The sequence below is a fragment of the Apium graveolens genome, chromosome 9 (genome assembly GCF_009905375.1).
Source record: "Apium graveolens cultivar Ventura chromosome 9, ASM990537v1, whole genome shotgun sequence".
Lineage (NCBI taxonomy): Eukaryota > Viridiplantae > Streptophyta > Magnoliopsida > Apiales > Apiaceae > Apium > Apium graveolens.
This window is the reverse complement of record NC_133655.1, coordinates 80,548,948-80,621,036: the sequence shown is the minus strand read 5'-3', so window position 1 is coordinate 80,621,036 and position 72,089 is coordinate 80,548,948. Positions and strand designations below refer to the sequence as shown.

General features: G+C 34.7%; 3 protein-coding genes across 3 annotated transcripts; all 3 read right to left on the bottom strand.

Moving 5' to 3' along the window:
• Positions 1-47,056: 47,056 nt before the first annotated feature.
• LOC141685354 (protein FAR1-RELATED SEQUENCE 5-like) lies at positions 47,057-48,043 on the bottom strand. The gene has a single exon (XM_074490461.1). It carries the CDS (start codon positions 48,041-48,043, stop codon positions 47,057-47,059), a length of 987 nt encoding a protein of 328 aa, XP_074346562.1.
• A 96-nt stretch (positions 48,044-48,139) lies between these two features.
• On the bottom strand, positions 48,140-49,285 carry LOC141685353 (protein FAR1-RELATED SEQUENCE 5-like). The gene has a single exon (XM_074490460.1). The coding sequence runs from the start codon at positions 49,283-49,285 to the stop codon at positions 48,140-48,142; it is 1,146 nt and encodes a 381-aa protein (XP_074346561.1).
• A 3,032-nt stretch (positions 49,286-52,317) lies between these two features.
• On the bottom strand, positions 52,318-53,624 carry LOC141686825 (acetylserotonin O-methyltransferase-like). Its single transcript, XM_074491905.1, has 2 exons — positions 52,847-53,624; positions 52,318-52,685 (listed from the first exon to the last, which is right to left on the bottom strand). Exons 1-2 carry the CDS (start codon positions 53,612-53,614, stop codon positions 52,383-52,385), a joined length of 1,071 nt encoding a protein of 356 aa, XP_074348006.1. The 5' UTR covers positions 53,615-53,624; the 3' UTR covers positions 52,318-52,382.
• Between the last annotated feature and the right edge of the window lie 18,465 nt (positions 53,625-72,089).

Below are 72,089 nucleotides of genomic sequence, written 5' to 3'. Positions count from 1 at the left end.
AATATCATTATAAATAATGAAGTTACGAGATACTTCATTAAGTCCTGATATATATATACACCTATATATATATATACATTTCATACACTCCTTGAAAACCTCTGTTATGAAAATTATAAACAGAGTTGCAATATCCAATGAATTTGGAAAGGAGAAAACCTTGGCATAAACCTGATATCTTGCTGATCAGGCAAAGATACCAATAAGTAACCTTTTTCTACTAGTAGATGGACGAATTCCCCACTGGTCATCACTTTGGCCGCAATAGGATCTTATGCTAGACTGCCACTCAGCCACTTACGCATTTGATGGACTCCCACTGAGCCACTTACACTTTCATGGACGCCCACTGAGCCCATGTTGCTTATGCCGACTCAATAGATGGACTTACTTCCCGAACGTTGGGTAAGTAATGCTGATCTAACTTTTAAAACCATTTTGAAGACTCGAAAACATTTTTAAGAATGTTTGGAGTAATGCTGATCTAATGAAATAAATCAGTCCCGATATATTAGAAAATATTTGAATATTATTATTTAAATAATATTCCCATAAAGAATAATCTTTATAAAAATAATTGAAGTAGAAGTTGTAACACTTATACTTGAAATGAATATTAACTAACCAAAGATATACTTATACGAAAGTAATATCTTTATTTGAGTAATCAAAAGTGAGTTTGATTATCGACACATTATTCTTTAATAAAATAAAGAATATTAATTAGTAAATAATCGGAGTCATAAGTCCTCGAATGAATATTCAAAATAATATTCATTAATAAAATAAACGGAGTCATAAGCCTTCGAATGAATATTCAAAATAATATTCATTAAAAAGAATAAACAGAGTCATAAGTCCTCGAATGAATATTCAAAGTAATATTAATTAAATAAAATAAACTGAGTCATAAGTCCTCGAATGAATATTCAAAGTAATATTCATTAAATAAATAAGCGGGGTCATAAGTCCTCGAATGAATATTCAGAATAATATTCATTAAATAAAATAAACCGAGTCATAAGTCCTCGAATGAATATTCAAAGTAATATTCATTAAATAAAATAAATCGAGTCATAAGTCCTCGAATGAATATTCAAAGTAATATTCATTAAATAAATAAGCGGAGTCATAAGTCCTCGAATGAATATTCAGAATAATATTCATTAAATAAATAAAGCTATCGAATAAACCTTATTCGATTAATAGTTTTGAACTATATCAATATATATATATATAAAAATATATATATATATATATATAATATACTCGGGAACATCGACTCCCGGTTTTAGAAAATGTTCACCTTTGGGTCCCTTATCCTAAGGGTATACGCAACTACTGCTTATCTCTAGCATAGGTATTATGCAACTTATAAGCATTCAAATCAACAGATAGATAACCAGATTACGAAACAGACATGCATATATATACCATCTCCGCATGCTTCAATATATCGCAAAATTTGCTAATTAACCGACATGCATCAATCACAAGATCATGCATATACATATATACATCACCGGGGTAGAAAACTTGCCTGAGTGTTCCGGGGTAGACTTAAGCTTAGAGTGGGTCCGATAACCTATGAACAACAATATAAGTCGGAATTAAACCCCGGTCGCTTAAGAAACTAGACTTTAACCAATTGAACCCTAACGTTCGCTTTTCCGCTTAACGATTCACTTTAAGTCGCTCGAGTACCCTCGGCTCCACCATTTTTAATAAATTAACCATTAAGGGTTTTAAGGCGATTCTTTCGCGAGTGCCTTACCAACTGCATAATACACTTCACATAAATGTTTCATACTCCAATTAGTCTTTAAGGTCTTTAACCTATGTTTTAAAGTAAGGCGAGGGGTAATGGTTCGTTCGCGAAACGCCGTTACTTAAAACGGTCGTTTCTCCTAAACCGTATATCGGATTCAAACGAACCATATATCAAAACGAAGCTCGTAACATGAACTATCTAATAATGGCAATGGTCAAAATCTAACAGGGATTTCTCGGGTCCTAATGTTAAGAGCAAAAACAGTCTAAAGTAAATCGGACATTACGACGGCTATGTTTACGCGATTACCAATTTTATTCTACTCCAAACCAACCCATAATCAACTCACAATCAACATCCCAACCAAACTCCATCCATACTTCACCATAACAGCCCCAACAACTCAAAATTATCAATTTATACTATCCTCAAACATGAATTTAAACTATACTTAAGTTCATTAATCAATACTCCAAGAATTACAACTCCAAAACATCACAAAGCCAACTAACCTCTACATACACAACAATCAAGTCTCTCATGAACTATAACAATAAAACTAAACCTAATACTCAAGTAAAGTTAGGGTTTGGAGGGGTTATACCTTCCTTGGAGAGTGGAGAATCAAGTAATTAGCTTGGAATCACTCTTAAAAGTCCTTATCCAAGCTTAATCTAAACAAAAACTCAAGAACAAAAAGTTTAGTTTTTGAAAAACACTATTCACCATCTTCTTCCATGATTTTTAGGAAGAGATTGTGAATGAATTAGAAGCTCAAACTTATAGGATAGCTATATCTATGCATAAGGAGTCTTAGATAATTACCTTGCTAATTAACAAAGCTTGGAACTAGAATTTTGAATTTTCTTTCTTTGAAAAAGAAAAGAAGCCGAGAGCTTTTGATGAAGAAGGTGAAATAGCTTTGTGTTTTTGGTGAAAATGAATTGTTGGTTGACTTGGTGGATTTGTTTTGTTTTGATCAATTACCTTTTTAACCATGAAAAATTGTGTGGTTATTAATCAACCACACCTCCTTCCCTTATGTCATGCTTAGGTCATCATGTGATGTCACTCTACCACACTTGTCCTCTTCTTGTTGGTTTAATGACATCATCATCCCTAACCTCCTTGATTAACTCTTAATTGCTTGCCTAATGACCGCTGATCTGTTATACGGTTCGCTTAACTTTCGTTCTCGTTTATCGTTTGAGGGATCATACCCGGGATCTTATTACTTGGGTTCCCTTAACCTTTCTCAATACATTATATTCCTTTTATGATCCTCTCTTAAAATCCTTGAATTTAAATCCTTTTTATCCTGTTACCTTATACTCAATTCTTTCGGTATCTGGTGGATTTTCGGGAAAAATCAAAGTATTCGAATTTGGATTCTGACGATCTTTACATACACTTATATCCCATATAAAGTACTAATAAGATCTCAGAATAACAATAGAAGAACCCCTACATAGTGTGGCATGGAAAGTTTTCTTATTCAGCATAATCAGCAAAACACTATTCATAAGGTTTTCAAAAATTCCAAAAATTGGGGTTATTACAGCTGAGGTGCCCTCGGCATCCATGTCATCATCCCCTTCGCTCTCGCTAGATGTCTCTGTCGTCTCGGAGGAGGAGGAGGAGGAGGAGATATCATCCTCAACAGGTCTAGAAGAAGACTCGGGAGGAGGAAGGAGCGGATCCTGAGGAACATGATCCAAGACAACTACTCGGGTACGAAACCTCTGTAGCAAAGCCTCGTCGTCAGGGCAGGCATAATCCGCCGGGTTAATATCAAGACAAGCCTCGTTCACGGTCCCAAGGGCCGTGTCCCAACCATTCCTAAAAAACCCGGGAAAGACTGAGTCATCCCTAATCCTCATGGACTGGGAAAACTCCTCCGAGTCCAGGTAGTTATCTATAGCTTTGTCCTTTTCCGCCCGAAGTACCACCGGCTCGGCGTTAGACTCCCCGAGTTCCTCCTCCTTGTGTTTGAACTTCTTCTCCAGAGTAGCATACTTCTTATGTTGCCTCTTGAGGGCATTATCAGCCTTATCGGAAGCCCGCTTCCATGACTCGGCTTGCCTCACAGCGCCTTGAAAATAGGCGTGGCTTGCCTCACAGCGCCTTGAAAATAGGCGTTAGACTGAAACAAAGAAATCAACAAAGTATAAGGCAAGAGAATGCTATAAGAAAGAAAGATAAGTTCAAAAAAAGGAAAAGGCATACCAAAGCCAGAGACTGAGATCCCATGAGCTTAATCCTCTCAAGGTCAGGGGTGGCCACCACGTCAGTAAAATCCTTGGGAGTCACGCTATGGTAGGACCAATCCCAAGCATGCTTCGTAGAACCAACCACGGTATCCCCTCGGCGGAATCCCCAGAGAGGCTGGAAGGCGCCTGTAGCAGCAGAAGCAGGGGTAGCAGCAGTGATAGGAGCATTATGGCCCTCAGCTCCTTCAGTTGAAGCCTCCCCCATAGGCTCCTTGTGCTTTCTCAAGAAAATAGGCTCTATCGCCTTTCCTCGGGTGTCTAGGCCTGCGATCCGAGCTTTCTTCATCCTAGCAGTCTCTTCAACAGGAGGAACGTTGTCCTCGTTAATCTCCTTAGCAGCTGCAAAACAAGGCAAAAAACAAAATAAGTGATGTTAATAATGCATGAAATAAAATAAAGTTGAGAAGGGAAGAAAAATACCCTGTTGAGAAATAGAGGATAGTCCCACGTGAATGAGAGAGAACTCCTCTAAGAGAGTCCAGCTGGTAGTAGTGCCGTCGTCCTGAGTAAGCCCATTATAAATAATAGTTTCCTCAGGAATTAAGTGAATGGATTTGAGGCTACCATCACTGACCTTCCCGAAGGAAGATCGAAAGAGTGTGCCCCAGTCACCATTCTCCCAATGTAACCCAACGAAACTATTCCTCCAATTTTGGTTGTTATCAGGAATGGAGGCGTTGTTAAAGATATGTTTACTTTTGGGCCTTTGCTTGACATAGACCCAACCACAAATACTGGAAGAGCTATTATAGCACTGAAAGACCTTCCTAAAAACAGCTACGGAAAGGGGAAAACCCTCCCTAAGGCAGCAGACCATAAAACATAAAATATTCCTCCAAGCATTTGGAGGAAGCTGACACGGGTTGATTTGTAAATCAGCTAAAAGATGAGGAATAAAAGGGTGGAAAGGAAACCTAAGCCCAGCATTAAGGGCATCTGTGTAAATAAAGAGAGTATCGGGTCTCCAGTGGCAAGTACGGTCACCACCAGAGACTGGAACTAATCTAAGAGGAGGAAGGACATTATAACGTGCATTTGGTTTATCGAAATCTATGTTGTGCCAAGTATCACAATGATTAAAAGAATCGAGATGTGCAGTAGAGGGATATTCATCCCCCCTAGTGTTAATCATATCGATTAAAGACATATACGAAGAACGGATCTCGATATCCTTACCTCGTTTTGAAGCCGAGGCTATCTTGGCCGCCCTCTCGGAACTCTTGTCAGCCATTAGTAAAGCTGGAAAAGCCTGGAAACTTTGAAAGGAAGAAGGCTGGAAGCTAAGGGAAGAAAGTTGAGAGAGGAGAAAGTTTGAGAAATGTATGAAATGAGGAGTGAAGAGTGTTAGTGAGGACACTCCCGCCCCCCACCTTTATATAGGAGGAAAGAGGGGAAAATGGGCCTAGAAAAGCCCATTTGGGCCCAAGTTCATGAACCTTCTGGAATGATCAACAAAATATTGGAAGAATTTAGAAGAGTTTCTAGAAAAATCCAGAAGGTTTTGAGAAATTCCTCAGGGTTCCAGAAGCTTCTTAGCTTAGAAAATAAAAGCCCAGTTCAGAAAAACCAAGGCCCAATACCAAGGCCCAAAAACAAAAAACCCTGTATGAGGCCCACTTGATTTTTAGGAAAAAAGGGTGAAAAGAAGCCCAGCTAAAAAATGGGCCTGAACCCAAAATGTTGGCCCAAATTGAAAGCCCAGAACTAGGGGCCCAATTGAAAGGCCTGAGAAGCCCAGTAAGAAAATAAGCCCAGTTAAAATGGGCCCAAGTTTTAGCCCAGCATTAGGGGCCGAAAAAATATATATGCATATATTCTTGACCCTGTCGACCAGAAAGCACAGAGAAATCCTGGTCGAATGGTCTGAGGTCGAATTTCCCTCGACCAGGGCTGATAAAAGAAGCTAATTCGGTCAAGAAAGGAATTCTGACCAAAATTCTTGGTCGAAAATGATAGTTCTTCGACCAAAATGCTGGAATAGTATTTGTTCCTTGACCCTGTCGACGAGGAGACAAGATATATTTCTGGTCGAATCAATTCTGCTCAAAATAGCTTCGATCGAGGCACGAGATGATGGTTAATTCGGTCAAAAATGGAGATCCTGACCGAAAATCTTAACCGAAATAAAAAATTCCTGGTCGAAAATCCCTGGTCGAGATATTAAAAAAAAGGGAGAGGGGGGAGAAATCCTGGCCGAAATTCGACCAGGATTCTTGGTCGAATGGAATCTCCTCGAAATGTTGTCGACCAGGACACAAAGACGGATAATTCGACCAGGATCCTGGTCGAATGGGATTCCTGGTCGAAATTTAAATATAAAAAAAAAGGAAGAAAAAGAGAAAATTCCTGGAAAATTACAGAAAAATAAGGAAATTCCTTGAAATATTTTCTGAAAAATATTAATATTTTTCATAAATAAGGAATAAATCCGGAAAATTAAGGATAAATCCCAGAAAATAAGGGAAAGGTCCAGGAAATTAAGGAAAAATCCCAAAAAAGAAGGGAAACATCCAGAAAATTAAGGAAAAATCCCAGAATTAAGGGAAAAATCAAGAAAATAAAGGATAAATCCCAGAAATTAAGGGAAAAATCCAGAAAATTAGGGAAAAACCCCGTAATTAAGGAAAAAATTCCTGGAAATTAAGATAATTCCTGAATAAAAGGAATAAAAGTAAATTGTGGTAAACGTGTAGGTCGCTCCATACTTTACGCAAAAACGAAACCCTGTAAGGGAACGAATGGACTTAACTTCTGCAAAACCTAGTCAATGTTTCCCAAAAGTTAGGGGGCAAATGATAGGGATAAATAAATCCTGATTGTATAATTAAATATTGCATTAATTATACAAGGTATGAGCTGCTAGGCCCAATAAGAAGATGTATGACATTCAGACCAGAAAGGTTAACATGTTGATCAGGCCTGGTGGACTAGATCAGGCATGTTGGAACAAAGAAGGCCCAAAAACCCTGATTATTTATTAATTTCGTAATTAATAAATAAGGGAGAAAACAGCTATTAAGATAAGTCCTAGTAGGGATATAAATCCTTATAGATTGGCCTCCAAGGAACCTCATGGGATAAGGAATCAGCTTCCTACTTCCTAGGACTCCTAAGTTTATCCTAATTCAGAGACTTGACCACCAAGTCTCCTATACCAAGTCCAATTCAAGGACTCCGTATCTATATAAGGGGCCTCACCCCATTTTTTGACTTGATCATTGGCAATCAGCAAGGTACATAGGCATCTTGTTAAGGCAGATTGAGTCACGAAACACAAGAGCAGTCAAATTCGAGCCTTGAAGCTCACGTTCCTTAGTACTAAATACAGCAATTATATATATTAGTTTTTAATCCATAACACTCACCTTTGTAAAAAGGTTGTTAGCAAGCCAGTTGCAGGAGCTTGCAAATACAATGAAGCTAATTCTAATGATCCCTATTCATTTTGTGACAAGTTTGACTGCATTCCTTGCAACATGAAGGTAACGAAGAGTTGCCATAAACTAAGAGTAGACCTTAAAGAATCAAGAAATGAGTCTAAATCAGAAGGAAAACATGCACAACAATCACCAAATTCTATTTCTTCTAAAATTACTCATTATACTTCTCCTGAAAAAGTTACCAAGAAGAAACTACCCAACACTGTTTGGGTTTCCTAACACACTTAAGACTCATTGTATGCAGGGCAAGTGAAGAAAGTCATCTGGATCATAGACAGTGGATGTTTCAGGCATATGACAGGTGGTATAGCCCTGCTATCACAATTTGAGGAGAAAGCTGGTCCATTTGTGACCTTTGGAGACAACAGCAAAGGATTCAAAATGGGATATGGCAAGAATGTATTGAAAATGCTGTCTTTGATTAATGTAGCACTGGTAGCTGATCTTGAAGTGAGTCTTTTCAGAATTAGCATATTGTAGACAATGGCCTTAAGTCTTATTCTACAAGGAGAATGCACTGTTATCAGCAAGAAAACTGGTGAAGTTGCTCTTAAGGGAGCAAGGAAAGGAAGCTTGTTTGTTAAACATTTCGACTCAATAAATAAGAATGGTATTTGTTGCTTCTACACCAAGGTATCAGGAGAAAGAAACAAGCTTGCTCAAGTTGAAGTTTGTAAAGTTTGTCAGACTAAGGAAATGAAGAAACTACCCAACAAGAGAATCATGGAAAATGGAAGCTCATCTCATACGCCTAAGTTTGATTGCACGGCCTCAGGGGGAGAAAGAGGATCTTTAGATACTGGAAGGAAGCTCAACTTGGGATTATGACATTCCAAGGGAATCAGTTTTGGAGTTGTTGGTTTCACAGATACAAATTCTATCTTTCTAAGACCTGTATCCTGATTTAGCATTAAAACTTCTTGCACCAACGGAAAAACAACTAGCTGACATTTTTACTAAACCTTTGGATGAAGAAACTTTCACTAGACTTGTAAGTGAAATTGAAATGCTCAATTCTCCATCCTAAGGCAAGAACTCATCAAATGTTTTACAGCAGATTAATCTCTAGTAAATCAAAGTTAATTTGATTAAATTGGAAATTAACTGAAATATGAATTATAAATATTTCAGAAATCTCTGCATATTTGTTTTTCAAATTTAATCAACTTGGAATTTCTTAAATTCTGAGTAAACTGCTTAGTTGTTAATTTACATCCTTAATATGTAAAATTAACTCAAGGCATAATTAAAATAACCAAAAGTATTTAGAAAACTGAGTTCTCGATAAGTATAAATTGACTTCTTGACAAGTCACTTTAGGACTTCTCGAGTGAGTCCTCGATAAGTCAACTTGCTCACTTCTCGATAGGTTTAAAATGACTTATCGATAAGTCCTTGTAAAGTTCTCTAATAATGTTCATTCACAGAGTTCTCTATAAGTACAAACTTTAACTTATCAATAACTCAGAACTGAGATAATTTAAATTGATAAATTAGTTTGGTAAAATACTTTTGGAAAATGCATTCTAATTATATGTTGAATTTATTCAAATAATAGTTAGAATTAATTTAGTCCTTTTTGGACAAACTGGGCATTTATCTGACATCTCGATAAGTCGTTCTTGAGTTCTCTATAAGAGTAATTTAAAACGACTTATCGATATGTACTTCACTTCTCTAAATGACTTCTTGATAGACAAACACCAAATGTCTATTTTTGAGTTCTCGACAAGTCATCTTCTTTTACTATAAATACCCAAACTTCTCGATACATACTTACTTACAGCTTTCGAGATCTAAAGTGACCTAGCTTTCAATCCATAACCGTTCTCTCTCTCGTTTTTCATCCTTTCTCAGAGATCTTTCATACCCATTCATTCTCATCAATCAACTATGGCTCAAAATGTTGTTAGGGCATCTATCCCAGAGAAAGGAACTAACTATCTTGCTTTCACCGATGCAAATCAAGCTCCTGATAGTTTCAAGGGGTTTGTAAAACTGCTATCTAAATCCTATCTTACAGGTGCTTTGACTGCAAATCCAGTACTGTATCTAGATGTGCTGCATGATTTCTGGACTACAGCTGTAGTGAGGACTGATATTAACAACAACTCTCTTTCTCTGGTGGTGACATGCACAAATGGAGGCCAATAATTAGAATTCAATGATCAAGATGTGAATAGAGCTTTGGGACTGCCAACTGAGAATCTGGTGGAGGTACCAACTCCTGATGAGCTGACTGAGTTTATGGACTTCATCAATTATGGTGGGAAAATCAACATGTCAAGCTTAAACATAACCAATCTAAGGAAGGAGTGGTCATTCATCTTTGACTATGTAGTAAGGGCCTTTACTTGCATAAAAACTGGATATGATAATATCTCAAGTGTTGTGCAAAAGCTGGTGTATTCAATTGCCCACAACAGACACCTGAATGTTGGTCTACTGATCCTGGAAGAACTTGCAACCAGGCTGGTTATGCTTCTAACAGCTAGAGGTAAGGAAATCTTCTTTCCAAGGTTTATTATGTCCACTTTAAATAATAAAGTAACTGACATACATCTGTTGAATGGTATAGATAGTACTAAGATAGGAAACTATAAGCAAGTGTTCAAGATAATATTTGGCTCACTTACTACAAAGAATAAGGTCAATGTAAGTCTGAAAATCACTCCATTTATGTTGGAAAGATTTAGGACTTATCCTTATCCTATGCCTGACATGAGATCAAATGTACAATCTAGTACAACTATGATTCCTAAACCTATGGAAGTACAAATAAAGGATCACCCACATGGATCTTCCCAAGCTGTAACCATTCTTTCACAACCTTTAGAAGCTAGGAAACCAACTACCTCATCTTCTCAAAAAGGTGAGGTCGGTAAAAAGAAGAGAAAGGGGATAAACCTAGTTGTGTTAAATGAGAGTGGTGAGGAGAAAGCTGAAAGAGTACCACCTCTGGTCAAAAGATCCAAAAGAAGTAAACAAACTGAGCTGACCACTCTATCTTCCTCTACATCCTCCCAACAGGATGCAGTTGTAAAAATAACCAGGAGTGAGTCTGCACAGCCTGCACAAGAAGCAATTCAAGTGTATGGTAGGAGAAACAAGGAAGGCACTCATTGTGAGAGCACATCTCTTAAAGCTCCCTTATCTATTCAGGGGGAGCTGCTAACACTCACAACTGAGCAACAATTTCTTATATCCAATATTTCTTCTATCCCAATTCCACTTGACTCCATTTCTCAAGTGCACCAAAAATCAAGTGACTTAGCTCAAGAAGCTTTGCTCAGCACCCAGACACCTTATTTCGATGGTGAGAGGCTACATGATGTGGTAGACCTTGATGACACCATCACAAACATGGGGGGTTCATCAGTCTTTACTGAAGACCCCATGGATATCTCTAATGCACCTTCATATGCAAAACAGTCCTCACAGACTGAAAGGTTTGAGGGTAGTACTCCTGAGGGGGGAGCTATCTAAATCCTCTCCAATTCAATTGGAGGTTCCTCATGAAGGAATAACTCCCCTCATAACCCTAGCAGAAATTGCCTCTGCAGTTGAAGCTAGAAGTACAATTGCCCATGATCCTGTCATAGGGGAGGCAAGCTTAGCACATTTAAGTGCCAGTGTGTTGCAAGACACACAAGGGTTTGAGGCTGGTGCACATGACAGTAACCCAGTCAAATCCCCTCTAATTTAATTGGAGGTTCCCACTACAAGTGGAGGATAACACACTATCATAACCACAGAGAAATATGTGAGTCAAACTGTGATCTCAGTCACAGGAGTTTCTGATGAACCATCAAGCTCTAAACCTCAACAACCTCACATATTCTCTCAGTGGCTACAAGAATGTGCCTCTCAACCAACTCCTGTAAATGATCTACTAGTAGAGCAGATCTCTGGACTGGCTAACATCTCACAGCATCTTTTAACTTCAAACATGAGCAACCAAGATTATCAAGCCATTATGCTTGCTTATAATGAAGAAGTTGAGGAGCAAAAGGAGAAAATTGTCGATGATGATGAGCCATATGGGAATGTGGATGCATGGCTGTCTGAGGACTTTGCCTTGGAGATGAATCAAGTTTTGGCCAGATTTAGAGAAGAGTATGTTACTATTCTGGGCAGCAATGCAAAAGACTTGAGTCCAGAAGCTGTCTATGATGCCATTACAAATGTTTACAAAGCTCAGCTCAAAACATTTCATCTGTTTGGTAAGGCTCTTGAAATCAAGCTCACTGGTCATGAAGACAGAATCAGAAAACTAGTGAATGAGAAAATGAACAAGATCATACCATCTCAAGAGCAGATCTCTTCGAAATTCAAGCATTTTTCTGAGCAAATGGCTAGGATGGATCTTGCCTCTATTGAGAAGGAAGTCAAAAATCTCAAACTATCCTTCACAAATCTCCATACAGTGATTCAGTAACAAATTACTCCCTCAAATGAGACCAAAGTCCAGATGGATCAACTTCACCAGAGCGGATATAAGCCTTCAGCATTGCTGATGGAAGGGATCAAAGAGGCTGTAGAAGAACACTTTGGCACATCTAGCAGCTCTTATCAGCCTGGATCCACCTCAACAAATTTGTAAATTTAGTCTCTACAGGATCAAGTCACAACATTGCAAGACTCTAACTTCTCTCTCACTACACAAGTTCAGGCTTTGACATCTCTTGTCAAGAGCCAACAAACAGACATCCAAACTCTGTTAGACTCTCATAAGCATATGCAAATACAAAATTCCATAGCTTTAGGAGCCATCATGGGTAAACTCAACATACCACTACCTTCTTTGCCTGAATAAGTAAGACCTGAAATCCCTACTCCCCTTCTCATGCCTGTCAACAAGACTAAGGGGGAGATAGAGGCTAGGTTGGCACAGTCAAGATCATCTCAACAATAAGTCCAAAGTCTTGAAGAGAGTTTAAATCGAAAAATTAATATTGGAATGGAGAGACTTTTTAAAGCAGCTGAGGGTCCCAGTCAGAGTTTCTCTCAATAACAATTTCTTCACCTAACACAAAACAAATAATGGAGAGACTTTTCAAAGATCTCTCGTGGAATATCAAAGGGGCTGCAAACAACCCCCTGAAACGGACATGAAGTCCAAAAGGATAAAAGTAAATTTGGTCTTCATCCAGATGATGGACAGGATGGTAAACTCCATGAATAAGTCTCTAGAAGACTGGGGCATCCATTTGAGAGATAGAGAAAGATAAACAGGTGGTGAGTTTGAAATTAGATGTTTATTGAGAATAAGAGTAGTGATGAATGATAAAGGGTGAAGCGTTTTAATTTATAGAGGGAGTAAAGATAGAAACCAAGAGACTCTTGAGTTGCCCAGATAATAAAAGTAATAATTACATAAGCAAACTTGACAGTTAGAAATGACTTGTTACTATTTCCCATGCAAGTACTCAAGAATCTTAGTTGTGACGCCCTCAATCTCAGGGTTAGGAAATGAGGACTCACACACCTTAATCTAATAAGTAAATATGTATAAACTCCAATTAACTACTAACAGGATCAACAGGATAAAGTATGAGACAAGATTACAACTACCAACCATAAAATATAACTTACAAACCCAATATATTATTAAATAAACAATATTGATTTCGGCTGGGAACCGACAGATAACCCATTGTATCCTTATACACCACTTTCTAGGTGCGAGCTCACTCATAAACACCACTACCTGCTCTGGCAACCGGTAGCCCTCAACACGGTAGGGACCACCAGGTACGCTCTTACGAGCAGTGCGCCTAAGCCTGGCCATCTTCTTGCTTAACTGCCATGGTTAGATTAAGACAAAACAAATGAGTATAAAACTCAGCAAGTAACTATATAGCAGTTCTACAATATCAAATCACAATATACTTGAACAAACTAGGGCATTCTACTTTAATTAATCTAGGTGGCAGATTTCCATTTTTTTTTTTGGAATAAGGAAAGGTATCTCAAGAATAGTAGGGGATTTGAAGGAACAAGGCTCGAAGCAGGACGAAAGCCGACATTCATCACAAATCATTATAGGATCAAAATAGATCTTTCGATAGAGGAAAGCATTGGTATTTCAAGATAGAATCAACCATATGATCAACAATTTCAAGAATCAGGGTTCTCGAGCTTTAAGCTCCACAATAACATAATCAACTCTTTTCAAAGCAATATAACCATTTTCATTTCCAAAAATCAATTTACTGAATAAAAGTTTCAGTTTTTTTTAAATAATCAATTAGAACCCTTGATTGGATTACTTTATCTTTCCATTTCATTATATACGGGTGATCAGCCCGTATCGACCTCCATTCCGGTCTTTAAGGTATCAATCGGCATAATTTCAGCCTTAAATTGGACTAGTCCCACTAGCCTCTTACCATGACTCGACTAGTCCCACTAGCCTCTTACGTCTCAATCCAATCCATCAGGAATTCATTTGGAAAACCTCGAGTTGGAAAAATAAATAGGTTTTCTAAAATCCATTTTTTTATCATTACCAAGCATTTGAAATCATTCGGACTCTTTCAAGTCGAAACTCATTCTTAAATCAGATTTTAAAGAAACAAGGTTCAGGGAGTGAATCAAAGATACGCAAGGAACAATTCACAAGAATTCTGTGTCAAGGATAACAAGGCACCAAATTAGAAGGATAAACATTGATTTAGGGATCAATAGGGTGATCAAGAGAAACAGAATATCATTAAACAGGGTTAACCAAGATAATCAATAGGTTCAATATGATTCATGGCATTATGGGTAACTTGAACAGAAAGACAGATTATCAAAGGGTGAAATCAATAGGATTATCAATAACAGGTTATTAAGAACAAGGGTTCTTCAAATCAATATCAGGGTTTCATAAAGCAAAGGTTTCACATTTTAACAGTTCAATACTCTACATGGTATGAACAACATTCTCTTTATAATCGCTTACACAAGTAATCAGAGTTACTTGCCTGAATTTGCTTTCCTGAGGGTTGAACTACTACCACCTAGTAAATCCTTTCCTTTCCTAGCCTGAATGCCCTCACGCTCCGAATCTACAATAAAACCAAAATCTTAATCAGATTCTCAACTCTCGTTCCCGGAACGATCACTCTATACGATAACTCGATTATATCTTTGACTCGAGTATACGAATATAACTTATACATATAAGCACATAGCACATAGCATATTCCTTTCTCGTAGCTTTTATATCCTTATATACTTAACAATCAAAGCGTACTCGCTTGACCTTGGCTATTTCTCAAATCAAACTAACACGACTCTTTTACGAGTACAAGACCTATTCACAACCAAACATTTACGTTCATAACCATCACTAATATCAATCATCTTAGTTTCCTTTTATTTTGTTCCTTAATTCGAACCACACATACAAAACGCATCCACATATATTCAATTTCAACCTCATATAAACAAACACAACTAATGCAATTCACAAGGATAATTTAGCACTTAAACTTCATCCCTTTTTAACCAAAAATCTGAATCCTACTTTCATTAAGGGCCGAAATCAACACTTTTGTTTAATTATTAAAGTTCGAACACAACATTACATAATCTTTGTCATGCAATCAAAATCTCCATTTAATTTCACCTTTTTATTCCTAAGAATCAATTCGAGTTTTTCCATAAATCAACATTCAAGAATGGATTCTAACATGCAAGGCAATACATCACATTTCCCACTTATCTTAGTTTTTAACTAGATCATTCTATTCACTTAAACATCAAATAATGCATCAACTAACTCATTCAACCAACATGCATTGACTTAATCAATAATTAATCCCCTTTTTATCTTATTTTCATTCGGCAAAACATAGTTTTCAACTCAAAGACTAATCACTAACATGCACTTATTGATCTCCTTTAAAACTATCATGCAATCACTTTTAAACCATAAAAACTTAGTATTTACCAAGATTATCTCACAAAATTCAATTTCCTTTCTTGTTAACAAAAAAAATTCGAACTTAGACTTAGCATGCAACAACAATTTCATTCATTTTTAATCTAATAACAATCCATCATCATTTTAAGCAAGTTAACTCAAATCAAACAACTTTAAAGATTAAAACCATTCAGCCTTTTTCAAAAACAAACATGCAACTTGATATTCTTAATCCTTGAATTACAAATCAACCTATATTTCAACATCAAATCAATAACTCATGCATTTCAATACAATAAACTTGATTTCCTTAAAATAGTAAGGGCCATTCGGCCTTTTAATCAAAACATCACATGCAAACATAAATAAGTGATCTTAAGGTTCTAGAGCTCAGTTTTTAACATCATAGCTCACCACCGGTTCACCGGAGTTCATCACCGGTAGCGGTGGCATCACGGTGGTGCCCTCATTCGAGGGTGTCCAAACACGAAACCCCCGATTTCTTAACAAAAGAAATGCAACAACACTACATGCAATCTGATTTCAGCATAGTAATCACAGAACATGAACTAATCAAGCAAGCCCTCGGTTCTTGGCTCAAAACCGAACCCGAAAACACACACACACTTTGGCATGCAAGCCTAATCACACACATGCACATACTTCTACCTACACATAAGTGTTTAGCAAGAAGAATTAGGGATGATTGATGAGTTTGATCAAGGAAAAAGGAGGTATACCGAGAGAGATTGAAGAGAGAGCCGAGAGAGAGTTGTTCGAGTGAGAGAAGAAGAGAAAAGAAAGAAGAGAAAAATGAGGTCACGGGAGCAAAAAGAAAGAAAATGGGGGAGGAAGGAGTAATTTATACTCCACCAAAACAAGGGCAATTTAGTAATTCATTAATTCCTTTTTGACTTGCACTTTCTTTCTCTTTTTACTCAAATGTAACGAAATTCAAAATAAAAATATTTCTCTCTCGGAAAGTCGAATATTATTGAAAATGATAATTTTAAACGTAGGTCTCGAAATTAGCTTTTTATCCATTACTCATAATAAGAATTTGAGCGAACGGTTGATTTTATATGAATTTCGCAATCTTGCTTTAATAAATACATTTTCCACATAAAATCAATTTAAAAATGCAAAGATCAACAATCAAATTCACTTATTATTTTTAAAAAGTGTCTAGGATCTTTACGAAGATAACAGAACAAATTCCATGTTTTATCCTTCTCAGATGATTTTATAAAAATGCGCGAAGGTTAATTAAACCTTTACTTAAATCACATAATTCCTTTAAATTTCACAAAATTGACACAGAACACATAGTCATGCATAGAGTCAAGCAATCACACATATACAGTCACAAAACGACTTAGGTCGGATTATAGAATCTATCCCTCTTTAATCTTTATCCTCTTTTACGCGTACCGGGTCACGTTCAGCCTGACGGCCCGACGCTCAGCGTTTCGATTACGCTTCTCATTATCTTTGCCAATCAACACGTCTCTTAGGACGAAATACTTTATTCATTCACTTCACATACAATTCTCATTTTATATTATTTAATTTTCATACTAGGACGGGTTCCGTTCTACGTGACGGCCCGACACCACAGCTCGACTTCTAAGCTGACTCTTTAAATTGGAACGTTTTTATCCACGCTCCTTAACTCTAGTATCCAGATAAGACAAATAATCATCACTTAGTCACATAATTATAATCTCATCACATAACACATACTTTATTTTCTTAATTACGACGCAAAATTCTCGGTCGTTACATTAATTCACTATTTAGAATGACTATTCCCCATGCAAATAAACAAGTACTCCCTACACAAAAAGTAACTCCTCCTATTAGCATAAAGTCAAATAATATTAACCATTATCAGCTTTCTCAAAACATCAGATATAATATACTAGTCTACTTACATTAGACTAACATATTTTCAAATAAAAAAATAAGCACGTAAATATGTCAATAAGTCAGAGTAATTAGACAAAGTATGTCAAAAGTATTTTGATGAACATAATTTACGAATTAAATTATTTCAGTTTTTCATACTTTTTGCTTCTTTTGATCTGTTATTTATTAACTTCATGTAGTTATAATATGAATTACTAAATATTCAGTTTGCTTAGAATTTCGAGAAATTCCAAGTTAAAATATTCGAGAAGTCTGGGTATTTATAGCAAAAGTAGATGACTTGTCGAGAAGTCATTTTGAGAAGTGAAGTACATGTCGAGAAGTCATTTTAAATTACTCTTATAGAGAACTCAAACTCGACTTATTGAAATGTCAAATAAATACCCAGTTTGTCCAACAAGTGGACTGAACTAATTCTAACTTTTACTTGAATAAATTCATAATAAAATTAGAATAAATTTTCCAAAAGTATTTTACCAAAATAATTTATCAATTTAAATTATCTCAGTTCTGAGTTATTGATAAGTCAAAAATTGTACTTGTAGAGGTCTCTGCGAATGAACACCATTAGAGAACTCTACAAGGACTTATCGATAAGTCATTTTAAGCCTATCGAGAAGTCACTCGAGAAGTCAGTAAATTGACTTATCGAGGACTCAATCGAGACTTCCTAAAAAGACTTTTCGAGAAGTCAATTTATACTTATCGAGAACTCAGTTCTCTAAATACTTTTGGTTATTGTAATTCTGCCTTGTGTTAATTTTACATATTAAGAATGTTAATTAACAGCTGAGCAGTTTACTTAGAATTTGAAAGATTCCAAGTTAATTGAATTTGAAATACAAATATACAGAGATTTCTGAAATATTTATAATTCATATTTCAGTTAATTTCCAATTTAATCAAATTAATTTTGATTTACTGAAGATTAATCTGCTGCAAAACATTAGCTGAGTTCTTGCCTTAGGATGAAGAATTAAGCATTCCAATTTCACCTACAAGTCTAGTGAAAGTTGCTTCATCCGAAGGTTTAGTAAAAATGTCAGCTGGTTATTTTTCTGTTGGTACAAAAATGAGCTCAATGGTACCATTAATAGCATGTTCTCTAATAAAGTGGTACCTCACATCAATGTGTTTTGTCCTAGAATGATTAACTGAATTAGCTACTATAGATATGGCATTAGTATTGTCATACATGATCGGAATTTTATGTAAAACTAGGCCATAATCCATTAGCTGATTTCTAATCCAAAGAACTTGAGCACAACAACTTCCTGCAGCTATGTATTCAGCTTCAGCTGTAGAAGTTGATATAGATTATTGTTTCTTGTTGTACCAGGATACAAGTCTTTGTCCAAGAAATTGACAGCTTCCACTGGTACTCTTTCTGTCAACCCTGCATCTAGCAAAATCTGCATCTATATAGCCAACAGCTTCAAAACCAATTCCCTTGGGATACCAAAATCCCAAGTTTGGAGTCCCCTTCAAGTATCTGAAAATCCTCTTTACAGCCATCAAATGTGATTCTTTTGGATTGGCTTGAAATCTTGCACATAGACATGTTGCAAACATGATGTCTGGTCTACTTGCTGTTAAGTAAAGCAATGATCCAATCATCCCTCTGTAGCTTGAGATATCTACACTCTTGCCCTTTTTATCTTCATCCAACTTTGTTGCAGTAGACATAGGTGTAGATGCAGGTGAACAATCAACCATTCCAAACTTTTTCAAGAGATCCTTGACATATTTAGTTTGGCTGATGAAGATACCATCACTTCTTTGGCTGACTTGAAGTCCAAGGAAGTAACTCAGTTCCCCCATCATACTCATTTCATATTTACTTTGCATAAGCTTGGAGAATCTTTGGCACAGCTTCTCATTAGTAGAACCAAAAATGATATCATCCACATAAATCTGAACTAGGATCATATCTTCACCATGTTTCTTGTAGAAGAGAGTCTTGTCTATGCTTCCTCTAGTAAAACCATGCTTTAATAGGAAATCTGATAGTGTGTCATACCAAGCTCTAGGTGCCTGTTTTAGTCCATATAGAACCTTGAGTAACTTATACACAAAATTTGGAAATTTTGGATCCTCAAAGCCAGGAGGTTGTTGCACATAAACTTCTTTTTCTAGCTCACCATTCAGAAAGGTACTTTTGACATCCATTTGATACACTTCAAAATTTGAATGTGCAGCAAATGCAAGAAAAATTCTTATAGCTTCAAGTCTTGCAACAGGAGCAAAAGTTTCATCATAATCAATTCCTTCTTCTTGTGAGTAGCCTTTTGCAACCAACCTTGCTTTGTTTCTGGTAACTATACCATTTTCATCCATTTTGTTCCTGAACACCCATTTTGTCCCAATAATGCTTCTGTTCTTTGGTGCAGGAACTCACTTCCAGATTTTGCTTCTTTCAAACTAATTATGTTCTTCCTACATGGCAGATATCCAGTCAGGATCCAGTAGAGCTTCATCAATTTTCTTGGGCTCTATTTGAGACAGAAAACATGCATGTAGGCACTCATTAGCAGTTGCACTTCTAGTCCTCACACTAGCAGTAAGATCACCAACAATTGCTTCTCTAGAGTGACTTCTATCCCACTTCCTTATGTGAGTTTGTTGACTTGTGCCTTCATCATTTTCTTCATTATTAATATGACTGGTAGATCTTTCTTCTCTTTCGCCCCCTAAGTTTGTGCTATCAAATTCAGGTGTTTGAGATGAGCTTCCATTCCCATGATTTTCCTGTTCAGCAGTCTCTTCATTTATCAACGGTAGTGCATTAACTTCATCTTCTTCATCAGAATCACTATCAATGTTGAGGTTTTCAAATGCAAGGGCTTCAGCTTCATTACTATCAAGGCATTCCAAGCCTGGACACTTGTCATCCTCAAAGGTCATATATGTGCTTTCCATGATCTTCTTTTGATCTATCACATAGACTTTGTAGGTTGTTCTTTCCAGTGAATATCCCAGAAAAATTGCTTCAAAAACCTTTGAGTCAAATTTTCCCACATATTCAGAGTTGTCTTTCAAAATGTAACACTTGCTTCCAAACACATGAAGATGCTTTACAATAGGTTTTCTCTTGGACATAATTGAGTAGGGTGACTTGCCATGTGCCTTGTTAATGAGATATATGTTCTGAGTATAACACGCAGTGTTTACAGCCTCTTCCCAGAAAATTGTTGGTAACTTGGCATCTTGCAGTATTGTTCTCACAGCTTCAACCAATGTTCTGTTCTTTCTCTCAAGTACTATATTTTTTTGAGGTGTCCTGGCAGCTGAGAATTCTTGAACAATGCATTTTCCTTTGCAGAATTCACTTAATGTAATATTTCTGAATTATGTTCCATTGTCACTTCTCAGTCTTTTCACACAATTGTAATCTTCAGCCTGTTTTTCAATCTTCTTGATGTGCTCAATTATGATATGTGGAGTTTCATCTTTAGAGTACATGAACTCTACCCAAGTGTATCTTGAGAAATCATCCACCATCACAAGTGCATATATGTTCCTTGAAATTGATAAGACATTCACTGGCCCAAACAAGTCCATGTGAATAAGCTACAAGGGTGCACTAATAGAATTCACGGTTTTTGACTTGTGACTAGATCTTTTCATCTTTCCTTTCTGACAAGCTTCACAGACCTCAACTTGAGCAAACTCCAGCTTGGGCATGTCTCTCACTAACTCCTTTTTGACTAAGTTATTAATTGCCATGAAATTCAAGTGAGACAGCTTCTTATGCCATAGCTTGCTTTGTTTTTCTAATGCCTTGGTGTAGAAGCTGCAAATACCATCCTTATTTTTTGAGTCCAAGTCTGCAACAAATAAGCTTCATTTCCTTGCTCCTTTTAGAGAAATTTCACCAGTTTTCTTGCTGATAAAGGTGCATTCTTCTTTGTTGAATAAAACTTCAAAGCCTTTGTCTATAAATTGGATAACACTGAGAAGATTCACCTCAAGACCAGCTACTAGTGCTACATCATCAATGACAATATTTTCAGAAATAATCTTGCCATATCCCAATGTGAATCCTTTGTTGTTGTCTCCAAAGGTCACCAATGGGTCAGCTTTCTCCTCAAACTGTGATAGCAGGGCCTTATCACATGTCATATGTCTGGAACATCTACTGTCATTGATCCATATAACTTTCTTCACTTTGCCCTACACACAATGAGATTCAGGTGTGTATAGTGACCCAAACAGTGTTGGGTACTTTCTTCTTGTTAACTGATTTAGCAGAAGTAGAGTGATTTATTTCAGATAAAATAGAATTCAATGATTGTTGTGCACTACCCTTTCTTATGTAGACTCAATTTTTGATTCTTTAAGGTCTACTCTCAGTTTGTGGCAACTCTTCATCACTTTCAAATTACAAGGGATGCAGTCAAACTTATCACAGAATGAGTAGGGATCATTTAAATCTGTTTCATTGTATTTGCAGGCTCTTTGAGTTAGCTTACTAACACCCTTTTACAAGGGTAAGTTAGATGATTTGCAGAGCCACATTTTTCACACTTCTTTCCAGGTGCATCTGCAACATATGTCAGATTATTGCTTTTGTTTATCCCCATTCTTCCATTCCTATTTTTCTTTTTCTTTCTTGCATCTTCAATCTATCTTCCTTTGACAGTAGACTTGGTACTTTGATTATCCATAAGATTTTCTTCAGTCTTGGAAGATTGAATTGAATTGGTATTCCTCTTTTTATTATCCTCATCTGTAAATTCTTGCTTGATAATCAATTCTTCTTCACTGAAGTTTACCTCACAAGTCTTAAACACAGGTGATCCAACATTTTTCAGCATTGCTGGAACATTTTCACTCTTTGTTGCTTTTCCTCTGTCACCAGTGTTTTTCTTCTTGTTGTTTAAGGTATCATAATCAAGATCAATAGCAATATTTGCACATGGTTTATTTTTCTCATGGTACTGACAACCAATTCAGATGCATTTTTGAAGGACTTCAACTTTACTTCAATTTTCTCTAGTTTTTCTCTTAGCACAGCCTCTATCTCATTTGCACACTTGAGCTTGTTTTTCAGATAACCATTTTCTTGTTTCAAGGCTTCAAGCTCCACTGTCAACAATTCAACTTCTTGTTTTTCACTTTCAAGCTTCTCATTTAAGTTTGTTAATCTACTTACTTCTTCATTAGCAGCAACCATGCTTGTATGAATGTGAAACATTTCTGTGCTCATCTTTCAACAGTTTCCTTATATTGATTCACATTTAAATCAGTGGAGATAAGAGTTGGTACCTGTGATTTAGATGAAGATGACTCTCCTTGCCCCAAGGCCATGAGTGCATAGTTTCCTAGATCTTCATCTTCATCATTTTCAGAATCATCCCAACCTTTACCTTCTGCAATATAAGCTTTGCTTTGTTGTTTCTTCAAAAGAGCTTCATACTTTGCTTCAACTTCAAGATAAGCTTTATCTTTCTTTGCCTTCTTGGGTTTCCTGTATTCTGTAGCAAAGTGGCCAATTTCATCATAACTGAAGCACCTTATATTAGATCTGTCAACAAATCCAGTTTTGTAGTCAGTCTTACTATCAGAATTGTACTTCCCTTTTTCCTTCCAGCTGCTATCTTTGTTAAAGGACTGTCCTTTACTTTTAAAGTATATTGGCTTCCTTACTCTAATGTTAGAGAATTTTATAAGCCAGATAGGCCATTGATTGATCTAGCTCATCCGGTTCTTCAAGAGTATAGAACTCAACCTTTTCCAACTCTAGTATGACTTGCTCATGTGAATCAATTGTCCTCTGCTCACTTGTTGAGGCAAATGGAATATGAGATCTTGGTCCATCATTAGATGTTTGACATTCATTTACTATTAAAGCACTTGAACCATCTACAACATGTCCTTTGCCAGATCTCAATGATTGCCTTTGAATCATCTATAGTTCATAGGTTTTGAGAATTCCATATAGAATTTCCAGAGTAATTCTGCTCAAGTCTCTCCCTTCCATGATTGCTGATATTTTCTGTTCCAAATGGTCAGGGAGAGTAAGCAAGAACATTAGATTCACCTCTTCAGCTTCATAGTATTTGTCATGAAGCTGCAAGTCATTTATCAGCTTATTGAATCTTTCAAACACATCATTAATGTTTTCCTTAGGCTTAGCCATGAAACCCTCATACTGTGAAATCAGTATCCTTCTTTGATTAGATCTAACCTCCTCAGTTCCTTCACAGAGTATTTCAATCTTCTCCCATATTTGCTTGGCAGTGTCACAATTAACAATATTATTGTACATCACATTTCTAAGTGACTCAATCAATATCAATTGCAAGCTGCTATCCAGGGAGACTTTCTCCTTTTCAGGGTCAGAATACTCAGCTGGATCTTTAGGACCATAATGAGCTGGTATGACCATGTCTCCATCTGTAGATTCCTCAACTCTTACCATAGGAATGAAGGGTCCATTATTGAGGATCTGAATATAGAATGGATTGGCATCTTGATAAACAACATCATTTTCTTTTTCCAAAGAGTGTAGTTAGCTTTGTCAAAGGTAGGAATTTTGATACTACTGATTTTCTGTGTATTCATTCTTCCAAGATCTTGAATCTGTTTACTTTCAGATTTTGCTCTGATACCACTTGTTAGGTAATGAATCACATAAAGGGGTGGTGAATGTGTTTTTCTGATTTTAGGCTTTTCTTGAAAGTTAATTGTTGAACAAAGTAAATTAAATCTTGTATAGAAAAGTGTTCATGCAGAATATAAACATGTAGAAAATAAAGAACACAAATCTTCAAAACTCACTTAATTTTTATATTAAAAATTAAGACTATTTTGCTACAAAATTTCTAAGCTCTTTGATGTTAAAGAGCTCAGCTTCTTCTTGAGAGTGATACAAGAGATTTTTTTAAAAATTGTTACTTCTAACTAGAGGACCAGTGTTAACTTTATAACTCAGTTAACTGCTGGTTTACACAGTGGATAATAAATATGCATATTAGCTTTTCTAAATTATCACTTGTCATTTCTATTTATAGAAAAGCAAATCTTCCATTTCTGGCTTAGCATATCTTTAGCATCCCGTGTTCACTTTAATCTCCCTCTGTCAGTTAATCTTTGCCATTGATCTTGCACACTCTTCAAGCTGCTTTTTGTAGACTTGTCAATCCAGCTATTGGATTGTTTGTTGATTATTTATCTTGGATATTGAACTGATATACAATTTTGTACTTTGATACTGTACCTCGAGATCTCCAGTTTGAATTAATAGAACACTTGACATCTCGATAAGTACATAGGCTTATCGAGATCTCTAGCACTCCATATTCAGTTTGTCTTGTAGAGGTCTTCAGCTTGTCGAGATCTCTAGTCTTCACATCTTCACTTTGACTTATCGATAACTCAGAGTTCTCTACTGAATGTAGACTTGTCGATAACTCTAAGTTTTTTTGGTGAAGGAATGACTTGTCGATATCTCCAATCTTCATTTCTTCAATTTTGCTTGTCGATATCTTCCTGAGTTCTCTAGTAGCTTTCCTGACTTCTCCATTCTGAATTCATTAATTTCTTCTTTCCTGGTGGATATTTCTCATCCGTCGAGTAGTGATTGTAAGCCGACGGATGTGCCTAACAGCAGTCATCCGTCGACTAGCCAAACTACTATTTTGATGGATGTTCCTCATCCGTTGGTACTCTCTGAAACTTGAATTACTTCTCAATAAGCCATTCTGGAGTTCTCGAATGACTTCTCTATAACATTAAATCTGTGACTTGTAGAGATCTTGACTTAGGGTATTTTTCTCCAAACAGATTTATTCAACTCCAAGCTTCTTCAAAATTCATCTGAGGCATGATCTTCTTGATCTTCTTCTAGATAGAATCCTTAGGCTTGATACCCGTTTTAGGAAAAAGACTCCAGTCTGCTCCTTTGCATTTTTACAGAGTTTAAGTGTTACAAGTACAAATATAAATTTAGATAACAATACAACTTACTCACGGTTGACCCCAAGTTTAACTGATTACTGAAAATAGTTGTTCATTAATCTTCTACACTGATCAGATGTCCATTTGACTTGCTTCACATATGATCAGAGATGTTAATGACATTGTTATCTCCAGTAATCTTTGACATCATCTATTTTATATTACACTAATCTATTTCACACTTTTACAGACTTAAGTGTTACAATACAAAATGCAAACTTAGATTACCATACAACTTATTTAGGGTTGTCAATTTGACTTAGTCTTGTTATTGTACAGGCATGCTTGCACAACATCTTCCTTCTCTAATAGCTGATATTTTCTGTTCAAGATGGTCAGGAAGAGCTAGCAAGAACTTTAGGTTAACCTCCTCAGCTTCATAATATTTATCACGTAGCTGCAAGTTATTTATCAATTTATTGAACCTTTCAAAACTTTAGTGATTCCTTCTTTTGGTTTAGCCATAAACCCCTCATACTGAGAAACAAGAATCCTCCTTTAGTTTGACCTAACCTCCTCTGTTCCTTCATATAGGATCTCTATTTTCTCCTAGATCTTTTTGGTTGTGTCACAGTTGACAATGTTATTGTACATTACATTATCAAGTGACTCTATCAAGATCAGCTGCAAGCCACTATCCAGAGAGACTTTTTCTTTTTCAGGTTAAGTATATTCTAAAGGATCTTTAGGAGCACAATGTGCTGGAATGACCATGTCTCCATCTGTAAATTCCTCAACTCTTACCATGAGAGTGAAAGGTCCATTCTTGAGGATCTGAATGAATAATGGATTGGCCATCCTGATGAACAACATCATTTTCTTTTTCCACAGTGTGTAGTTAGATCTGTCAAAGGTAGGAATTTTGATACTGCTAAGCTTTTGTGTATTCATTCTTCCAAGATCTTTAATCTGTTTGCTTTCATATTTTGCTCTGATACCACTTGTTGGGTAATGAATACAACACAGGGGGTGAATATGTTTTGGACAATTTTAATGGCTTTTTGAACTGTTATGAATGGTGAACAAAATAATCTGTCTTGTAGAGATAATATGCTTTAATAGGAGTAATAAAATATGCACATGAACACACTATCATTCAAAACTCACTTAATTTTATATAAAATCAAGCTAGTATTTTACTACAGATTTTTGGGTTCTTAGTAAGTTAAGAACTCAGCTTCTCTCTTGAGAGTTATAAGATTTTTAGATCTATTTCTTACATTTTAAACAAAGCATCTAGTGTATACTTTATAGAACAGTAAACACGGATTTTTTACACAGCATGCAATAGCATGTACTAAATCCTACTTTAACTAAAACATTATATTTCTAGCTTAGTGTATCTTTGCAAATCGTGCATGTCTGTGACTTTACTTTGTCAGCTAATCTTGGCATTTGATCTTGTACTCTTCAAGCTGCTTTTTGTAGACTTTTCAAATCAGTGATTGATTTCTTTGTTGATCGATAATCTTGTCTATTTAACTGATCTGCATTCTATACTTGAGTTTTACATCAAGATCTTCAATTTGTTATATAGAGAACTTGATATCTCGATAAGTATAATGACTTATCGAGATCTCATATTACTCTATAGTTTTTTTGACTTATCGAAGTCTCTGAGTTCTCTATAAGAGAATTTGGCTTATTGAGGTCTCTAATCTTCATGTCTTCATTTTGGCTTATCGATATATCTGAGTTCTATAGTGAAGAAATGACTTGTCGATATCTCAGAGATCTCTATTGATAATTAGACTTATCTATGTCTCAGAGATATCTAGTGAAGAAATGACTTATCGATATCTCCAATATTCATGACTTCAAATTGGCTTTCGATATCTCTAAGACTTCTCTATAAGCTTTTCTTGACTTCTCGATAAGTCATTCAGGAGTTCTCGAATAACTTCTTTATAACACTTAATCTGTGACTTGTAGATTTCTTGACTTAGAATATGTAATAACTCGAATTTTTGAGACCTTGTAAAACGCTTAATGAATAGTAACCTTGACGGACGGGAAAAACTTTTGAGCCCACACTATATAGTACATGAGAAAATGAGTTTCGGAGTTGATATAATGATTATACGTACCAAATGAGTTCGAAGAAAACGAACTTTGAAAAACGATCATATTTACGACTCATCAAGGATGACGGGAATCCCAATATAATTACAAGATTAAAACCCTACGGATTTATATCCAAGTATGATAATTCAAAATATAAGGAATAAATGCGAAAGGAATTACATCGCGAACCATTTACGAGTAAGTATTACGAAAACGTTTAAGCGACCGAGCGAATGCGTAAACGATTAAATAAATGTAACACTCTAACTAACCATGGTAAGAAAGTAACCATGGTTACTTTACCAAATAGTGGGCTAGATATAGGATGATCAACCAAGGCTAATGGAATAGTAAGCGAAGGAAGCTAAGCAAGTGACTTAGCTTGTAATCTACCACAAGCTAGTAGATTTGTCCATGGATTTGGCAATAAGAATAAACCTAGGATCCTAAACTAGAGAATATCAAATCAATATAAGATATCATCAACATACTTTCCAAGAAGCAACCAAGAAAGCAAGCATAAAACTCTCTCCCCACTTCTTCAACAAGCCATTCAGTTATTTCCAAAAAACCAAGGAATTCAAAATCAAATCTCCAAGTTCTAGCCATGGATAAATTCTCCCATTAATTCTCAAGCTTCCTAACAACCAAACTAAGGTAAGATAATTCTTTGATCTCTTTTTATCAAGGTTTGATGGGTGAAATAAAATTAAGAAAGTTACTAGTGAATAGTATGAATAGTAACTCTTCTTTGTTTTCTTGATTTCAATGGTGGTTTTAGGTTCCAAAAACCATACCAAGCACTCCCAAGACTCCACCATCCTCAATAACACATCTCAAGCTTTCAGTAAAGGTAAAAATATTTGACCCAACTTTATTTAAGATTCAAATCCAAGATCCTTTTAGTATGTAGTTATAAACCTAGTTTTAGTGGTGATATTGTTAAGATCTTGATGTATAGTTAAGTAGATTTAAGGTTGATTGTTATTGCCTCAAGAACATGATGTTCTTGAGAGGATTTAGTGTGTTGATGATGATATGGTGATTGTTGGTGGTAGTATAAAGATTTAAGGCGTAAACGAAACTCCAATCATAAACGTAATCTCGTTAAAACGAATAAAATGTAACTTTAAGTTTCTGCAGAAATTCCCGAAGCTTTAAACTGTAGTTTCTTGAAAACTAACCCTTTATTATGATAGAAAATGTTATAAGGATCGTTTAGGCTCTTTAATCACTTGATTCCGATTTACGGATCAAAAGTTATGACCGTTTTACTAAAAGTGATTTACGCGACAAAAACTGCTACGAATCACGAACTTTGAAAATATAAAGGATCAACTTAAAAGTGTTCATAAATCATGAAATTTTTAGAGAGAGTATCATATTGAGTTTCCTAACTGTCATAAAAAATTTAAATGAAAATAATGATTTTTCAGTTTTATAAAAATATCGGAGCCGAGACCGCGCGATCAGAAACCGTAGAATCCATAAGCGGAGCCGACGGCGAAAATGAAAATGAAAATGAACTAAAGATTCTTTGAAAGATGAAGCGACCATGATGTGAGTAAGGACTTAAAGGAATAATAAGGATAAAATAAGTTGAGAGGGTGCATAATAATTAGCGCATGAGTGCGGGTAGCCGTAAATTAGAACGGGACCTAACGAAGTGAATTATGTTATGATTATATATTTCTGAGCGGAACCTAGAGCATCCTCCATCTCGAGATACCCAGGCAAGTTTACGAACCCAACTCTACGTACTGTTGTATTGTGAAAGGATTGTTTTATTATCATTTCATAAATACCATATTTGCCATGATACATAGCTATTGAATTTTTGCATAATATAGCGATATTGTATGATAAGTATATGTATCGTAAAATATTTATTTCCGCTTTAAGCATGATGTATAATTATAAGACCGAGAGTCGGTCGGGATTTTATCCGGGAATCATTCCGGTGATATTAGGACAATTACAAGTCCATAAAAGTACGTTTTAAAGGGACTCAACGTCCACTTACGAAACATTAAAATAACTCGAACTTTTATTAAAACGATTTCCCAACGATCATATTCCCTCAACTATATTTTATTATTCGAACAATAAATATTATATACCTATTCCTTTATTATAGGAGAAGTATACTCCAGCGATTATTTATTTTAAAACCCGATTAAACATTAAAGATTATTAATTGCGTAGACATAAACTAGTTGATGAATAATTTATTAAATATTCTTTTAAAGAATAAACTCATTCGAGGTTAATTATTTATCGATTATCATTTTGTTATTTATTAAAGGGTTTATTTATGATTTAAAAATCATAGATCCTGACTTAAAATACTTTCTGATTTTCGGAAAAATCATTCAAATAATTTCAGATCGTCGGAGAATATTATCTCGACTTATATTAAATATTTTGAATATAGTTTCAAAAGAAACTCACCCTGTAACAAATATGTTGACAACGGTCAACTCACATCCTTAGTACTTCCTCCAAAAATTCTCGGAAGTACATATATATACGTACATATCCAAGTGTACCTATCAACAAGCAATATGCTTGGGGAACAATATAAGTTCCATAAATATGATGAGATTCTTACAAGGACAAGGAGGGGTAGACTCCAGTACTTCGTGGACTGGGGAGACTACCAATTTACTACCACATGAGAAAGCATTTTATATACTGATGAACATGTGGAGTATGCGTACCTGAGAGGGATGGGCGCAAAACCGTGTCTTGAGAGGGATAGACGTGAAGTGTGTACCTGAGAGGGACAGACACAGAAAAGGCCCGAATGCGGCCAGGGTGATAACCACTAATAAAAGGGAATCATCCATCAACATGTAAAAAATATTACTTTTATCGCAGTACGACTGATCATCGTTTGCGGTGGCTCCAACGAATGTCCTATTCTTCTAATTGGAATTGTGATGCAATACTATAACCCAAGCCTAGGTGCTGGGTTTACTATTAAGGTATTCGCAGGATAATAAAATCCACTAAAGAATTGTTTTTTATATAAGAAGGTGTGTGTCACCAAGGAAAAACTAAATTCGAATAAAACATAATTATCATATATGATGTTTTACGTAAGTTATCATACAGTCAATTTCATACTGTACATTATTATGCTGGACATTATAGCTCACACTTGTTTTCTTAAATTGACACAACACAACAGTGAATCAAGATGCCTACCATGAGAACCACAGCCAGGAAACGGGTAGGAAATGGCCAGTTGTTCCGTAGATTGTTTGGTGTTGTACCACAGGTAGTCCGAATAAGCTGGATTGGTTTTCAGTTGTTTTTAGTTCGGCTTATTTATAAGTATGACTTATGTAAGGTAATAACCAAGAAACGTATATTTTACCGACGGACTAGCCTTACTTAAAGGTTACTCCCCGATAAGACTTAATTACTTTTGGGTTGTAATAATTATCACCTTATGGTTGAATTACTCTAGCTATGAATGGTTCATTTCCAAGACAATAACCTGTAAGTGTGTATGTGTATGATAAGTGTGGGGTCGTAAAGTGTGAGTATTTATATATTGTAGTGTAAGGTATGTGGTTTGTAGTAGTTTAGATGGCGTGGCCTCCGAGATTCCTGACCCCGGAATTTGGGGCGCCACATAATATTTTTCCCAAAACATATTTATTCAGCTCCAAGCTTCTTCACACTTTCTCTGAGACATGATCTTCATGATCTTCATGATCTTCTTCCAGAGTTTATTATTAGGCTTGGGACTGTTTACAGAAAATACTCCAGTTTAATCTATTTACACTTTTACAGAATTAAGTGATACAATATAAAATGTAAACTTAGATTATCATACAACTTACTTAGGGCTGTCAATTTGACTTAGTCTTGTTATAGTATAGGCATGTCTTGCACAACACTAACATCACCTAAGTTTGGTTACCTTTTGTACACAATCCAGGTGATGCAAAAACAGGTAAATTACAGTTGCTAAAATATGAAATTAAAGTTTAGTTTGTTTTTATTGTAACGGATGAATCCTCAAATTAATTTTTATATAGGATTTCAAAAGTTTGTTTTAGCTAGTAGTACATATTTTTGAAAGTACATAAGCAGGCCCGCATATGATCAGTTAATGTATAAAATTCAGATGGATAGTCTCACATAATTTATATTTGTACAAAATTATAATCTTTATATGCCAAAATCAACGTATAACCTGAAAATCAATGTATGACAAAATATAAGCAAAGTAATATCTAAATAAAAAGGAACTACGAGAACACAACAACATCAACATTAACAATAATTTCTGTAATATCTGGGATATATCGTGTAATTATTTTTGCTATTATATAATTATTATGTGTGTTCAGTATCTATTCTGTGAGCTAATTGTTAAGTGTTATCTGTACTTGAATATTCAAAAATAATATTAATTGAGTATTTTAATTTTTATATGTCCAAAATAAAATATAGATAATTGTCATATCTTCCTAATTATTTTTATGTTGGTTTACGGATTTATAAGAATCATATGAAATTTCTAAAATCTTTTTCCGGGTAATTAAAGTCTATTTTATAAAAACGGGAACCAACCGACGTCACCCGTTGTTACGTTTTTAGAACCCGAAACTCTTTCGAGAACTCCTTCCCAACCTAATTGTAATATTCCGAGCATATTCCATGTTTCGACTTTTTCGATCCGGCGTACGGTTTGTCCTGCGCGGGTCCCGGCGCAACATTTTCGATACAATATTCATTTCGGTAAATCAATAAAACCCGTATTTTCGATAAACGGGAGCTTTTTATTAAACTATTCCAATTATCACTTCGTAATACGTGTAACCGGGCGCTGAGACCAAGACAGCAGTACAAATTGTACTGATTTGGATAATTATCCCGAAAACCGATACCGTTTGGATCAGTTTTTACAAATAAACGTACCGTTTTATATCGGGAATGATCCAACGGGATTCTAATTTTCCGTAATTATAAATAGCCTTTTACCGTATTTTATTTCGTATCAAAAATCATTTGCAGATAGTTAATTATATAATTTTCAGAGAAAAATCCTAATTACATAAACTGTTCTAAGAATCAAACAGCAAAATGAAGGCGTTACTGATCTCTGTTTTCAAAGCTTGAGTAACCAAAACGAAGGATTTGAGGTGTTCTATCAGATTCTGAGCTTTGTTTCACTGCAGAAATCAAGGTTATTTTTCTAAAAATTTATTTATTTTCGAATTTATTTTATTAAAAATATGAATTTTTGTTCGGATGATTGTTTGTATGATTTGATGATTGCATGTTGTAAAGCTTGTTTTCCTGATGATTTTCATATGTCATACGTCTGATTTGGAGTTCAATAACATGCTCAAAAGTGGGTTTAATTTTCGAATTTCAAAATTAGGGTTTATAACCCGTATGAATGTTCTTAATTGAAATTTGGGGATTTCTTATTCTGTGATAGATTGATGTTGTGTTATAGTGGGTTGTGTTCTCTGTGAAATTTGCAATCTAGTCGTATAAGTTTCAAGAACCAACGAGGTCTGTAGAGAAGGGAGTTGTGTTTTGAAGTTTTCCGATGTTCGCCGGAAACTGGAAAACTTCACGGCCAAATTCCGGCCAACTCAGGGATTGTTAGGATGAATTGATTGCATGGTTGTGTTCCTGATGTTGTGTAGATGTGATCTGGAGCTTGTGGTAAGGTGAGGAGGTCGGAATCGTGTTCTCCGGCGAACCCGACTATTTTCCGGCGGCAGGGTGTAAAATTAGAGTTTAGTACCCCAAGTTTTGAAAACGATGCAGTTAGGTCCCTGAAGTTTCCAGACTTTGCAAATTTAGGATTTCTGTTTATAAAATGTTTAAAAATCATATTTCCTATTTATTTTTATTATAAAATTCATTTTTAAATTCTGAAAATTCTAAAAATTATTATTTTAATTCTGAAAATTATTTTTAATTCACAAATAAATCTAAATTAATTAGTGAATTAATTTCAGTTAATTTATAATTGATTAATTGGTCAATTAATTCGAAAATTAATTGATTAATTGATTTAATTAATTATTAATTGATTTTAATTAGGTATTTAATTAGATTTAATTATTTAAAAATGATTTAAAAATTCTGAAAAATAGTTTCGAGCTTTAAAATATTATTCTAAATTATTTCCAAGGCTCGATAATTATTCTAAAATTATTTCGGAGCCAGAATGGGCCAACCGAACCCTGTTTATTAACCCGAAATTGATCCAACGACCCGTTTTAATTCCGAAAAATGTTTTAAAAATCATTTTAAATACCAGAAAGCCTATTTATGACCCGAGACTTCTTTATAAATAATATATCATTGATTACGTGATGTATTATGTGCTATATGTGACTTGTTAATTGACTATCGATCTATATATTCGGTGTTTACTTGATTATTGCATAACTTTCAATCCGTTAATCGGATTTGGGTAAAACGAAGGGTAGATAGAAGTATGTGTTGAATAGAATTCCATGAGTAAATTATTGATAGATGCTTATGATATGTGAGCAGAAGAGGCAAGACGTAGGAAAGGGAAACAGGTAGTTGAGGAGTAAAACGGTTGTGATTGGAAGCGAGTGCAGTGTAATAAACTAATATCAGGCAAGTGTTCTGAACTTTCTCGAGATATTGTAGTACTTGATAATCCTGTGATATTGCAAGTGCTTTGAAGCACAGAAACCTAAATCCTGATTTTAGTTATTGTCCTTGAGCCATGAATCATATTCTTTCTAATCCATTGATTATTGTATACCCAAACAAGAACCACAAATCTACGATACTACTCTACAAATACATATAAACTAAATACCAAACACTGAAATGAACTATTATATACTCAACCCATGGTATCTTATACTTTGAAAGACCAAATCCTTGAAACCTTGAAACGTTGATTCCTTTGTTACCCAATTCTTTCATTACCCAGCATCCAAGCTTTTAAATTGCCTTATTGATCCTTACAAGGATTGAAACCCTTTCATTGTTAAACATTTATTGTTGTTAATGATTTCGGTTATTGTTTACTATTGCATATTCTGTTATTATGTTAGAATTGGATTTTTTTTATAAAATTATGGACCAGATTCGTGGTCAGATCATATAATGGTCAAGTTAGGCCAATGTGTGCCTTGGATCCAGTAGTTAGAGCAATGATGTGTGCCTTGCTCAGGGTTAGTGTGTGACTGATCAGCAGCCTAACCTTGGTTTTTAAATTAAAAGTATAATATCCAATTCTAAATCCTAATCCATTGTTCACTTGATATCATAATCATATTCACCTGATGATCATTATTCTCAGTTTTGTCATTGTGAGTTGCTGAGCTAGTTAGCTCATTTGTGCGATGTTGTTTATATTCTTTCCAGTTAAAAAGGAACCAGTTGGTAAAGAGGATCCCCAGTCCAGCGCGAGAGCTAGGGGTTCAGGTTGAGAAAGCTGAGCTAGTAGGCTTCTTTTGGAATAATTTAAGTTTGTAAAAGTTTGTAATAATGTTTAATACTCAGTTTGGGATTTGAACGGTTTGTAATATATTAGTGTGTTTGGCTTGTGTGCATACTTTAACCTGTTGCGGTCCGTGGTGGTTGGTAAGTAGGGTCACTGCATATATTATTATTATCTTTATTATTGTTATAAGCAGGTTATAATTAAGGTGTGTGTGTGGACCCCAAACTTCTGACCCGGGTTTGGAGGGCGCCACAGGTTTGGTATCAGAGCTATAGGTTATAAGTCACTGACACAAGCCTAGGTTGACGGGAATGGGTAGAGGGATAGGATTAGAAGTAAGGTATAGGATGATAGAACGTCGAGAGGTTGAGTGTTATGGTATAACTGGTATTAGTATAGTTTGCGTCGTGGTACGAGATTCTTATATTACGATATGATTTCAGATAGCAGAGATGGCCGACTCTTTTATTCCCGTATCAGCTGATCACTCAGAGCCTTCAGTTGGAGCACCAGCATCGGATCCACGTCCTGTTATTCCACCAGCATTGGCTATTCTACCTCCACCGGTGTTGCAGCCCGTACCATTGCTGGCTATTCCACCTCCAGGCATGAGGCCACCTGTCAGAGGACCCCCACCAGCTGATTCAGATTCCACTGGGCATTCAGTAGCGAGTGCCCCATTCCAGTCTACATTGCCCCCAGTTCCTTATTACCGGTATGAGGCTCTTCTATTGGAGCGTGATTCCTTGTTGGCTCAGATTAGAGAGTTACAGCATATCATTAGGACTACAGATGTTGATCGTGGTGTGAGGGAGCTTCGAGAGGAGATTCATGTGACACGGAGGGTTCTTGAGGCTAGGCTACATGGAGCTACACTACCTGGCAGAGGCCCTGATGCACTGCTGGGCTGGGCTACTGAGGTGATGGAGGACTTTGAGAGGCTGGCAGGACCAGAGTTTCCTTGGAGCTGAGTTAGAGATTTTGAGATGGAGATGCTGAGCAGTATTGTTATGGTTATGTAGTATGGACAGTAGTGTGTAGTGTGTATCAGAAGACTTTTGAGTTGTATTTATAGACTAGCGATGCTGACTAGTGAGTAGGTTGTTGTACCATTTTTGCTTTTACTTTCGAAGCGTCTTTACGCTTGTATTACCTAAAACTTTTGATCTATATATCAGTATCTTTTCCTTTCCAACACTGTCATTTACTTTATTGCACCTGTTTTACTTTACCTTATTTATTGCACCAGTATATCCTATGATACCATGTGCCCTGTTTTCCATAACTATTTATATTCTGTAAAAAAGCATGCAATTTACTTAGTTACAACTGTTTTCAAAAAGAGATATTTCTATTTTACAAAACTTTTCTTTTATACAAAGATTTGATTCAAAAGCTAAATAAATTGATTGATTCTTTACAGAAAATGCCTCTCAGAAGAAATACCCGCACCAACACCCAGAATGAAGAAACCAACAACAACCACAATAATAACCAAAATGATATAAACCAGAATGTGAACCCAGGACCCATGGACCCAGCAATAGCCCAGATTCTTCAAATCCTGGCCCAACAAACAGTTCACCTGGCCCAACAAACAGTTCACCTGGCACAACAACAACAGAGACAGACCAATCCCCAGGTAACTTTCAAAACTTTTCAGGCAGTAAACCCACCAGAATTCAAGGGTTCCTTAGAGCCAATTGAAGCAAATATGTGGTTAAAGGAAATAGAGAAGGCTTTTGCCTTGGTAAAAGTGAAAGAGGAGCAGAAGGTTGAATTTGCAAGTTACTATCTGAAGAATGAGGCCACCTATTGGTGGGAAATGGTGAAAACATTGGAAAGCACAGATGTTATTACTTGGGAAAGGTTTAAGGAATTGTTTTTAGAAAAGTATTTTCCTCAGTTTGTTCAGGATCAAATGGAGCTGAAGTTTTTAGAATTAAAGCAAGGGAACATGTCGGTAACAGATTATGAGGGGAAGTTTGAGGAATTGTCAAGGTATGTGCCATCGTATGTTGATACTGATAGAAAGAAAGCTAAGAGATTCCAGCAAGGCTTGAAGCCATGGATCAGAGGGAAGGTAGCTATTTTTGAATTGGATACCTATGCCGGGGTTGTACGGAAAGCTATGATCGCAAAGACAGAGAGTGAGATGTTCCAGAAAGAAAAGGAAAGCAAGAAAAGGAAAGTTGAGGGAAGTGAGGGTCAGTCACAAACCGGGAAATTTCCAAATTTTAAGAAGGGCAAGTTTCAGCCAGGGAGAAATTTTAATTTCAGGAGACAAAATGTAGGATACGGAGGCCAGGGCAATCGTTCAGCTAATGTGAATCAGCCGAATCAGTTGAGATTAACTTTTCCAGATTGTCAAGTATGTGGGAAGAAGCATGGAGGAGTTTGTAACAAGTTGAATGTGGTATGTTTTAAATGCAACCAGAAAGGGCACTACTCGAGGGAGTGCCGAAATCAGCCAGCAAGAGAGCCAGCAAATAAGGATCAACCTATCTGGAATCCAGCAGTGAAAGTTCCAGTCATTGGATTTACATGCTTTAAATGTGGGAAGCCAGGACATATGGCCAGAGATTGCAAGACACCAACCCCAGTCAGTAATGCATTAAGGATTATGGGATCTACCCCAACAGTGAATGAGACTCCGAGGGCTAGAGTTTTTGACATGTCGGTGAAGGATGTGATCCAGGATACGGATGTTGTGGCAGGTACGCTTAATGTGAACTCTTTATGTGCCAAAGTGTTAATAGATTCGGGAGCAACTCGATCGTTTATTTCACAAGATTTTGTTAGTAAGTTAAATTGTCCAGTTGGGTATGTAAATGAAATAATGATTGTGGAATTAACAAATCAAGAACGTGTAACTGTTAATCAAGTTTGTGGGAATTGTGAGATTGAGATTTCTGGTAGTAAGTTTTGTGTAGATTTGATACCGTTTAAGTTAGGAGAATTTGACGTTATATTAGGAATGGATTGGTTATCTAAGCATGATGCTCAGATAGATTGTCGAAATAAGAAAGTAATGGTGAAAACGCCAGACGAAAGAATAGTAACGTTCAAGGGACAGAAGCAGGTAAAGAAGTTCTTAACGATGATTCAAGCCAAGAAGTTACTACGACAAGGATGTGAGCATTTCGTAGCATATGTGATCGACAAAAGTCAAGAGCCAGCAAAACTTGAAGATATTCCAGTTGTAAATGAATTTCCAGACGTATTTCCCGACGAGTTACCAGGACTTCCTCCAGATAGAGAATTTGAATTTGCAATTGACTTAGCACCTGGACAGAACCAGTATCCAAGGCCCCATATAGAATGGCGCCCGTTGAGATGAAAGAGTTAGCAAAGCAATTGCAAGAGCTGTTAGAGAAAGGAGTAATTAGACCCAGCGTATCCCCGTGGGGTGCACCGGTATTATTTGTCAAGAAGAAAGATGGAAGCATGATACTATGAATCGACTATAGGGAGCTCAACAAGTTGACGATTAAGAATAAGTATCCGTTACCCAGAATTGATGATTTGTTTGACCAATTGAAGGGAGCCAAGTATTTCTCCAAAATCGATTTAAGATCGGGATATCATCAACTGAAGATTAAACCAGAAGATATACCAAAGACAGCTTTCAGAACAAGGTATGGGCATTACGAGTTTTTAATGATGTCTTTTGGATTGACCAACGCCCCAGCAGCGTTTATGGACCTGATGAACAGAATTTTCAAGGAATATTTGGATAAGTTCGTTATAGTATTTATAGACGATATTTTGATCTATTCAAAGACGGAGGAGGATCATGCGGAACATTTGAGGACAGCTTTGGAGATTTTAAGGAAAAAGAAGTTATATGCTAAATTGTCGAAGTGTGAGTTTTGGCTACAGGAAGTTCAGTTCTTAGGACACATAGTCAGTAACGAAGGGATCAAAGTGGATCCAGCAAAGATCGAGGCAATTACGAATTGGGAAAGACCGAGAACACCCACTGAGGTAAGAAGTTTCTTGGGATTGGCAGGATATTATCGACGATTCGTTCAGAATTTCTCAAGGATTGCCACACCATTGACAAAGCTTACACGAAAGAATGAAAAGTTTATATGGAATGACAAGTGTGAAGAAAGTTTTCAAGAATTGAAGCGGAGATTAATCACAACACCTGTTTTGTCACTTCCAGACGATCAAGGGAATTTCGTAATTTATAGCGATGCTTCCTACAAAGGATTAGGATATGTTCTTATGCAGCACGACAAGGTGATTGCGTATGCGTCAAGGCGATTGAAACCACACGAACAGAAGTACCCTACTCATGATTTGGAGTTAGCAGCTATAGTTTTCGCTTTGAAGATTTGGAGACATTATTTGTATGGAGAAAAGTGTGAGATTTTCACGGATCACAAAAGTTTGAAATATATATTTACCTAGAAGGAACTTAGTATGAGACAAAGGAGATGGTTAAAATTGATCAAAGATTATGATTGCTCGATTAATTATCATCCCGGTAAGGCGAACGTTGTAGCAGATGCGTTAAGTCGGAAGGAAAAGTTAAATGTATTATCCCTACCTGAAGAGATATATAAAAAAAATTTCAAAAATTGGAATTGGAGATTAGAATTTGCAAGCCTGAGGAAGCAAAAGTGTACGATATGATTTTCCAACCAGAGTTATTGGAGAAAATAAAGAAATGCCAGAAAGAGGTAATGGATCAAGATATAAATAGTTTGGTAGGTGAGGAATTATGCACGCAACAAGATGATCAAGGTATTCTTAGGTTTTCTTCAAGAATTTGGATTCCACCAGTAACGGAGCTGAAAAATGAAATTTTACAAGAGGCACATAGTTCAAGATATTCCATCCATCCAGGGAGTACCAAAATGTACAGAGATTTAAAGAAGAATTATTGGTGGCCAAATATGAAGAGGGAAATTGCCGAATGGATTAGCAAATGCTATACCTGTCAGAGAGTTAAAGCAGAGCATCAGAGACCAAGCGGATTGCTACAACCATTGGAGATTCCAGAATGGAAGTGGGAACATATTACCATGGATTTCATAGTTGGATTACCAAGGACAAAGGCTAATCATGATGCCATTTGGGTTATAGTAGATAGACTTACCAAGTCAGCTCATTTTCTGCCTATAAATGAAAGATTTTCGCTCGATAAGTTAGTTCATATGTACTTGAAAGAGATCGTAGTTCGTCATGGAGTTCCAGTGTCTATTGTATCTGATCGAGATCCAAGATTTAATTCAAGATTTTGGAAAAGTTTTCAAGAATGTTTGGGAACAAGATTGAATATGAGTACAGCCTATCACCCCCAAACGGATGGCCAAAGTGAAAGAACGATCCAGACAATCGAGGACATGCTACGTGTTTGTGCTATTGATTTCAAAGGAAGTTGGGACGAGCATTTACCCCTGGTAGAGTTTGCTTATAACAACAGTTATCACGTTAGTATTGGGATGCCACCTTATGAAGCCCTTTATGGACGCAAATGTAGATCTCCGGTATATTGGGACGAAGTAGGAGAACGCAAAATACTCGGACCTGAATTGGTGTAACAGACAAAGGAAGTTGTTGAAATTATCCAGAAAAGATTAATAGCCGCACAAGATCGTCAAAGGAAATATGCAGATCAGTCAAGAAAAGACATGGAATTTGAAGAAGGAAGCTTAGTATTATTGAAAGTATCACCGTGGAAAGGACTAACGAGGTTTGGGAAGAAAGGGAAGCTAAACCCAAGATATGTCGGACCTTTTGAAATCCTAAAGCGTATTAGCAAAGTAGCTTACGAGTTGGCGTTACCTCCGCACATGGAGCACATTCACAATGTTTTTCACATATCAATGCTTAAGAAATATAATCCAGACTCCAGGCATGTAATAGAATATGAGCCAATAGAACTTCAAGCAGATTTATCATATGTAGAGAGTCCGATAGAGATTCTAGAGGATAGAGAGAAAGTATTGAGAAATAAAGTGGTAAAGTTAGTAAGAGTATCGTGGAGAAACCCTAAGGTTGAAGAGTCAACCTGGGAGTTAGAAAGTGATATGAGAGAAAAGTACCCTTATTTGTTTTCTTAGAGATTCTGAGGACAGAATCCTTTTAAGGGGGGAAGGATGTAATATCCGGGATATATCGTGTAATTATTTTTGCTATTATATAATTATTATGTGTGTTCAGTATCTATTCTGTGAGCTAATTGTTAAGTGTTATCTGTACTTGAATATTCAAAAATAATATTAATTGAGTATTTTAATTTTTATATGTCAAACGGGAATCAACCGACGTCACCCGTTGTTACATTTTTGGAACCCGAAACTCTTTCGAGAACTCCTTCCTAACCTAATTGTAATATTCCGAGCATATTCCATGTTTCGACTTTTTCGATCCGGCGTACGGTTTGTCCTGCGCGGGTCCCGGCGCAACATTTTCGATACAATATTCGTTTCGGTAAATCAATAAAACCCGTATTTTCGATAAACGGGAGCTTTTTATTAAACTATTCCAATTATCACTTCGTAATACGTGTAACCGGGCGCTGAGACCAAGACCGCAGTACAAATTGTACTGATTTGGATAATTATTCCGAAAACCGATACCGTTTGGATCAGTTTTTACAAATAAACGTACCGTTTTATATCGGGAATGATCCAACGGGATACTAATTTTCCGTAATTATAAATAGCCTTTTACCGTATTTTATTTCGTATCAAAAATCATTTGCAGATAGTTAATTATATAATTTTCAGAGAAAAACCCTAATTACATAAAATGTTCTAAGAATCAAACAGCAAAACGAAGGCGTTACCGATCTCTGTTTTCAAAGCTTGAGTAACCAAAACGAAGGATTTGAGGTGTTCTATCAGATTCTGAGCTTTGTTTCACTGCAGAAATCAAGGTTATTTTTCTAAAAATTTATTTATTTTCGAATTTATTTTATTAAAAATATGAATTTTTGTTCGGATGATTGTTTGTATGATTTGATGATTACATGTTGTAAAGCTTGTTTTCCTGATGATTTTCATATGTCATACGTCTGATTTGGAGTTCAATAACATGCTCAAAAGTGGGTTTAATTTTCGAATTTCAAAATTAGGGTTTATAACCCGTATGAATGTTCTTAATTGAAATTTGGGGGTTTCTTATTATGTGATAGATTGATGTTGTGTTATAGTGGGTTGTGTTCTCTGTGAAATTTGCAATATAGTCGTATAAGTTTCATGAACCAACGAGGTCTGTAGAGAAGGGAGTTGTGTTTTGAAGTTTTCCGATGTTCGCCGGAAACTGGAAAACTTCACGGCCAAATTCCGGCGAACTCAGGGATTGTTAGGATGAATTGATTGCATGGTTGTGTTCCTGATGTTGTGTAGATGTGATCTGGAGCTTGTGGTAAGGTGAGGAGGTCGGAATCGTGTTCTCCGGCGAACCCGACTATTTTCCGGCGACGGGGTGTAAAATTACGGTTTAGTACCCCAACTTTTGAAAACGATGCAGTTAGGTCCCTGAAGTTTCCAGACTTTGCAAATTTAGGATTCCTGTTTATAAAATGTTTAAATATCATATTTCCTATTTATTTTTATTATAAAAAATCATTTTTAAATTCTGAAAATTCTTAAAATTATTATTTTAATTCTGAAAATTATTTTTAATTCACAAATAAATCTAAATTAATTAGTTAATTAATTTCAGTTAATTTATAATTGATTAATTGGTCAATTAATTCGAAAATTAATTGATTAATTGATTTAATTAATTATTAATTGATTTTAATTAGTTATTTAATTAGATTTAATTATTTAAAAATGATTTAAAAATTCTGAAAAATAGTTTCGAGCTTTAAAATATTATTCTAAATTATTTCCAAGACTCGATAATTATTCTAAAATTATTTCGGAGCCAGAATGGGCCAACCGAACCCTGTTTATTAACCCGAAATTGATCCAACGACCCGTTTTAATTCCGAAAAATGTTTTAAAAATCATTTTAAATACTAGAAAGCCTATTTATGACCCGAGACTTCTTTATAAATAATATATCATTGATTACGTGATGTATTATGTGCTATATGTGACTTGTTAATTGACTATCGATCTATATATTCAGTATTTACTTGATTATTGCATAACTTTCAATCCGTTAATCGAATTTGGGTAAAACGAAGGGTAGATAGAAGTATGTGTTGAATAGAATTCCATGAGTAAATTATTGATAGATGGTTATGATATGTGAGCAGAAGAGGCAAGACGTAGGAAAGGGAAACAGGTAGTTGAGGAGTAAAACATTTGTGATTGGAAGCGAGTGCAGTGTAATAAACTAATACCAGGCAAGTGTTCTGAACTTTCTCGAGATATTGTAGTACTTGATAATCCTGTGATATTGCAAGTGCTTTGAAGCACAGAAACCTAAATCCTGATTTTAGTTATTGTCCTTGAGCCATGAATCATATTCTTTCTAATCCATTGATTATTGTATACCCAAACAAGAACCACAAATCTACGATACTACTCTACAAATACATACAAACTAAATACCAAACACTGAAATGAACTATTATATACTCAACCCATGGTATCTTATACTTTGAAAGACCAAATCCTTGAAACCTTGAAACGTTGATTCATTTGTTATCCAATTCTTTCATTACCTAGCATCCAAGCTTTTAAATTGCCTTATTGATCCTTACAAGGATTGAAACCCTTTCATTGTTAAACATTTATTGTTGTTAATGATTTCGGTTATTGTTTACTATTGCATATTCTATTATTATGTTAGAATTGGATTGTTTTTATAAAATTGTGGACCAGATTCGTGGTCAGACCATATAATGGTCAAGTTAGGCCAATGTGTGTCTTGGATCCAGTAGTTAGAGCAATGTTGTGTGCCTTGCTCGGGGTTAGTGCGTGACTGATCAGCAGCCTAACCTTGGTTTTTAAATTAAAAGTATAATATCCAATTCTAAATCCTAATCCATTGTTCACTTGATATCATAATCATATTCACCTGATGATCATTATTCTCAGTTTTGTCATTGTGACTTGCTGAGCTAGTTAGCTCATTTGTACGATGTTGTTTATATTCTTTCCAGTTAAAAAGGAACCAGTTGGTAAAGAGGATCCCTAGTCCAGCGCGAGAGCTAGGGGTTCAGGTTGAGAAAGCTGAGCTAGTAGGCTTCTTTTGGAATAATTTAAGTTTGTAAAAGTTTGTAATAATGTTTAATACTCAGTTTGAGTTTGAATAGTTGGGATTTGAACGGTTTGTAATATATTAGTGTGTTTGGCTTGTGTGCATACTTTAACCTGTTGCGGTCCGTGGTGGTTGGTAAGTAGGGTCACTGCATATATTATTATTATCTTTATTATTGTTATAAGCAGGTTATAATTAAGGTGTGTGTGTGGACCCCAAACTTCTGACCCGGGTTTGGAGGGCGCCACAATTTCCATTTCATAGTAACAACGTTAAACATAACCATACTACAATATTAAAAACATCTATAAACCAAACCATAAGTCATAAAAAACAGTAAAATCTTGTCATATCAAAAGCAAAATGCATTAAAGATTGTATATTAAAAAATACTATAAAATATTTTTATAATAAATTAAATATTATATTTAATATTCAATATTTTAAAAGTATTGAAACATTAAAATGAAATTAATATATTTAAATATTTAATAATAAATATTAAAATAATAAATAAAAATATTTTGATATTTAAATATTTTAATTATTCAATATTTTTAATAATAAATGAAAATATTTGAATATTTGAAAACATTAATAATGTTAAATATTATATCGAATATTAAATAAAAATAAATCTAGGACCGCAATGTTTCATTGCGTCCCCACAATGAAGCATTGCGGTAGTCGTTTTCCTTTACACACAGATACACACAGAAACTAACCTTAAATTCAAAAATACACCACTACTGAGGCGATTCTTGGCGATTCTGAGGCGATTCTTGGTGTTTCTGAGGCGATTCTTGGCGATTCTCTCTATTCTTGGCGATTCTCTCTATTCTTGGCCCTTTGAAGCAGCATCACAGGTTTGTGAATCAGAATTGATGTTTTTATCATCCGCTAGAGTTCTTTTTCCTTAAAATCCCGCTAGAGTTGTAGGATGTGTTCTTGTATTCTGATTTCAGGTTTCATAATTTGTATGCATGCTTGCTTGTTCTTAGATGTGTTGAATACCTGCCAACTATTCGATATATTATTTAGGAGACACAACATTCTGTAAAAGATGTCAGAATTTATTATTGAAATATTTTGCATAAGGTTTTGATAATGCACTTGCATGTTGTCAGGTTTTATATAATAAATCTCACAGGTTTTATATAATGAGCGGGGTAAGTCAATAATGTCGACTAGTAGGACCCATGTAGAGTGTAATTTAGTTGCTTATCATATTGGATAAATATGATGTTCTATATAGTTTGATGAGGATGTAGATGATCTTTCAGAGATGGTGTTGTAGTTTTTTCAGTTGACATTGTATCCGATATGACCCTTTCTTGTCTTCTTACGGAGTTTGGACTTCTTACAAGTGATGTTTCTTTCTCTGTTTTTTTATACTTGTCTTATATTTTGTCAGCAATTTTGTGTTTTGCCTTGCTGATTTTTCCCCAGCTGCATATTTATTTTGACAAGGGCTATGTGTCAGGCTTCTTCAGCTGTCTAGTTTCAATCTTCATATTTGGAAATTGCTGTAAAAACACAAATATGTGCTCCCGTTTCATACTAGATGTATTATATATTCTTTTCGGGTTGTAGTCTAAACTTTTATGCTGCATATGGAAATAAAAACTTATAAATTTTTTATCGTACTTATGCCAACTTTTCATGAATACTAGTGAATAGTGATTCTATATTTTAAGTAATCGATGGCTTAAATTTTTGTACCCTACTCACTTCATTATGTATGATCAATGATGTTTATTTTCATTAGTGCAAATAATGTGGTGCTGGAGGAGTTTTATTATTTTAATCTTTTACAGATTTGTGCAACTCTCAATAATTTGTTTTCTTTTTCGTAATTACTGTTTATTTAGATTGGTTGTATTTATTTTGGTTGGTTAGATGTATTTATTTTAGTTGATTTGTTTGTAGTTGGCATATCAAGGCCATTTTTTTTTAAGTTTAGTTTGGTTTGGTTTGGTTTTTTATAGTTGACATGTCAAGGCCATTCATTTTTAAGTTTAGTTTGGTTTGGTTGTTTATAGTTGGCATGTCAAGGCCATTCATTTTTAAGTTTAGTTTGGTTTGGTTTGTTTGTAGTTGGCATGTCAAGGCCATTCATTTTTAAGTTTAGTTTGGTTTGGTTTGAAATTTTACAGGTTTTTGGTTGACTTAAAAATAAATAGGTCATGCCGATTTTTTTATTTTACATGTAAAGTTTAACTTAAAAACAAAGAGGTCATGCCGAATTTGTTATTATGTACTTTGAAATATTAATGAATTTTAATTAAATATTTTCAATGTTGTTAATGTTAGTACTTGTTGCCATTATTAATAATCCCAAAAAAAGAAGTGACTCCAAAAAAACTTTGAAAAAAAACTTATTTTTGAAGATTTTTTTTTCCAAAATTGGGCAGAAAGTTTTCTGTAAAACAGAAAAAGTATTATATAAAAAATAAATCATTTGCAAGTGCAGTGACCAATCTGTAAAATTCGGCAAAGCCCAGTTTACGCCCGCAATGTTTCATTATGGATTCCGTAATGTTTCATTGCGGGGGTAATCTGGGTTTTGCATAATTTTGTAGATTGGTCATTGCACTTGCAAATGATTTATTTTTTATATAATACTTTTTCTGTTTTACAGAAAACTCTCTGCCTAATTTTGAAAAAAAAAAAATCTTCAAAAATAACTTTTTTTTCAAATTTTTTTTTGGAGTCACTTCTTTTTTTGGGATTATTAATAATGGCAACAAGTACTAACATTAACAACATTGAAAATATTTAATTAAAATTTATTAATATTTCAAAGTACATGATAAGAAATTACAATCATTTTTTTCCTTTTTTTCCTAATAATCTCGAGGGACAATTTCTTCTATTATGGCCTTCTTCCCTCGCCCCACAAAAACTGCACTTTCGAAATTGTTTATTTGAACTTGACGTCTCGATACCACTTTTGAATCTACCCGCTTTTGGACGTCCTTTTATTTGTGACCTTGGGGGATCTAATAACGGATCATCTTTTTCATCACTTTCATATTCCTCATTTATTTTTTTCTATCTCTCTTCTCCCGGAAAAGACTTAATCACACACTCCTTTTCTCTCTTGATCACGCTCATCAAGTAATTGTACCGCGGAACGGAGCAACTACTAACAACGGACAAACCTTGGAAAGCTTTACACAATCCACTATATCTTGTCGTTTGAGATTCTACAACATTACCAAGCATCCGAGGGGTACACGGTAGAGGTCCCGCAACTTTGTTTCCGTTTATTGTCCACCTCATTGTTACAAGATCTGGCGGTATCATCATCTTTTGTTTGTTAAGGTAACGGATTATGTGTCTACAAATCATCCCGGAATGTTCAAATTTTTTACATGTACAAGAATAACTCCCGTCGATTGAAACCTTCAAGAAAAAATTCCTTCTATTAATCTCCGGCAAGGTGGACTTTTCTACCAAATACATCTTTGAAAGATAATCTCCACAACCTTTCATGCTTTTCACAACAAAAGATTGACTTTTTTGAAGCTCTTTTTGAAATCGCTTAAACATCTCTTTTGTGTATATCTTGGAGGCATGTATCTCCATTGACGAGTTAGAGAATAGTCTCCTTTCCTTGTACTCGGTGTCAAAATCGGCTTGAACCTCCCGTAAATATTGTGAGTCCAAAGCTTTTTGTGAATTCTCAATGAATTCTTTCAAACCGGTCGACGCTTTCACATACTCATCAAAAAATGAATTCATAGACTCGCTCCTTGAGGTGGTAGTCATACCGGCGGCAAAATGTTGTTTCGTGAAAGCAAAAACCCATTGCCGTCTAATTGCATACATATCATTTAGCCAATTATGATTTTCAAGATCATATTTATCTTTCAAGTCCTCCCACCTACCTTCAAATTCCGTTGGTGACAATGACTTGTAGATACATGCATTAAAATCCGTCTTGAACTCCGAGTATTGAGTATACAAAGTAGATAGTTTCTCGGGAAACTTGCTACTAATATGCCACGTATAATATGTATGGTTGGTGTTAGGCATAACCTCGGAAATGGCATTACTTAAAGCGATGTCTTGATCCGTAATAATGGTAATAGGTGGCTTGTTATCGACCGCTTCCAACCAAGTCTTCAAAACTCATCTATAAGTAGTCTCTTTCTCGTCCCTTATAAGTGCAAATCCAAACAAAATATTTTGGTAGTGGTGATTCACTCCCGTAATTGGAATAAAAGGCATGTCATACCTATTAGTCCGATATATCGAGTTGAAAGTCACCACATCTCCAAAATTCTTGTACGCGTTAAGCGAACGAGGATCAACCCACACCAAACCCCTAACCCGATTCTCCTCATCCACATCCACTCGGTAGAAAAAATTGCCATCACTTTGTTTTTGCAAGTCTCGTAACAAAACCAATCCACACTCCGCATCACCGGAATCAAAAACCCGTCTTCGAATGTCACGTATTACATTTCGTACGTCTTGAGCGGAAAAACCAATTTTTTCAATACCACCACACGTCTCACTAAGTAAATTTATCACTTTCGGGGTCTCGATACCCGATTTGTTGAATAACTCAATCAAAGATCGGGTAAACGGATCTATGTTGCGTGATCTTTGCATGAAATTTACCTTATCCGATGTAACCATAGCATGATTGTGCTCTAGGTTGACCTTGATTACTTCCCATTTGTTTGAGCTTACTTTGTGAGCAACACACATACGAGCACGACAACAAGTTCGAGGAATAACATCTCGAGGTCGTTTCCCTTTAGCCCTATCTTCAACTTCCAAGGGTTTTGGGCCCAATCTTCCACCCTTTCGACATATATACAAACGTGACGATATACCACCATTTCTTGAATGCTTATGACTACTTCGAATAATTATCTCGAACCCTATACTTCGACCATAACCTCGATAAAAACTTCCCGCTTCATCCAACGAATCAAACATCATACCAACACAAGGAACTACATCATTCATATTTCCAATAAAATTTTCATCATTAATTTTATCATCATCATCGCCATTAAAAGAATCATTACTATCATCGGAATCACCGTGAACATCGTGATTCTTCCAACCGAAACCGACATCATCATCACTATGCGTTTTTCGCTTCCCCGGATCATTAACTTTATCTTCAATACTATCAACATCTATTACTTCATCATCATTAAAGATTTTACGATAAACCCTCTTTTTTGTGTGGGGGGTAATATAATTAAAATCGTTATGATCACTAGATGAACTTGAATAATCAAATAAATAAGAAGCCATGGATATTGAATACTAACCTTGTTTTTCAGAAGAATAAATTTGAGCAGAATGTTAAGAAGCAGTGAAACAGCAATGTTTCAAAAATACAGACATTTTAAGGTAGGTGTGTGCATTAAATGCACGCTTGCAATGTTTCATTGCGATGGCCGCAATGAAACATTGCGGCACTGTACAAACCCCCAAGCCAACAACTGTAAATATTTGCAGTTTAAAAAAAACTTTACAACGTACCCTAGCAATGTTTCATTGTGGGGGGAAGTGTCCTCCGCAATGAAACATTGCGGTTGGGATGTTTATTTTTGTTATTTTCTTTAAATTTAGAAAATTAATCAAAAAAAATTATAAAAATTGTTTCTAGACTTATTATATTTCATTTAATATGTTAAATGTTATTTTGAAAATATAAATATTTATAAGAGTAACTTAATTATAATATGCAACTATTTTACATAGTTTTGTGAAAATTTTGCATAATAGTTATGTCAAATGATATTTCTTGACGTGTAAGTTGTAAAGTACAAATTTTGACGATCCAACTATATGGATGTTAAAATATAATGATTATATTAATTAAGAAAAATTATTTCTTAAATAAAATGCGGTATTTATATATAGTTTGTTACCAAGAAATGTTTAACATTTTGGGGGCTAAATTATTTTATATTTTTTATAGATAACGAAAATTCGATAAATTTTCATTTTTTTAGTTTTTCACATTTTCAAATTTTAGTATTATATTTATTTATTAAAATTTAAAATTGATAAAATAAATTGGACAAGTACAAGAAAAATAAAACATTAAATAATTTATTTCATTCAAATATAAATGGAGTACATTCAAATATTTTTTCAAAACAAATACATAATAACATTTTATGTCGACGAGAATGATCAAACTTTAACGGTGTTGGAAGAACCGTCTTTATCACCCTTATCGTCGTCTTTCTTTTTCTTCGACTTTTCCGCCTTCGCTTTAGCTTCATTTTCTTTTTTTTTTCTTGCGCTCAAGCGCCATTTGAATACGGCGGAGAGCTATTTTCATGTCTTCTTCTCCTTCGGGCCCGTCGTAAGCCACACCATCTATAATTACCTTATTATTGTCAAAATCGTAGTAGAAAACCATTTTTCGGATATTAGAGAAGATAATGTTGAAGAGAAAATGTAGAATGAAAATAGAGAAGAGAATGTTGAAAAAAAATGAGATGAGGCAGGACTATTTATAGGTGAAAATCTGAATTTTAAAATTCACAAAATTAAATTTGGTACAAAAAAAATTTTGATGAAAAAATTTCATTTGACTGTTGAAATTGCCGCAATGAAGCATTGCGGCGTGTCCAAACTGCCGCATTGTTTCATTGCGGTGTGTCGGTCAAGTTTCTGCTCTATTGACCAGTCAATTCAACTGCTGCAATGTTTCATTGCGGTGTGTCGGTCAAACTTCTGCTCTATTGACCAGTCAATTCTTATTAATATTGGCACAAAAATAAGTTTTGCACAAAAAATAAGTTTGATTGTTGATAAATTTTTTAAACTAAAATAACTCAATTCACTAAAAAGTATAAAATTAATAATATTATTTTTTAAACTAAAATTATTCATACGATAATTTAAAGAAAAAGTACAGAAAAAATTAAATTGATAAATTTATTATTAAAATTGATAATATTTTAATATATTACTACTACTTATATTTAATGTTAACATATTTTAAAAAATTAATTACTGTTGAACATTAATATTATTTTTATACTTATATAAATAAGTTAAATATTAGAATAAGCTAAAGAGAGGGGCAGTTTGAACATTAAAAACTGGGAGTCTAACAAACAATGAAACATTACGGCCCAACAATGAAACATTGCGAATGCACAATGTTTCCTGTGCATGGCGACATCCCGCAATGTTTCATTGCGGAAGTCAAGACCCGCATTGAAACATTGCTTTCCCAGCAATGTTTCATTATTGTGGATTGACTGGCTGTCCCCCAACCCACGTTGGCTACGATAATTTCCCTAATAAATATTAGCAGACACATATAATATAAGTAGACTAGACTGGACTTTTTAACCAGAAATTGGACTTTGCTGAGCCCTAATAATGAATCGGGTCGAATTGTATTCGATTTTTTCTCTTTCCATAAACATGCTTACATAATTTGGAGAGCCCACTATAATATATTTGCCTATTATGTATGCTTGGTATTAATAGGACCCCCCGTTCATTGATCACAATTTATTTCTTTTTTTCTATTTTCTTGAACAAATTATTATTTTTTATTATAAAATAGAAAAAATGTTAATTACTTTTCCTAAATTTTCGTCTTTAACTCAGAATTACCCTCATATTATTCTTTTCAAGTCAAAAAAAAATTTCAAGTCAAATTATCGTAAAAATATTCTCACTTTCTCTTCAAGTCAATTTTATCGAAATTTCGAAATTATAAACCATCCAGATTAGTATAATCTTTGAAAAAAATTAGTGATACTAGATAAAAAAAAATTCAAAATTCAGTGGCAAGTGTCGCATTTGTCCCCGGTTCCGCAACCTATTGCATAACCAAACAATTTTAGATTTATTTTCCGTTAATCGCTTTCATTCATAATTCAGCATTGCCCGCCAGACCAGTGAAGTGTTGTTCATTTAAGACAATTAATGAAAGCAGTGTTACATTATTTAGAACAAATAGAGGCACAAACCAGAAGCATCCCTGGTGTGCCGGTTTGCGAAATTTTAAAATAAGTTATTTATAACTTAAAATTAATAAAAGATTTAAAAGTGATAAACAGATAAATACTTATAAGTTATATAAATGTTTGTTTAATTTTATTTATAACTCAGTTTTTTTAATTTAAATAGACTAAAATAAATAATTTTTAAATATAATTGTCTTAATTCATGACTTTTAAATTAACTTTATATTTATAAATATATATTTAAAAGCTAAAATTAATAAAAAGTGAAAAATAAAAAAAAAATTGAGAAAAAGTACTGCATTAGTAACATTAAACTTAGCTGTAAATTCAAGGTGTACAAACAGTTCAAAATAAGGACGTGCTAGTATAAGCAGAGAGGCGCATGATCTTATTTTAATTTCCATCTAAGGAAAAGCCTCAATAACAGATGATACAGCCTGAATGTTCTTAATAGTGTGCCTGGTAAAGCCAGCCTCATGCAGAACATAAGCCCATTCCTCTGCAGTCCTTTCCTTGCCCTTGCTAGTGTGTGCCAACATCACCATGTCTAACATCAACCCCACATCCTTAAGCTTGTCTCCTTTCTTGTCTTCGATCACCGCCTCGATAATAATCACTTTCCCAGCTGTGCCATATTCCGAGATTGCTTCTCTACAGTTCTTCAGGATCTGGATGCACTCATCATCGTTCCAGTCGTGCAATACCCACTGCATTTAGTAAAAATCAAGCATGTACACTCTTTTTTTTTTGGTCAAGACTTATTTAATTATGATCTAACTTTGAACTTATGGCATAATAATTCGCAAAATTAAATCATACTCATGAGGATTCAGGACAACCTAACTGTCAAAAAATCAAGTGTACTAACTTTGATGAAAATAGCATTGGCTTTAGGGACACTGACAAACATATCTCCTCCAACATGCTCAATGCCTTCATATTCTGGTGCAACAGACAGCACATGAGGAACATCAAAGTTGATTCCGCGAATCCACGGACATGCTTTGATCAGTATGCCTAGTGCAGTTCCATTACCACCTCCAACATCCACCATGGAGCTTAGTCCATTGAACACCTCAGGACATCCTTCAAGTATTGCAGGAACTGTTGATCTAGTATCACAAGCCATTGCTTCATCAATAAACTTGCTATGACCGGGATTTTCAACTGCATACTGCCACACATTCTTGCCATGAGCACGAACAAATGCTGATGTTCCGTCATCCAGCACCTGGGCACTTAGAAAATGCCATGGAGCTAACATAACAGAGCTACTTTCAAACAACAAGAGAGTAGCCAAGCTATTATTGCCATCTTTTATCAAAAGACGAGACAACGGGGTTTGAACATACCCCATGGTGCCTTGGTCTGTGATGGTCTCCTTAAATATACCTCGGTTGAGCAAGAACCTCATGATCCGATAAAGGGCTGGTGATGAACAAGAAAGAGCTGAAGATAGCTGAGAAAGTGTCATAGGATCACCATGTTTTTCGAGGATTTCAGGTATGGCAAGCTCAATAGCACACTTGACTAAAGCCATTTCGGTAAAACCAAACACAAACCTCCATATATCAATTTGTGCTTGAGCTGTTTCATCATTTCCATATGTTGCTTCACTTTTTATTATTCCTGCCATTATTCTTTCAAGAAATGAAGCAGGGAAATGATAATTTAGTAATTAGGGTCTGGAAATTACTTAAGCTTCAGCTCATTTTATAAGTGAACTGCATGATGTTTCGAGCATATTACCCCAGCCCAATAACGGGGAAAATAATGAATTTATATATAAAAAGAATATAATTGATACTCACCCAGTCCCCTGCTTTGCCTCTCATCTTTGACCAATTTTAATTAACAAATATAAAGTATAGTATTATATTTCTAATCAATATAAATTTATCATAAGCAATTTTAGTTAAACTTTTATAAGAAGTAAGAATTCCTAGATAAAATAAAAGATAAAAAAAATCAGTAAGGTATATGAGTACTCACTAGACACGTACTCAAGAGTATTAAGTCCATAAATATAAACAATGAATTTTAGTTGCAGTCCCATATAAAAATCGGTCGATTTTTCAAAAATCGCCAATAAATTGCTCAAAAATCGGTTAAAATATTTGATCGATTTGACCGATTTACGATAAATCGCCGATAAATCATCCGATTTTTTAAAAATCGTCCGATAAATTGTAAATCGGTACGTCAACCGAATAGTTCCGATTTCCGAAATTTATAATACTGATTGTAGTTTAAACTCTAGTCAAATTGATTTTTAGAAGGTAGAATAGAGACAATAAATATAAAACCAAAGGAGACATGAGTAATAAATATTTGATAGTTAGGTTGAGATGATATGATATTATATATTTTATTTTTATTATTATTATTGCTGGATTGATATTAATTTACTTGCCCTGCGTCTCTTCCTTCAAAATCAGGGTCAGCCCCCGCCAGAGTATCTCATTTTTCAAGGTGTCTGGCCTTTCTTATTTATATGATATACGCTTTTTTTATGTAAAAAAAGGTGATGCACGTATCGGATAGTGATACACGTATTTTAGATACGCCTATTAAGAGCATCTTTAATATGGGTGTTTGTAAAGATGCTAACATTTATGTGACAATTATTTTTGAATACCTTGCTATTGGAGAGGTAAGAGTGCTTAAAGATTGTCAAGAGAAGTTGTCCACTTTTGGCAATCTTTTAACACCCCTTCTTAATAGCTAAAATACATTTTGTATTAGATCTGTGTAAATTATAACTCCGTTTTTTATTATATCATATTTATTTATTTATCAAATATGGGAATCATTTAGGCAACTTTAAGAGTTGCTAACTATTGAAGATAAAAATTACTATATTTAACATTAAAGAAAAATAAGATAAAAAACTATTATTTTTAGTGAGTTAACAAACACCCGCAGAGGATGTCTTTGTTGGAAATACTCTAATAGGCAATTCCAGAATACGTAGAGGCCTGATGCCCCTGATGAAACAGCCCAACACCCAACAGACTTTTTAGCGTGTTCAACGTGGTATTCTGTGCCAAATTTTTAAAGTATGAAAAGCAATGTCATGAAAATTAAAAATGTATTATTTTGGTAACAAGTTCTTTTACTAATAAGATTATCTCCAACTCATAACACTAAAATAATTTAACTTTTATATATCAAAATCACATTATTCATATAATCAACTCAACACATTTACACGAGTATATATCTTATACCAAATGTTTAGGTAAAGATATGATATTCAAAAACACATGGCTTGTTTGAATATAATGTGATATAAATGTGATATGGTGGAAATAAATTTATTTTTTTAATAAATGCATGGGTGTAATAAGAATTATGAATTATATCAAACTTGGTGTAAAAATTACACCAAATATATTTTTAACGCCAAATTCGGCGTCACATTATTTATTTGATGTAATTTTAACAATATTATAATATTGGATTGAAGTTAGTTTTACATCAAAAAATATATTATTATAATGTTATAGTGCCCGTTTGGGAAATTTTAAAATAAATAACTTATGACTTAAAATGTATAAGTGACTTATAAGTGATAAATAAATAAAAATTTATAAGCGGTTGATACTGCAATTTCGATCTTCGTCTATTATACTTCCAATATTTTAATTTCGTGAAGATTTATATTCATTTATAGATTATGTATTCAGAGTTTATTTATTGTTGCTTAAAACTTAGATGTTACCCTTCTTGGCTATTTTTTTTCAGGATATTTTTATACAAGTTTAGATAGTTGAAATATTGATAAATGGTCATTATTACTTCATCGACAATATATTATTAAAATAATAATTTCCATTTCCATTTACTGTTTTTTTTCTCCTTTAATTTCACAACTTTAATTAGCAATGTGATTAACTTTACCCATGAAGATCACATCATTGAAGAAAGTAAAGTAAAGATGCTCCATTATTTATGCGTATCAGAATATGGATTATCTATATAAGCGATCTAGCACCTAGTCTGTTACCAAAAGGTTTCCTATTTGTATTGAACACGTTTGTTAATGCACATTTTTTATTGTTAATATTTTTAATTTCGTATTAGTATTAAATATAAAAATTTTATTATATTAAAATACTCATAAATACAAATTCAACGATATCACTCATAACTATATTTTATCTTATATATTAGTCAATCGCTTAACATGAATAGTATCCGAAATCAATATAGAAATATATTACGTGACGGATGGAGTAGTATTTGGAATTAAGTTGTCTGTGCTACTTGTACTTATTAATGATTCTGTACAGTTATAATTAGATGGTGATGATGATACTCAGACTTATCTTACAGTTTTGCAGCTGATTGGACCCTGAAGTGGTGAAGTAGTTGAGAATTTCGCCACAATCAGATTCGATCAATAAGCAAGATAAATGTTAAAGCGATTTTTATTTTATTTCAGGTGGAGAATATTTCATGTATGCAGCAAACAACGCACATGCTCATTTTACACTCGGTAAAGTAGCTAAACTGTCTGTTAACTTAACTCATAAAATGTTTAAAATTGGGAAGTATTATAAATATAGTATAGATATATCAAGAGATAAGAAAAGAAAGAGAGAAGCAGAGAGAATATATTATTTCTAAGTGAGTTTACAAACTCCATTTAGATGACTATTTATAGATGTAAAATATACAAGATACATAAACTTGATACATAAACTTGAGAAGTTAACAGACTCATATTTATGAAAGATCAAAAGATTAAAACTAGAATGTTCTAGGATCATCCATTCACAACATCTAGAAAGTTTTAGGGACATCCATTCACAACACTCCCCCTTGGACATCCATTTTTCGATAATCGTGCCTCGTTAAAACCTTTCTAGGAAAAAACCCATTGGGAAAAAAATCCTAGTAAAGGAAAAAGAGTTCATCGATTATAAAAAATTAGTTAAAGTCCTTAAGTCGACGCATGCCAATCTTATGTACCAACTTCTCAAAAATTGATGGAGGTAGCGACTTTGTGAATAGATCTGCAAGGTTGTCACTTGAGCGAATCTGTTGGACTTCAATTTCTCCATTCACTTGAAGATCATGTGTGAAAAAAAACTTGGGGATATATGTTTAGTATTATCGCCTTTGATATATCATTTCTTTAACTGCTCGATGCATGATGTATTGTCTTCGAACGTTATTGTCGAAACTTTCATGTCATGATGCATGCCACATGACTCCCTAATATGCTGACATATTGATCTCAACCAAACACATTCTCGACTAGCTTCATGGATTGCAAGAATTTCTGCATGATTAGAAGAGGTAGCAACCAAAGATTATTTCACTGATCGCCATGAGATGGCCGTATCTCCATAAGTGAACAAATAACTTGTTTGTAATCGAGTTTTATTGGGATCAGATAAATATCTTGCATCTGCATAACCAGTTAGCACTGCCTTGGATTTATTAGAATAAAATAATCCCATATCAGTTGTGCCTCGAAGGTATCGAAAAATATGTTTAACTTCATACCAATGCCTCCGAGTTGGAGCGCAATTATGTCTTGCTAATAGATTTACAAAAAATTCAATGTCTGGTCATGTATTATTAGCAAGATACATAAGTGCTCCGATAGCACTAAGGTAAGGTACTTCAAGACCGAGTGCCACTTCATTTTTCTCTTTTGGGCAGAACACGTCCTTTTTCTTATCAAGTGATTGAACAACCATAGGGGAACTGAATGAATGTGATTTATCCATGTAAAATCATTTAAGTAATTTTTCAGTATATGTTGATTGGTGAACAAAAATTCCATCTCTCAAATGTTCAATTTAAAGTCCAAGACAAATTTTTTTTCCCAAGATCTTTTATTTCAAATTCTGCCTTAATATAATTAACTATTTTCTGGAGCTCTTCAGGAGTTCCAATTATATTTAAATCATCAACATACACAACAACTATAGCGAATGAAGACTCAGTCTTCTTTATAAATACACATGGACAAATGGGATCATTTATATATCGTTCCCTTAATAAGTACTCGCTTAACCTTTGGTACCACATTCGACCAGACTGTTTTAATCCATATATTGATCTTTGTAACTTGATCGAGTAAAGGTCGCGAGAATGTGGGCTAGATGCTTCTGGTATTCGGAAGCCTTTAGAGATCCTCATATATACATCTTTTTCAAGAGAACCAAACAAATATGTTGTCACAACATCCATCAGATGCATTTCTAATTTTCCAATCATTGAAAGGCTGATAAGATAACGAAAGGTCGTTCCATCTATTACAGGAGAATATGTTTCCTCATAATCAATCCCTGGTTTTTACGAAAAACCTTGAGCAACCAGACGTGCTTTGTATCTCACAATTTCATTTTTATCATTTCTCTTTCGCACAAATACCCATTTGAAACCAACAGGTTTGTCCCTTCAGGGGTTCGGACTACAGGTCCAAACACTTTATATTTATTAAGTGAGCTCAATTCATTTTCAATTGTTGCTTTCCACTTTGGCCAATCATTTCTACGTCGACATTCATCAATGGATTTTGGTTCAAGATCCTCATTTTCTATCATTATATCGAGCGCTACATTATATGCAAAATTTTCGTCGACGGTAGTGGCATATCGGTTTCATCTCTTTTCCGTGACAACATAATTAATTGAGATCTCTTCACTTTCAACATTTTCAGGTACCTGGTCCTCTTTTGAGGTTTCATCTATCGTGTCACAGGTCTCTTGAGGAGTCTCTTCTGGAGATTTTATTTCCTCTATTTGGGCATCTCCACTTTTTACCCCTTTTCTTTTTCGAGGGTTTTTATCTTTAGAACCGATCGGCCTACCTCGCTTCATGCGAGATCCTAGTATGTGTGACTTAGTCACTCTATTTATATCAGTAAATGCATCAGGTAATTAATTTGCAATTCCTTGTAACTGAATTATTTTCTAAACTTCTAGTTTACACTGATTTGTACGAGGATCATAAATATTTAATGTTAATGCATTCCATGTAATTTCTTTTTCCAGCAATTTATCTTCTCCCCCTGATTTTTAGATAATCTTATTTTCTCGCCCTAATCTTGGAAAAACTGTTTCATAAAAATGACTGTCAGCGTACCTTTCTGTAAACATATCACCGGTCAAAGGTTCGAGATACTTTATTATAGAGGGAGATTCATAACCGATGTATACCATAATCTTCTTTGGGGACCCATCTTTGTACATTGTGGTGGAGCAATAGGGACATATACCGCACATCCAAAAGTCCTAAGATGGGAAATATTAGGCTCTCTTCCAGAGGCCAATTATAAGGGAGAAAATTTATGATAACTTGTGGGTCTGATGCGTATAAGTGCTGCTGCATGTAAAATAGCATGCCCTCAAACTAAAATTGGGAGATTTATTCTCATAATTAAAGGTCTAACAATCAACTGGAGTCTTTTAATAAATGATTCTGCAAGACCATTTTATGTATGAACATGAGCAACAAAATGTTCAACTTTTATTCCAATTGACATACAATAATCATTAAATGCACGTGAAGTAAATTCCCCAGCATTATCTAAACGGATTGTGTTAATATTATGATTCGGGAACTGTGCTCTTAATCGAGTTATTTGTGCAAGTAGTCTTGCAAACGCCAGGTTACGAGACTATAATAAGCACACATGTGACCACCTTGTTGATACATCAATTAGTACCATAAAATATTTAAATGGTCCACATGAAGGGTGAATGGGCCCACATATGTCACCCTGATTTCGTTCCAAAAATCTCGTAGATTCAACTCCTATTTTTGCTAGAGAGGGCTTAATAATCAACTTACCTTGAGAACAAGCAGCACAAGAGAATTCATTAGTCTGAAAAATCTTCTGATTTTTCAGTGGATGCCCATTTGAGTTTTCAATAATTCTCCGCATCATACTTGATCCCGGATGTCCCAACCGGTCATGCCAAATCATAAAATTGTATCAATAAACTTCTGGTTTATGATAGGATTTGCTTCAATAGTACGAATGTTTGTATAATATAATCCGGAAGTAAATGCGGGTAGTTGTTCCTTGATACTTTTCCTACCCGAAATGATGCATGTGATATTAAGGAATTCTTTATTCTCTTTACTTATTGTTCCGACATGATATCCATTTCTGCGAATATCTTTAAAACTTAATATTTTTCTTTGTGAGTTCGGAGAGAATAATGCATCATTTATAGTAAATTCTATTCCTCCAGGTAACAAAAGATGAGCTCTTCCGGAGCCTTCGATTATACGTGTACTTCCGGAAATTGTATAGACATTACTTTTACATTTTTGTAGATGAGTAAAATATTTTTTATTTTTAAAAATGGTGTGAGTAGTTGCACTATCCACAAGACAAATATCTTCGTTTATTTTGTGATCAATGCGAGAATGAGAAATATCCATAGCACTTCAAATAAAAGTACATAGAATTAGTAACTTAATAATAATAATCATAGAAATAAAATGTCATACACATAATAAAAAAAACTTTCATCCAAACAATTATTTATATCATATCTGTATCATTCATATTTCCGCTTCCTTCAAGGATTTCGTAAAAATCAGACGCATCTAAATGTGTCATGTCAGAAGGGTTGTACTCGGATCCTTCATTCTGGAAAGCTAAATTTGCTTTAGCAATCTTTCCTTTCTCCTACTGGGATGCTTTGTATAGGTCAGCTAAGTGCTTAGGCGTACGATATGTACGTGACCAATGACCCTTCATACCGCGTCTATAACAAATATTCTCAACATTCTTTTGCCCTCTCTTATCTTTCTCCACCTTTTCATCTTTTTTCACAAACTTCGGGTTGTAATTTGATTTCCTTGTTTACAAGGATAGTTGTTTCTTACTCGATTTCCTCAACCGCGTCCATGTCCACGGCCACTTCCACGCCCAAAACTATAAGTTGCTGCATTCACTTCAGGGAAAGGGCTAGAGTCAGGTGGGCGAGACTCATGATTCTTCATCAAAAGCTTGTTGTTTTGTTCAGCAACAAGAAGACAAGAAAATAAATATGAATATTTTGTACCTTTTTCACGATATTGTTGCTGGAGGAGTACATTCGAGGCATGAAAAGTTGAATAAGTTTTTTCTAACATGTCCGCGTCAGTAATATTTTCTCCACATAATTTTAGTTGAGAACTGAATTTAAAAAGCACAGATTTTCTCCACAACTTGTTTTGGTAATTAACTAGTCTAACATATGATAAATCTTCTAGCTAGGTTTAACATTATGTACATATAAAATAAATTACAGGGAGGGACACATGCATGTAATTTTTCTTTTATTATATGTCTAGTGCAAAGAAGTATAGTACCAAAAATGGACATATACTGTATATATGTTTATGTAAAGATATAATAACAAATCAAGTTATCTTAACACGAAAGATTACATACCTTATGTGAAATAAATAAAGAAGATATGTAGGTGACTTCTTGTACGGTAAGTGGCCTCCAAACTTTTTAAGCAACTCGTGCAGATAGCGTATTATAAATATAGTATAGATTCACCAAGACAGAAAAAGAGAAAGAGAGAAGAAGAGAGAATATATTATTTCCAAGTGGGTTTACAAGCTCCATTTAGATGGCTATTTATAGGCGTAGGATATACAAGATACATGAAAAAGAACTTGATACATAAACTTGAGAAGTCAACGGACTCATATTTATGAAAGATCAAAATATTAAACCTAGAATGTTCTAGGATCATTCATTCACAATATCTAGAAAGTTCTAGGGACATCCATTCACAACAGAAGGAATGAACTGAGCGGCATAGACAGAAAAATGCCAACAAAACAGGAAAGGCCGCAACAGCAAGGTCAATAAATTAATCCAAATTTATTTTAAATTTAATTAACTTCAAAATACTCCACACTTTTATATATACAAATTTAACTGATTTCAAAATATCCTATATTTCCAAATATCTCTTTTATCTATTTCTCCCTTTTATTTATCTATAATTTTAAATTGTGTTATTTTAGCACCAGGTTGAACACATCTTTATGATGAATTGTTATTTTGGTGCTATAATATAAATGATACCGAGGATTTGTCTGATATCGCTATTGCAGACAATAATAATAGTATCGCAGAAAAGTAGGAAAAATGATTCGATAAATCATAAAATTTATACTTAACAGAGTCACTAAATCAGAATTATTATAATTTCAGAACTTTCTTAATTTTAGTTATTCTCGTAAGCATAATTAGTGATTTATCGCCATTCTCCTATACCCCACCTTTCTCCTGGTGTCCCATCTCTTTCCCCCATCATACACCATTAATCTCCTATTACACGTTTTTACCTTTTACACACGGACTACTAGTATAGTGAATAACATGTGTAATATAGTAATTTTTTACCTTTTTCATTGTCCTCCTGTTAGGAATATGTTGTGAACTTGATGATAAATTAAACGAAACACCTTAGTAGATTTAACTTAGTGAATTTTGTAGCACTCGTTGGATGATCAAATATAGTCCCGACGGATGATTTACTATAGTCCCGACGGATGACAATTTGACATCCACCGGGTGAGTAGCTTATGTAACAAATAAGTATTGTAGCACATTTCCGCAAACAACTTTGTGTAGATTCCGTAGGAGTATATGAGTCATGTTGACTACTAGTGGATATGCAGAATAGGTTGATTAATTGTAAATATGAGATGTCTTATAATTCTTTATAAGTGAAATTGAGTCAAGTGACAAATAACTACCCGACGGATGATCAACAAAGCTACCCGACGGATGATCAAATTCAAATATCTGTTGACAGTGAAAACATAGTCACATGCGTTGGGTGTTTGCAAAAGGAATGTGGTAGCCTGTTAAGCACGAATATGAGAACAAAGAAGCATTACCATTTACATGCAATTGTGAAGTTATTCAAAGATGCTGGAATAGAGTAGTGAAGTAGCATGGAGTTAGACTAGATATGTTTTGTTTTATTATCTTATCTTATTGTCATGTAAACTTGGTGATATTAAACCAAGTGTAGCTAGTAGACCATTCAACTAAGCAAACACATTTTAAAGAGAGATATAAAAAGTTGTACTTGTCAAGAATTTCTCTGTAGTTTGTTTATTCTACTTGTAAAGCAGCTGTGAGCCATTTTAAGCTACACAGAGTTCTCAAACTGATATATATATATATATATATATATATATATATATCTGGTAGATACATTCAAATCCACCAGAAAGTTTTAAAAGCTTGTGTTTTTATTACTTTGTGTTTTGATTTATATATTTCTTTCATTCTGCACTCTGCAAATCAAACACTTGTATATCTTCAGTTAGAATAGTTTTAAAATCTTGAAAAAGTAGCCAGAATTACATTCAACCCCCCTTCTGTAATTCTTGTTGTATTGTTAGGGAATAACAATTGGTATCAGAGAAAGCTCTTGAAGTACAAAGAGTGTAAAGAGCACAACAAACAACAAGATGAACAAGAAGGATGTTGGAGTCAAAATTCCATTTCTGGATAAAGATAATTATCACCACTGGAAGGTGAATATGCACCTACATCTTCTTTCCCAAGATGAGGCATATGTGGATTGCATAGAGAGAGGTCCTCATGTACCAATGAGAGCTGCAACTGGCAATGAACCATCTGTTCCCAAACCTAGGCATGAATGGTCAGATCCTGATATTGAGCAAGTCAGGAAAGATAAGAAGGCCATGAACATTTTGTTCAATGGAGTTGATGGGGATATGTTTGATAACATCATTAACTGTAAAACAGCCAAAGAGGTTTGGGACATAATCCAGATTATTTGTGATGGTACTGAGCAAGTAAGGGAGAACAAGAAGATTTCAAAAGCTACTAAATGCTCTGAAGTTGCATGGAAGAGTCTATCAAACAAAAGACTCTAAACTCAAGTTCCTTGGATCTCTTCCAAAAGAGTGGAAGCCAATTACAGTTTCATTGAGAAATTCTCAGGATTATAAGGAGTTCACCTTGGAGAGACTGTATGGCATCCTAAAAATTTATGAGCTTGAAATTGAGCAAGATGAGAGGATGGATAAAGGAAGGAAGAAATGAGGGTCCATAGCACTGGTTGCTGAGTTAGAGAAGGAGAAAGAGATGAGCGGTTGAGTATACATCAAAGGTCTGTGAAAGTAAGGGTAAAGGGCTAGTAGCTGAAAATGAAGATCACTTGAGCCAAGATGACATGGATGATATTGATGAACATCTAGCATTCCTATCTAGAAGATTTGCTAAGCTCAAATTCAAAAAGAATTTTGGAGCATCCAAGCCAAATAGAAACATGGTGGATGAATCCAAATTCAAATGTTCCAAATGTGGTTTGGCAGGGCATTTTGCCAGTGAGTGTAGAAAGTCTGATTCTAACAAGAAGAAGTTTGAGCCTGTTGACTATAAACAAAAATATTTTGAGTTACTCAAACAAAAAGAAAGGGCTTTCATCACACAGGAGAATGATTGGGCTGCAGATGGATTGGATGAAGATGAAGAAACAAGCTATGTCAATCTAGCCCTAATGGTCAAATATAATGAAACAGAAACAAGTTCTTCAAGTAATCAGGTAATCACCACTAACCTAGCACATTTTTCTAAAATTGAGTGTAATGATGCAATCAATGATATGTCCACAGAATTATATCACCTGCGTGTTACAATTAAATCCCTCACTAAGGAAAATGCTAAAATTAAAGAAATAATTTGTTTTTAAGTGAGAGGAATAATGTGCTAGAGTCTAAGTTTATTGAATTTGAAAAATTGAGAATTGAGTGTAAGATTGCTAAGGATGAATTAACTGAGTCCTTGAAGAAAGAAGAGATTTTAAAGAAGCAGCTTGAACGAGAACATGAAGTGATTAAAGCATGGAAATCATCCATAGATGTCCATGCTCAAATCACTAAAGTTCAAGGTATTGAGTCCTTTTGTAAGGCAGCCTGGAAGAAGAGTAAAGAGAAGCTTGAGTCCAATTTGGTTGAAGGATTGTTTATAGATGTGGACTCGACGGATGATGAAAATCATCCGTCAAATAATAAAAAAGATTATATGTCGAGTGACAAGGAGCCACATCCGTCGGCTGTGAGTAAACCAGTTAGCAAATCTAAGCTAGCCAAGTTAAATGAAAACTATGGCTCAGTTTCTAAGAACTTTATTCCAGGAGAATCAAGGCAAGTCAGGAAGGAAAAGAAAGTTAATGTTGGTCATCTATCTATCAAGAAATTGAATGACAAGTTAGAAAAGATTGAGGTTAAAACAGAAGTTAAAAAGAAAAACAATAGAAATGGGAAAGTAGGAATTAACAAATATAACAACTACACACCTGATAAATATGCTCCAAGAAAAATCTGTGTTAAGTGTGGTAGTGTTAATCATTTGTCTGTTAATTACAAACTTGCCATGCCTACTCCTATGTCTGCACCCTCTTCTTTTCCCAACATGACTGCCATGCCTACCATGCCTATGAATGCTATGTCTATTCAGAATATGAATGCACAATTTGCTAATATGCCATTTGCACCTAATCCTTATTATGCTGCATTTAGTATGCCTCAAATGCCATTTAGCATGCCTTACTGGAATAACATGTTTGTAAATAGCATGCCTTTTCCTGTTAATCAAAATGTGCATGACAATTCTGTTTTAATGACTGGTTTCAAAGGTCCAACTCAGATGACTAAGGATGAATCAGAAATTCCCAAGTCAAATGAATCAAACCTAAGAAACCAAAGAAGAAAGCTAACAAGGAAGGACCCAAGGAAACTTGGGTACCAAAATTAACTTGATTTGATTTTGATGTGTGCAGGGAAACAGAAAGAATCTTTGGTATCTGGATAGTGGTTGCTCAAGGCACATGACTGGAGTTTCTACCCTGCTCACTGAGTTCAAGGAAAGAGTTGGCCCAAGTATTACTTTTGGAGATGACAGTAAGGGTTATACTGTGGGATATGACTTGATTTCAAAAGACAATGTCATCATTGAAGAGGTTGCCCTAGTGGATGGTCTCAAGCATAATTTGTTGAGTATCAGCCAGCTTTGTGATAAGGGCAATTCAGTAACCTTCAATTCAGAACCATGTGTTGTGACAAAAAAAAGAGCAACAAAGTGGTTCTCACTGGAGTGAGAAAAGGGAATGTGTACCTAGATGACTTCAACTCATCAAATGCAGAATCTGTCACTTGTCTTCTCAGTAAAGCAAGTCAAGATGAAAGTTGGCTATGTCACAAAAAGTTGTCCCATCTAAACTTCAAAACCATGAATGAGCTTGTCAAGAAAGAACTGGTTAGAGGCATTCCTCAAGTGGAGTTTACTAAGGATGGATTGTGTGATGCCTGCCAGAAAGGAAAACAGATCAAAGCATCATTCAGAAAGAAGCTTGATTCAATAATCGAAGAACCTTTGCAATAGTTACACATGGATTCGTTTGGACCAGTCAATGTGTTGTCCATCTCAAGGAAAAGATTTTGCCTAGTAATTGTGGATGATTTATCAAAGTTCTCTTGGACATATTTCCTTAAGTCTAAAGATGAAGCTAGTGATATCATCATCAATCACATAAGGCAAGTCAACAATCATCCTGATTTTAAAGTAAGAAGAATCAGGAGTGACAATGGAACTGAGTTCAAGAATTCTGTGATGAGATCTTTTTGTGAAGATAATGGGATTATGCATGAGTTTTATGCAGCAAGAACTCCACAACAAAATGGAGTAGTGGAAAGAAAAAATAGATCTCTTATTGAAGTTGCAAGGACAATGCTTGAAGAATCAAAGTTACCAACATATTTTTGGGCTAAAGCTGTGAATACTGCCTGCTATACTCTGAATATTTCTTTGGTTAATCAAGCAAAGTGCATGACACCCTACCAATTGTTCAAGAATAGGAAGCCAACTCTAAATTTTCTTCATGTCTTTGGCTGCAAATGTTATATCTTAAGGAATGAAACTGATCAACATGGGAAGTTTGATGCTAAAGCAGATGAAGGAATTTTTGTTGGATATGATGTGGGAAAGGCATATAGAGTCTACAATCTAAGAACCAATATTGTTATGGAATCAGTACATGTTGTGTTTGATGACAAAAAGATTGAAGGACTGCAAGATGGAGATTTCCATGAGAGCCTCAAGTTTGATAATGTGGAGATGGTTAGTGATGACAGTGATGATGAAAGTGATCAAGAAATAGTGAATACAAATAATGCAGAAAAATATATAACTTATGAAGCACATAATTCAACATCTGTCGAGTTACAAAATGCTTCATCCATCGGGAGACAATCTGCCTTATCCGTCGGGACACAAAGTGCATCATCCATCGGGACACAAAGTGCATCATCCATCGGAACATTAAGAGAAGCTGAAAGTCAGAATAGATCACCTATAGAAAGTTCCCCTTTCTCAAATCAAAGATTCACAAACTCAAGGAGAGTTTCTCATAATCAAAACTCAGTCACACATCAAGACAACAATGAGGCCTCTTCATCTTGAGCTAATCAATCTCAACAAAGGAAATGGAATAAAGATCACCCTTATGAGCTCATCATTGGTGATGCATCTTCTAGAGTTCAAATAAGGAGAGCAACTCAAGAAGAATGTCTATATAGAAGCTTCCTATCTAAGGAAGAACCAAAGAAGGTAGAAGAAGCTTTGTTGGATCCTGATTGGATTTTAGCTATGCAAGAGGAGCTAAACCAATTTTAAAGGAACAAGGTATGGATGCTGGTACCCAAACCTAAAGGAAAGAATCCAATTGACACCAAGTGGGTATTCAGATACAAGATGGATGAAAATGGCATAGTGGTCAGGAACAAAGCTAGATTGGTTGCTAAGGGCTACTGCCAACAAGAAGGAATAGATTTTGATGAAACCTTTGCTCCTGTTGCAAGACTTGAAGCCATCATGATTTTCTTAGCCTATACAGCCCATGCCAATTTCAAGGTCTATCAAATGGATGTCAAAAGTGCCTTTCTGAATGAAGATTTGGAGGAGGAAGTCTATGTCAGTCAACCTCCTGATTTTGAAGATCCAAATTTTCCAGGATATGTCTACTATCTTTTGAAAGCACTTTATGGACTGAAGCAAGCACCGAGAGCCTGGTATGACACTTTATCAAAGTTTCTTTTGGAAAATCACTTCACAAGAGGTATTGTTGATAAAACCTTATTCTTTAGAAATGTTAATGGCTCTAGTATACTTGTTCAAATATATATAGATGATATTATATTTGGCTCTACAGATGAAATTTTTTGCAAAAAGTATATGAGTCATGTTGACTACTAGTGGATATGCAGAATAGGTTGATTAATTATAAATATGAGATATCTTGTAATTTTGTATAAGTGAAATGGAGTCAAGTGATAAATAACTACCCGACAGATAATCAACAAAGCTACCCGACGGATGATCAACAAAGCTACCCGACGGAAGACAAACATGTATCCAACGGATGATCAAATTCAAATATCTGTTGACAGTGACAATACAGTCACATGCGTTGGGTGTTTGCAAAAGGAATGTGGCATCCTGTTAAGCAGGAATTTGAGAACAAAGAAGCATTACCATTTCCATGCAATTGTGAAGTTATTCAAAGATGCTGGAATAGAGTAGTGAAGTAGCATGGAGTTAGACTAGATATGTTTTGTTTTATTATATTGTCTTATTGTCATGTAAACTTGGTGATATATAAACTAAGTGTAGCTAGTAGAAAATTCAACTAAGCAAACACATTTTAAAGAAAGATAAAAAAAGCTGTACTTGTCAAGAATTTCTCTGTAGTTTGTTTGTTCTACTTGTAAAGCAGCTGTGAGCCATTTTAAGCTACACAGAGTTCTCAAAATGATATATATATATATATATATATATATATATATATATCCGGTGGATACATTCAAATCCACCAGAAAGTTTTAAAAGCTTGTGTTTTTATTACTTTGTGTTTTGATTTATATAATTCTTTCATTCCGCACTCTGCAAATCAAACACTTATATATCTTCAGTTAGAACAATTTTAAAATCTGGAAAAAGTAGCCAGAATTACATTCAACCCCCCTTCTGTAATTTTTGTTGTATTGTTAGGGAATAACACCTCTTTTTCCACTTGTTCTTGTTTCTCGTGTTGTTGAAACTGCATCTGACTTGACTTTCTTGTGTCTTGTGTTCTTCAAAATCCGTCTGATCTTGACTTTGTTGTCTCTGAATATCCTCCTGAATAGTGTTTGATGTTTCTCGTGTTGTTATTTCATCCTACATAGTTTTTATTCAATTATTAGTATCATATAGGTTGACAAGGATGGTAAAGAACAAATGGAAAATATGCAGACTAATCCAGGAATGGATTAGCCTATCAATTACAATAAATTAAAATATGTAGACTAATCCTCCTACTACACCAATTGGAACACTTCCTCCCACTCATTCTTAATAAATAAATTATACCCCTACTACTGTTAATCATCACTAATTTCTCTGACCAACAAGATTGACGATTTTCATCGATTTATGTCATAAAAATATATTTGTATGTATCTGTCTCGTATATAACATTTGGTGATTTTCATTATACAAATTGGTGATTCGTGTGATATAAATTAGTGATTGTCGTCATACGATTTAGTGATTGAATAGTAGATCTGGTGATTTATTTAATACATATTAGTATATGTATTCATATATCATGTTCAAATTTCAGATCTGGCATTTTTATTGAAAATTGGTTGTTGTTATTGGTGATTGTTCAATAATTTTATATTTCATTAATATATATCTCCCCCTTTATTTCACAGTAATCATTCAATCGACTCCAAGCACCAACACCCTTGTCCTGTAGTTCCAGTTTTCATGATCTTCATCATTTTCTGTTATATAAGCTAATGATTTATATAATATAATCAATGATTGAAGGTAGGTGATTATAAGAATCGAAAATTTTAGTGGTAGGCAGTGGTGAAGGGCGGAGATAGATCGGACATAGTGGTGGGTTGAGGTAGATCGGAGATGGTGGTTGATAAGTTGTAATGGAAAATAGAGAAGGTGATAGAAAAATAATGTTTGTGTAGGTGATGATCGAAGTGGGTTGTGTAGGTAATTTCATAACTTCCTAAATTTTAGTGATTCTCGTAAGTATAATTAGTGATTTATCGCCGGAATATAGCACATATGGCATTCATACTGATCGTTGAAGGATGTATAAAAATATAGTGAAGTTAAATTTTTTTTTAAAAAACTCATTGAATGACAGAAAAAATTAATTTAGAAATGGAGGGAATTAAGTGGCGTCGTGTGTAACAGGGTGCATGTAAGTTATGTGTGGGGTTGTATATTTAAAATTCATGTTGGGCTGGGCTTGTTTTTAGTTTTTATATAAAAGGTGTTTCTATTTGAACAACCCCCTATATATATACATATATATATATATATATATATTAAAAAAATTATCAAACAGTTATCTAACTTTTCTAACAACACTTTTTATACAACACAATAATTTCTAACAGTGATCCCAAAATAGTTCTAGTATCGGTCTTCATTAGACCTGCTCAAGAGAGCACAATGGATCCATCTGATGACTCCAGCAACACAAAAGGAACTTATAGTTCCGCACTTAATGATATCAAATAAGGTAAGAGATCAGTTTAAGAGCAAATTCAATGATAATGTAAAAATAATTATAGTTATACAAAACTATATCAAATTTTTGTAATTGCTAAATTGCACTAAATTGTTTCATATTTAATCAATTTTTTAATTGCCTTCATATTTATCTAGTTTCTTTTATCTACTTTACTATTTCACTCTGTTAGGAATATGTTGTAGACTTGATGATATTCTACCAAAACACCTTGGTAGATTTAATTAAGTGATTTTGTAACTATCAATGGATAACCATATTTGTTCATCCGTTAATAGAGTAGCTTATGTCTAAATAAGTCTTTGCAGCACATTCTTGTATACTGTAATGTCTTAGTGAATTAGAAGTTGTAGGATATTCTAAGTCATGTTGATTTTTAGAATGATATGCAAAATGGGTTGGCCATTTGTAAATATTAAATGCCTTGTAATTTTACATAAATGAAATTAAGTCAACTGCTATGGAAATACTTTCAACATATGTTTCTGCAAGGCTTCGACGGATGACCCAAGTCTCAATCAACAGATGATCTAATAGAGTCTCAACGGATGATCCAACAGAGTCTCGACGGATATCAGATTCAAATAAGAGTTGATAGTGACTTGACAGTCACATGGGTTGATTGTATACAAAAGAAATGTGGCATCCTGTAATCAGGATTATGAAGATCAAGAAGCATTTCCATTTCCATGCAAAACAGGGAAGTTCGAAGATGCCATATCCATCTGGATTGCATTGGACAGAGAAATAAAGAAACATGTGATTAGACCTAGATAATAGACTTATGTTTTATCTTACTATACATGTAACTTGGTGATATATAAACCAAGCATAGCAAAAAGTTAATTATCAATTGACACAGTCAAAACAAGCAAGAACTAGAGAGCATTTGTAAGATGTATCTTTTAGAACTCTCAAGTTTAAGTTTGTAAAAAATCTTGTAAGCAGCTTTGTGCTTTTGCATCACACAGATCTTCTACATTTATATATATAACTCTGGTGGAAATAACAATCCACCAGAAAGTCTTAAACATCCTTGTTTATTTACTTTATGTTTGAATACTTGAATATTTCTTATCCGCAATTAGCATATTCAAACACTGTTATATTTATATCTGTAAGAAGTTTTAAAATCAAAAAGCAACCAGAATTCCATTCAACCCCCCTTCTGTAATTTTGTAGTTAGATTGTCTGGGAATAACACACTCCTTTTAAAAAAACAGTGATGCGAACAAATTTAGCAGAATGTTATAATTTATTTTATATACAACAAAAATTTTAATATTATGTTATTTTGTTAAGTAGTATAGATATTGTCGTATAACACAAACTTTGAGAGCATGTTCAATATTATGCTAAATTAGATTTTATGTCTATATAATAGTATCAAAAACAAGATTCAATAACCCAATAGTGTAATAGATACTGTGCTATAATAGCAAAATTCTATGATTTTTCTATGTATAGAAGAAAATATAGCATTGT

What these genes read in the sequence shown, in the direction of transcription:
- LOC141685354 (XM_074490461.1), bottom strand. Translation starts at nt 48,043, where the DNA reads ATGCCTAACACCAACCATACATATTATACGTGGCATATTAGTAGCAAG.
- LOC141685353 (XM_074490460.1), bottom strand. Translation starts at nt 49,285, where the DNA reads ATGGCTTCTTATTTATTTGATTATTCAAGTTCATCTAGTGATCATAAC.
- LOC141686825 (XM_074491905.1), bottom strand. Translation starts at nt 53,614, where the DNA reads ATGGCAGGAATAATAAAAAGTGAAGCAACATATGGAAATGATGAAACA. An exon ending in CCAATGCTATTTTCATCAAA is followed by an intron (nt 52,686 to 52,846) that starts GTTAGTACACTT and finishes TACTAAATGCAG; the next exon opens with TGGGTATTGCACGACTGGAA.